General features: G+C 38.3%; 1 protein-coding gene and 2 long non-coding RNA genes across 8 annotated transcripts; 2 read left to right on the top strand and 1 right to left on the bottom strand.

Moving 5' to 3' along the window:
- Positions 1-54,397: 54,397 nt before the first annotated feature.
- On the bottom strand, positions 54,398-56,235 carry LOC121993913. Of its 4 annotated transcripts, none has more exons than XR_006115481.1 (5): positions 56,079-56,235; positions 55,913-55,999; positions 55,538-55,836; positions 55,373-55,454; positions 54,398-54,662 (listed from the first exon to the last, which is right to left on the bottom strand). XR_006115481.1 is itself a non-coding variant. In XM_042548164.1 (3 exons), the coding sequence occupies exons 1-3, from the start codon at positions 56,158-56,160 to the stop codon at positions 55,679-55,681; spliced, it is 327 nt and encodes a 108-aa protein (XP_042404098.1). In that variant the 5' UTR covers positions 56,161-56,233; the 3' UTR covers positions 55,647-55,678. The 4 variants fall into 4 exon arrangements, 1 of the variants encoding a protein (XP_042404098.1); XR_006115483.1 differs by having other exon boundaries at positions 55,373-55,435; XR_006115482.1 differs by lacking the exon at positions 55,373-55,454 and having other exon boundaries at positions 56,079-56,234.
- A 1,865-nt stretch (positions 56,236-58,100) lies between these two features.
- On the top strand, positions 58,101-59,890 carry LOC121993912. Of its 2 annotated transcripts, none has more exons than XR_006115479.1 (4): positions 58,101-58,735; positions 58,812-58,946; positions 59,035-59,106; positions 59,876-59,890. It is a non-coding gene; the product is annotated as an uncharacterized LOC121993912 (long non-coding RNA). The 2 variants fall into 2 exon arrangements; XR_006115478.1 differs by having other exon boundaries at positions 59,030-59,106; positions 59,876-59,887.
- A 5,889-nt stretch (positions 59,891-65,779) lies between these two features.
- On the top strand, positions 65,780-67,160 carry LOC121993911. 2 transcript variants are annotated; one of them, XR_006115477.1, is made up of 3 exons: positions 65,780-66,414; positions 66,491-66,625; positions 66,714-67,160. It is a non-coding gene; the product is annotated as an uncharacterized LOC121993911 (long non-coding RNA). The 2 variants fall into 2 exon arrangements; XR_006115476.1 differs by having other exon boundaries at positions 66,709-67,160.
- The last annotated feature ends 4,929 nt before the right edge of the window (positions 67,161-72,089 follow it).

Genomic DNA, 72,089 nt, shown 5'->3' with positions numbered 1-72,089 from the left:
TGGAAGCTTTAAACCAATATCACACAATACATAGTATAACATGTGAGACTTTTGCAACATAGGTGAGTTTCTAACCCAAATTTCTAGTCTTGGCCGAACATATAAAGCATGATTCTAGGTTTCACTTAAACAACTTTAAGCATGAAACCCTAAACTAATATCATACAATACATGGCATAACAAATAAGACTTTTAGCAAGCATAGATGAGTTTCTAACCCTAACTTCTGTTGGGTTCTTCGGGCCGCGAAAACCGCTTTTTCGCATCGCGGAAACCCCGAGTCACCCAAAGCCGTAGATCCGTGCAAAGATTCGTAAACAAAAACTTTTCGAAAAACCTTTTCTTGTACGAGTTTGTAAAACCTTTAGATCTACACTAGATAAGGGTTATACCTTCGAAGCGTGCCTTTCGCGTTCCCGCTCGTCCAAGGTGCCGGATCACTAGACCGTCAAGTGTACGGTCCTCTAGAAGTATCCAGACGAACAATCCTTGATGGAGAAGACCAAACAAAGGTGTGCTAGCACCTTGTCTTGTTCGGCCAAGAGAGGAGGAGAGGGAGAAGAGAGAGCTCTAGAGGAAGAAGATGACTTAATCACACTTGAATGAAAAATGAATATTTTCATTCCCCACTAGAGTGGCCGGCCACATCTTGGAGGTGTAACTCCCCACATTAATTCCAATTAATGTGGAGACCATTAAGAGTTGTAACTCCCATGAGGTGGCACTCTAGGATGATGTGGATCAACACTATTGGTCCACATCTTGCCACCTCACTCAATGACATGGCAACAAGTGTAACCTCCTCATTTAATGTGGGCCACATTAAATGCTATGGAGGCTTGTAACCTCCATGAGGTGGCACACATTGATGATGTGGAGCAATCCTATTGGTCCACATCTTGCCAACTCACTAGTGATGTGGCAAAAAGTCAAGTCAAACATGACTTTTTCTCTTCCTCTCAAATCAAGTCAAACTTGACCAAATCTTCTCATGGTTGATCTAATCCAACCATATAATTCAAGCCAACTTAATATAATGAATCTAATTCATTAAATTAAGTTGATTTAATGAGTCATAATCTAAATTAGACTCATTAAATATATGAATCAACTTGAGTCCAACTCAATTAACCCAATTTGGATTACTCTTAATCCAATATGATTCATCAAATGAATCTAATGCTCTTGGTTCATCATATGAACCAAATCTCCATCTAATTGTCCTTAGTGTGTGACCCTATAGGTTCTTGTAACGTTGGCAATGCCCTAAACCCATTTAGGAGCATAAGTAATGAGCGGTATCTAGCAACACATCATTACTACCCAAGTTACAAGAATGTCGAGATCCGACATCACCTTGTGACTACCAATTATGACTCCTCACAAAATATATGACATTGTCCTTCTATCCTAAACATCTAGATTGATCAATGTGAGGCATAGACCGTGTCATCCTCTAATCAATCTAAATCTTGAACTCCAAGTAGACTCACTCGATCAAATGAGCTCAACATCTAATGTTGACTCATTTGGGAATGGCCATGCACTTAGTGGTCTCACTCTATCAAGAATACCGATGTCGCTCCCGTCATATGGGAGGGATAGATTCCATCTACGTCACTCACATCCCTCCACATAATTTGTTACATACCCAGTAATCGCCTTTATAGTCCACCCAGTTACGGGTGACGTTTGACGAAACTAAAGTACATAACTCCTTATGTAGGGATCCATGGTGACTTCAGGTCTAAGGACTAATAGTCATACTAATAGCCACATGAGAAAGTATATGACACTCATATAACGATCCATGATACTTTCTCATGGTGGGTCATTCAGTATACATTCTCTAATGCATACCCATGTGTCAGCTTGATATCTCTATATCCATGACTTGTGAGATCAAGTCATCGAGCTGACCTACATGCTAGTCTTATTGTATTAACATTGTCCCTGAATGCTAATACTCGACTAGGAATGATTTAGAGTAGTGTTCCCTATATCATCTCACTATCGATTCAACTAATCGATTGATATAGGTATGAACCTTCTACTCAAGGACGCTATTATACTTAGTCTATTTGGCACTAATATAAATAAGTATAATAACCAAACAAATGCCTTTATTAATATACAAGAATATGATATACATGAGTCCATACAATCATCAAATGATTGGCTCTAGGGCTCTAACTAACAATCTCCCACTAGCACTAGTGCCAATCAGTATAGGCTCTAAGGCCTAAAGACCTATGTGACCATCATGCTTCCTCTGTGCCAAAGCCTTGGTCAAGGGATCTGCGATGTTAGCCTCTGTAGGTACTCTGCAAATCTTCACATCTCCTCTATCGATAATCTCTCGAATGAGATGGAAGCGCCGTAGTATATGCTTGGTCCGCTGATGTGAGCGAGGTTCCTTCGCCTGTGCTATAGCTCTATTGTTGTCACAATAGAGCTCAACTGGGTCAGCGATGCTAGGAACCACCCCAAGTTCAGTAGTGAACTTGTGGATCCAAACCGCCTCCTTTGCTGCCTCTGAAGCAGCAATATACTCGGCTTCTGTTGTAGAATCAGCTACTGTATCCTGTTTCGAACTCTTCCAGCTGACAGCACCACCATTAATGCAAAATATGAACCCTGACTGCGATCGGTAATCATCCTGATCGGTCTGAAAGCTGGCATCACTGTAACCCTTTACAGTTAGCTCATCATTGCCTTTATATATCAAGAAATATTCTTTAGTCCTTCGTAAGTACTTAAGAATATTCTTGACCGCTATCCAGTGACTTTCACCTGGATCTGACTGGTATCTGCTCGTCATGCTCAAAGCATACGAGACATCAGGTCGAGTACACAGCATGGCGTACATGATCGATCCTATGGCTGAGGCATAAGGGATCTGATCCATGCGGTCTCTCTCCTCTCTAGAAGAGGGACCTTGAGTCTTCGAAAGACTCACGCCATGTGACATCGGCAGAAATCCCTTCTTGGAGTTCTGCATGGCAAACCGAAGGAGTACCTTGTCAATATATGTACTCTGACTTAGGCCAAGCAATCTCTTAGATCTATCTCTATAGATCTGTATCCCAAGAATGCGGGATGCCTCACCTAAGTCCTTCATTGAGAAGCAACTCCCTAGCCAGGTCTTGACAGACTGAAGCATAGGGATGTCCTTCCCAATGAGTAGTATGTCATCCACATACAATATGAGGAAGACAACTATATCCCCTACAACCTTCTTGTAGACACAAGGCTCATCTTCGTTCTTGATGAAATGAAACTGTTTGATTGCATCATCAAAACGAAGATTCCAGCTCCGAGAAGCTTGCTTTAATCCATAAATGGACTTATGCAGCTTGCATACTCTGCTAGTATGCTCTGGATCTACAAAACCCTCAGGTTGTGTCATGTACACATCCTCGAGTAGGTTTTCATTCAGAAACGCGGTTTTGACATCCATTTGCCATATCTCATAGTCATGGTAGGCTGCAATAGCAAGCATGATCCGAATGGACTTAAACATCGTTACTGGAGAAAAAGTTTCATCATAGTCAATACCATGAATCTGCTTGAAACCTTTAGCTACCAAGCGACCCTTATAAATAAGTCCATCCATGTCAGTCTTTCTCTTAAAGACCCACTTACACCCAATGGGTTTTACCCCTTCAGGTGGATCAACCAAAGTCCATACTTGGTTGGTGTACATGGATTCCATTTCGGATCTCATGGCTTCTAGCCATTTCTCAGAATCTGGTCTCATCACAGCTTCCTGATAGGTGGTAGGCTCATCCTCTATGAGCACAATATCATCATGGTCAGACAAGAGAAATGAGTATCTCTCAGGCTGACGACGTACCCTATCAGACCTGCGAAGAGGTATGTCTACTTGAACTGGTTGTTGTTCCTCAACTCCTTGTAGAACAACATCATCCACAACACTTTGTGGTTCCAGTTCAATTTCCATCGAGGCATCAGTGCTATTGTTCGCATCTTGAACTTCTTCAAGATCGAACGCGCTCCCACTAGTCTTTCTAGAAACAAAGTCTCTTTCTAGAAAGACCCCAGTCTTTCGTGTGCTGACTGGGAATGTAGAAGTAATATCCCTTAGTTTCCTTGGGATATCCAATGAAATAGCACTTATCGGATTTGGGTCCTAATTTGTCTGAGACTTGACGTCGTACGTAAGCCTCACAACCCCAAATCCTCATGAAAGACACCTGGGCATCTCTCCCAGTCCATATCCTATATGGTGTCTTTATCACGACCTTTGATGGAACTCGGTTGAGTATGAAAGCTGCCGTGTCTAGAGCATATCCCCATAGATATGTCGGAAGATCTGTGTGACTCATCATAGATCGTACCATATCTAATAAGGTACGATTCCTCCTTTCGGATACACCATTCCACTGTGGTGTTCTAGGAGGAGTGAGTTGAGATAAAATCCCACACTCAGCTAAGTAGTCACGAAACTCATGGCTAAGGTATTCTCCACCTCGATCAGATCGAAGTATCTTAATACTCTTGCCAAGCTGGTTCTGTACTTCATTCTTGAATTCTTTGAACTTTTCAAAGGATTCAGACTTATGTGTCATCAAGTACACATAACCATATCTACTGAACTCATCAGTAAATGTGATGAAGTATCTATAACCGCCTTTAGCAGCAACATTGAAAGGGCCACATACATCACTATGTATGAGTCCTAACAAATCAGTTGCTCTCTCGCTATGCCCACTAAAGGGGGTCTTGGTCATCTTGCCTCGTAGGCATGACTTGCATATCTCATATGATTCTAAATCAAATGAGTCCAGCAAACCATCCTTATGGAGCTGGGATAAGCGCTTGTCATTTATATGACCTAAGCGAAAGTGCCAGAGGTATGTTTGGTTCATGTCATTTGACTTGAACCTCTTGGTACTAATGTTATAGATAGGGCTCTCAAGGTCTAGAATATAGAGTCCGTTTATTAGTGGTGCACTACTATAGAACATATCGTTTAAATAGACAGAACAACATTTGTTCTTTATTATAAATGAGAATCCTTTCTTGTCCAAACAAGAAACTGATATAATGTTCTTAGTCAAGGCAGGCACATAACAACAATCATCTAATTCTAGTACAAGCCCAGAGGGAAGAGATAGATGATAAGTTCCTACAGCAATAGCAGCAACTCGTGCTCCATTGCCTACTCGTAGGTCTATCTCACCCTTCGTCAATGCCCTGCTATTCCTCAGCGCTTGTACATTAGTACAAATGTACGACGGTATCTAATACCTACGATGAAGAAATAGAGAGGTTGACTTCTATAACATGTATACCTGAAGTAGAAATCTTATTTCTCTTCTTCTTAAGATCTTCCAGGTATTCTTTGGAGTTCCTCTTCCAGTGCCTTGCTTGTCCTTGATATAGGTGACAAAGATGCTCAACCATATCGTAAGCGCCCATCAACTCATGTTGCTTCTGAAGCTCAGAGTTCATGGTCGCGAGCATAAGACATGACACATCTAATGCGTCATTTTGATGCTTCTTGTAAGCATCTCGGTCTGCTCGCGTGGCAGTGGCAGGAGGAGCCTCCGGAATGGGCTGCTCCAGAACGTACAGTTTATGTTCCTGAGTGAGAACAATTCTCAGGTTCCTGTACCAGTCCAGGAAATTTGCTCCATTGAGCTTGTCCTTCTTAAGGACAGAACGCAGGGAGAAAGAGTTCGTATTTGACGTCATGGTTATCTACAACAGAAAATTTACAGAAATAAATATCATATTCCTTTTAAAAATCATTTAATTAGGCCTTTAATTAAAAGATGCTCCCACTGAATACTATAATTCATGTGGGACAAGATCCACATCATACTACCCCTTGAGTTAGCTTTGGCTAATACGCTCAAGGCTTAGTATGATCGGTAGGTAACGATTACCAATTACATCTCTATGCAACTCTTGTTTATAGAATCAATATCCGCATTTATATTAAAACTCGAGTTAGCTTTGGCTAATACGCCCGAGTGTTAATATAGATGTGATTTTGACCTATCTTTTCCAACCTTTGGAATAATGCCTATAGTTGACTCAATCCAACCGAGTAACTAGGAATACTCTATCTAATTGAGTTTGTATTCACCCATGCGTTGATAGGCGGGACCAAGATTGTCCCTCCGTACCCTACCAAGATAATATGTATTGCTCTGCTTTGGCAGATTCAACAATACATGTGATCGAGGTAGTGATAGGTATCACGACACGGTTAGGCATTTAGAGTTGGTTCGATCTAGATCTAATCTAATCAAGAAGGATGCATCTTGTGCACGACTTAGATCTAATCTAATCGCAAGGGTGCATCATGTGCACGACTTAGATCTAATCTAATCGTTAAGGCACTAATTAATTAATTAATTATTAAACATGCATCAGATACATAACAATTAATTAATTAATCTATTTGTGATTTAGTCATGACCCTACTACGATCTTCTCAAGCCAATGAGAAGATCTAATGGTCAACCTAGGGTCAACAGCTTCTCCAAGCTCCTCCCTTTGACCACCTTGTGTTGCTCGTGCCCGTCTCGGAACTCCGTCTCGTGTGGACCCTCCACCGCTCCAATTTGTACATTACAATTTGAAACTCGAGTTACATTCGAGTCTAAATCTAATTTACAACAAGAATATAAGAGAAGGCACGATGCGCAGGTCGCGAATAAATAAAAACATACAACACGCGCAAACACATAACGGCACGCAGGCCGTATTATAAATTACAACACAACCAATCATATTGGGTTTTTGGGCCATGACTATCACAAATTAATATATAATTCAAAATTATATATTTTTCATAATTTTCTATAATTTTAAAATTAATTTTTACAATTTTTATGAGTAAAATTTCCTGGCGGTCCCGTTTAGCGGTTTCGGGCGCAATCGCGGAACGGATCCCCTTGCGGGGCCCAGGGGCAGCACCCCTACCCGCGATCTAACCATCGCGAGGGTTCCTTTGCGATCCACCAGCGCCTAAACCCGCTGTCCCAAAACGATTTGGGTCGAGACATTGCTGTTTCAGAAAAATCTTCCCGGCGGATTCGTTTTTAGCGATTTCGGGTGCAATCACGGAGCAAATTCCCTTGCGGGGTTAGGGGCAATGCCCCTACCCACGATCTAACCATCGTGAGTTGCTCCTTTGCGATCTAATGACACCCGACCCCACTGTCCCAAACGGATTTGGGGCAAAACGAAGCCGTTTAAAAGAAAACTTTCCGGTAGCCGAAGCCTACAAGTGCCGAGACACTTGTGCTTCGCTTCTACGGAAAAATTAATCATAAAAACTCTAAAAACTCAATTTTTACAGAAAATCACAGAAGGTATATTTTTCATAAAAATACAAACGAACTCATACAAGTCTTTGCACGTGGCTCTGATACCACTGTTGGGTTCTTCGGGCCGCGAAAATCGCTTTTTCGCGTCGCGGAAACCCCGAGTCACCCAAAGCCGTAGATCCGTGCAAAGATTCGTAAACAAAAACTTTTCGAAAAACCTTTTTTTGTACGAGTTTGTAAAACCTTTAGATCTACACTAGATAAGGGTTATACCTTCGAAGCGTGCCTTTCGCGTTCCCGCTCGTCCAAGGTGCCGGATCACTAGACCGTCAAGTGTACGGTCCTCTAGAAGTATCCACACGAACAATCCTTGATGGAGAATACCAAACAAAGGTGTGCTAGCACCTTGTCTTGTTCGGCCAAGAGAGGAGGAGAGGGAGAAGAGAGAGCTCTAGAGGAAGAAGATGACTTAATCACACTTGAATGAAAAATGAATATTTTCATTCCCCACTAGAGTGGCCGGCCACATCTTGGAGGTGTAACTCCCCACATTAATTCCAATTAATGTGGAGACCATTAAGAGTTGTAACTCCCATGAGGTGGCACTCTAGGATGATGTGGATCAACACTATTGGTCCACATCTTGCCACCTCACTCAATGACATGGCAACAAGTGTAACCTCCTCATTTAATGTGGGCCGGCCACATTAAATGCTATGGAGGCTTGTAACCTCCATGAGGTGGCACACATTGATGATGTGGAGCAATCCTATTGGTCCACATCTTGCCAACTCACTAGTGATGTGGCAAAAAGTCAAGTCAAACATGACTTTTTCTCTTCCTCTCAAATCAAGTCAAACTTGATCAAATCTTCTCATGGTTGATCTAATCCAACCATATAATTCAAGCCAACTTAATATAATGAATCTAATTCATTAAATTAAGTTGATTTAATGAGTCATAATCTAAATTAGACTCATTAAATATATGAATCAACTTGAGTACAACTCAATTAGCCCAATTTGGATTACTCTTAATCCAATATGATTCATCAAATGAATCTAATGCTCTTGGTTCATCATATGAACCAAATCTCCATCTAATTGTCCTTAGTGTGTGACCCTATAGGTTCTTGTAACGTTGGCAATGCCCTAAACCCATTTAGGAGCATAAGTAATGAGCGGTATCTAGCAACACATCATTACTACCCAAGTTACAAGAATGTCGAGATCCGACATCATCTTGTGACTACCAATTGTGACTCCTCACAAAATATATGACATTGTCCTTCTATCCTAAACATCTAGATTGATCAATGTGAGGCATAGACCGTGTCATCCTCTAATCAATCTAAATCTTGAACTCCAAGTAGACTCACTCGATCAAATGAGCTCAACATCTAATGTTGACTCATTTGGGCATGGCCATGCACTTAGTGGTCTCACTCTATCAAGAATACCGATGTCGCTCCCGTCATATGGGAGGGATAGATTCCATCTACGTCACTCACATCCCTCCGCATAATTTGTTACATACCCAGTAATCGCCTTTATAGTCCACCCAGTTACGGGTGACATTTGACGAAACTAAAGTACATAACTCCTTATGTAGGGATCCATGGTGACTTCAGGTCTAAGGACTAATAGTCATACTAATAGCCACATGAGAAAGTATATGACACTCATATAACGATCCATGATACTTTCTCATGGCGGGTCATTCAGTATACATTCTCTAATGCATACCCATGTGTCATCTTGATATCTCTATATCCATGACTTGTGAGATCAAGTCATCGAGCTGACCTACATGCTAGTCTTATTGTATTAACATTGTCCCTGAATGCTAATACTCGACTAGGAATGATTTAGAGTAGTGTTCCCTAACCCTAACTTCAAGCCTTGGCCAAAACTTCTAAAGCATGGTTCTAGGTTTTATTTAACAATCTTTAAGCATGAAGCTCTAAACTAATATCATAGAATGCATGGCATAGCAAATAAGACTTCTAGCAAGCATAGATGAGTTTCTAACCCTAACTTCAAGCCTTGGCCGAAACTTCTAAAGCATGGTTCTAGGTTTCATTTAACAATCTTTAAGCATGAAGCTTTAAATTAATATCATAGAATGTATGGCATAGCAAATAAGACTTCTAGCAAGCATAGATGAGTTTCTAACCCTAACTTCATATCTTGGCCGAACCTCTAAAGCATGGTTCTAGGTTTCATTTAACAATATTTAAGCATGAAGATCTAAGCTAATAACATAGAATACATGGCATAGCAAATAAGACTTCTAGCAAGCATAGATGAGTTTCTAACCCTAACTTCAAGCCTTGGCCGAAACTTCTAAAGCATGGTTCTAGGTTTCATTTAACAATATTTAATCATGAAGCTCTATCACATAATAGCTTACACATCATGAGGAAACATAAGCAAGCATGGTTAACATTTTTAACTCTCCTCAACCCTTGTTTCATGTCTTGGCCGAACTTACAAAACCTAATCCTAGGTTTTAAGCATGGAGTTCTATCACACAATGGTTTACACATCATGAGAAAACATAATCAAGCATGGTTAACATTTTTAACTCTCCTCAACCCTTGTTTCATGTCTTGGCCGAACTTACAAAACCTAATCCTAGGTTTTAAGCATGGAGTTCTATCACACAATGGTTTACACATCATGAGAAAACATAATCAAGCATGGTTAACATTTTTAACTCTCCTCAACCCTTGTTTCATGTCTTGGCCGAACTTACAAAACCTAATCCTAGGTTTTAAGCAATATAAAAACATGGAAAACACTCGAAAACTACTTGTACTGCAGGTGAGGGAGATACTTACATTCTCTTGCTTGGTTTATTAAGAAAATACCCTAGGTGAAGAAGAAGAAGAAAGCTTTTGCTTCTAGAACTCCCTTCTTGCTTATCTTGCTTGTAAGGGGTGTTGGGATCGATTATGTAGCTAGAGGGGGGGGGGTGAATAGCTCGTCGCGCTCCTCGTGCTCTTCGTTGCTTGTTTCTTCAATGATGTGCAGCGGAAATACAAGAAACAAAAACATACAACGCTAACACAAAGGATTTACTTGGTATCCACCTTAAGATGAGGTGACTAATCCAAGGATCCACACATACGAGCACTCTCCACTATGAAAACACTCCTTTACGGTAACTACCAAAGGCGGAGAAGCCTTTACAAACTCTCAATACAACAAGAAAGCAAGGGAAGACAAATACAAGAAATATCTTACAAGTTATGCAATGAAAGCCCTAACCCTAGCTTCTTCTTCTTGTTATAGTCACGCCTCTTGACTTGGATGTCTCTCCAAGATCCTTCAAGAACTGGCGGTGAGAGTGGAAGAACGCTGTGGAGAAGCTGCTGTGATGATGGGAGCTGAACAGTGTAAGAGTTAGCGAAGAAAGAACTCGACAACGGCTTTAATCGACACCAACGGTCGGATCCCGATCGATTGGATTGCTCCCAATCAATCGGGGAGGCTTTGGATTGATCGACTGATCGATCCAGAGCACCTCTGTGCTCTCAGGAATTGCCTGGATCGATCGACCGATCGATCCAGATCCCATCGCGCGAAATCGCGCCTCCCAATCGATCCACTGATCGATTGAGGGTTCTAGATCGATCGACCGATCGATCCAGAGCTATTCTGTTCGCGCGACACTTCTCCCTAATCGATCCACTGATCGATTGGGAGGAAGCTTGTCATGGCGACTCACCCAATCGATCGGCCGATCGATTGGGCATGAGCCAATCGATCGACCGATAGATTGGGCATGAGCCAATCGATCGGCTGATCGATCCGGCTCCTTGATTTTGCCCAAAATCAAGTCCAAGGCCCCTTAAACCAACATCCGGTCACCTATGACCTGTTGGTACATCATTCCTAGCATTCGGTCACCCTTGACCTACTAGAACTCGCTCACCAAGTGTCTGGTCATCCTTGACCCACTTGGACTTATCTTCACCAGGTGTCCGATCAACCTTGATCCACTTGGATTTCCCGTGCCAAGTATCCGGTCAATCCCTTTGACCTACTTGGGCTTCCCAACACCAGATGTCCGATTATCCTTGATCCATCTGGATTTTTCTTGTGCCACGTATCCGGTCAATCCCTTTGACCTACTTGGACTTCCCAACACTAGATGTCCGATCATCCTTGATCCATCTGGATTTTCCTTGCCTGGTTTCACTCACCAGGACTTCATGTCTGCCTGACTTCACTCACCAGGACTTCCCTTCTACCTAGCTTCACTCACTAGGTCTTTCACCTGACTTCACTCACCAAGATTTCTCTTCTGCCTAGCTTCACTCACTAGGTCTTTCACCTGGCTTCACTCACCAGGATTTCTCTTCTGCCTAGCTTCACTCACTAGGACTTCCCTTCTGCCTAGCTTCACTCACTAGGTCTTTCACCTGGCTTCACTCACCAGGATTTCTCTTCTGCCTAGCTTCACTCACTAGGTCTTTCACCTGGCTTCACTCACCAGGATTTTTCAGTCAAGTATCCAGTCAATCTTGACCTACTTGACTATCCTTCACACATGAACAATTGCACCTGCAATCTTCATGTATTGACTACATATATTGTCAAACATCGAAACCACAATATCAAGACTCGAGCTTGACTCAATTCAAGCTCAGTCAACACGGTCAACCTTGACCTGGGGAATATTGCACCAACAAGGGGAAGTAGGTTTTAAGAACTTCCCTTTGTGAAGTTTTCCTAGGAAGAAAACCTTTAGCTTGAATTTGAAAATGGGAGAGGGGAAGCTTGGAGTTTCGGTGAAGGAAGAAGAAGGAGGAAGAAGGAAAAGAATAGCTTTTCTTTCCCTTACTTCTATTTATTCAAATTAAAGGGAGAAGGGAAAACACCTTTTCATTCTTCCCTTCATTTATTCTAAATGAAGGGAGAAGGGAAAATGAACTCTTCATGCTAAGTGAAGGGGAGAAAGGAAAGATAAACTTTTCTTCTAAGTGAAGGGAGAAAGGTGCCCCTTCACCATCCCTACCCTTAACTACAATTTCCCTTTCCTTCCTACCAATACTTCCTCTCGAGCTAATGGTTATCCCATACTACTTGAAACTTGCCATTTGTTAAGAGGTTCAAGGTTCAAGCCTTGACCACTTTTTTTTTTCTTTTCTTTTTGGTTTAATTTTCTCTTATTCTTAAAAGAAATTCATTTGAAATTGCATGGCGTTACACACCGACGCCTTGATAGAAACTAAATAGGTACCACAAGATGTTGTGGATCATTATTTGTTTACACTGCAAGAAGTTGTGGAGCAATAACCTGTTCAAGTAGCACAAGCTCTACACAGATCTGATAGGACCCGTTGTCAACTTGAAAGATATTCTTGTTGGAATGTATACTAAAAACCTAGCTTTTTGTATAGACATTTATTTAGAAATAAGAATCACATTGGTCAAATGTCTAGATTTATGCTAAGTGTAGTTGTCCATTTAATTTATATTGTAGATAATATGGTGTGAGGAGACACACAGAAGATCATGTTATCAGATCCTTATAAATTATAAATAGTAGCTCACAACCAAGATGGAATGGGACAAACCATTGGAGTGGTTGTAGTATAATTCGGTAATAGTTTATCTTGACTATAATATTACATTAGTACACTATGAGTGTATTGAGCAGGACCATTTGAGGTAGTTTCTGTTGGATCGAAAGCGCTAGAGGGGGGGGTGAATAATGCTCATGGCTTTCACTCGTTTCGGAATAAAAAACGTTCGAGTAAATGCAGTGGAAATAGTAAAATGCAAAACACAGAGGACACCAAGATTTTACTTGGTTCGGAGCCTAGGGCGACTCCTACTCTAAGGCCAGCGATCATAAATCACTTTCGGTGGGCAACAACTATAATATCGCAAAGTTTACAATTGATTATTACAATAAGTGCACTAATGAAAAATATACTGACAGTACAAGAGATGTAGACGTAGTCGCTGAATGTCGGAGTAGCAGAGCATCGCAACAGCGTTTGGAGCAGCACACGGAAGAGCGCAGGTTGTTCTATTCGAGATGGATCTCAAGCTGCATCTCGAGGCCTCCTTTTATAGCTCTGCAAAGTCTGATCCAGATCCCCAAGCTTTGGGATCAAGTTTGATCTGAGGCGGATCGGTCGACCGATCCCAAGGTTCGGTCGACCGATCAGGCGATCCCTCCTATTTGATCCGCCCAATCTTCTCGCTCCGCTTCGATCCAGTCAAACTCTATCCGAGGTTCGGTCGACGGATAAGTTGTTCTGACTCAGCCCAGTCAGCCTGATCCAGTCGACACCCAACCCAGGTTTGGTCGATCGATCCCAAGGTTCGGTCGACTGATCCGAAGGTTCGGTCGACCGATCCCCTGGTCAAGCCTGGTCCAACCTTTGGAGATCTAATCTGCTGGCTTGTGGGTTCGATCGACTGATCCCAAGGTTCGGTTGACTGATCCCAGTCACTTCTAACTCTGCACAAAAACGTTAGTCTCCTGCAAAATAGAGTTAGAACATAATAGAATATATAAACAAATAAACTGACAGCCTTCGGACTGTCCGGGTCTTACTTCGAGTTTTCGACCAGAAACCCTAGGTCGACCCGACGCCTACTGTTCCCTCTACGGGGAACACGTCCTCACCTACTCCACTCAGGAGATTTACCTGTTGCCAGTGCGATCCTCCAGATCGACTGACTTTTGCTCGGCGCTCGATGCCTCCGGACTTTTTGTTGGACGCCCGCTTCCCGACCCATCCAGTCTTCCACCTGGTTCGCGACACCAGGACTTTCCACCTAGGGTTACCACCCCCTAGGATTTTTGCCTGAAGCACTCGACCCGCCAAGACTTTCCGCATAGGGTTACCACCCCCTATGACCTAGGCTTACCATCACCTAGGGTTTTCAACCTACCTAACCGCAGCTAGGTCTTTCCTGAAACACTCAATCAAACTGTTAGATCACAAATAAGCTTAACTCTGAATTCCTTTGCCATTATTAAAATAACGATTTGATTGTCGGATGCTTTCCGCACCAATAATCTCCCCCTTTTTTATTATGACAACTGAAATTCAAAGTTAAGTAATATAGATGCAAAATACGCTTAAATAAACTTTAAATGCAAGTTTAATTAAGCTAAAATTTAAACTTTGTGAGGTTCCCCCTTAATGAAGGCTCTCTTTTGAATTTTCCCACTCTTTTGAATTTTCCTACTCCCCCCCTTTGCCATTTATCAAAAACATATTTAAGAAAATACCAACTTTTCAAAAATATTTGATAATCAGAGAGATAGAGACTCAGATAAATATTAGGTTTTAGAAAAAAAAATGTTTGGATAACACTTGGCTTTTCATAATTAATTTACATTGTGTAATTTTTGCTAAGTGAAAAATAGAGTTTAATAGAGAACATTACCAAAGTTTCGAACACCACCCTTAGTAGAGATTACTTAGCTGAATTTTGAAAATTTTTTTTATAGAGTTTATTATATTTGAAATAAAATTTTCTCAAAAATTGACTAAGTTTGAAAGTATCTGCTAAAATATTTGTAGACAACTGTAGAGATCATGTTGCTAAGCATTTTGCAAATACTTTAGTTGAAAATATTGAATTTTGAAGGATCCTAAGAGGATATTATAAATTTAACAAGATGTTTTAGTATAAATTTAAAAATATAGCTAAAGTTGAAAAGTACTTAGCTTGATAACAACATTTTCAATTTTGAAAGACATTTAGTTTTAACAAAAACTTAGTTCTTTTAGTTGCAAAGAGGGAGTAGCTAGACTTATAAAGATTTAAGTAAGGTTATTCATTCAAATTCAGTTGGTCTTTACATCTAAGCATGAGTCAAGTTAAATATATTTCAAATTATCCAATTTACTTTAGAGAGGTATCAGAGCCCTACAGTTCAAGCATGCTTAGTCTTAAAACATTGTTTACCAACTGTCTAGCCTTTAGCTACTGGCTGATTGCCTAGAGGGCAGTAGCTTTCACTTTGTTAGTCAAGTTAAGTCATTTAATCCAGTTAGATTTGACTAAAGCTGGAAGACTTGACTTGATTACTGTAAATAATGTATTTAATGCCCAGACTCATATTGATGCACAGATATAAGCATTCTTGAGTCCAGGCTGTACCCTATGCATCTCACACCGTTCTATGTTTTTCAACCACAAGCAAGGTAATCCTAGGTGTTTGTGAGATGCTCTGCTGAATTCTAGGGGAGCATGATTTCTAGGGTAGAGCTTAAGCTAATTCCATATTTTGAAAATCTAGTAAAATTGGAATTTTAAAGACAATATTTTCCTAGAATTTTAAAATATAAGATGATTTTCAAAAAGTAGGAAATTGATTTGAAAATCAAAAACTATTCTACCCAACACATTCCTATTTGCCTTCGAAGTGCACTGAACTCAAGTTCAGGTAAGGGTTTTGTGAAGATGTCAGCTAGGTTTGATTTGGACTCAACATGGTTAAGTACAATTTCACCTTTAGCTACATGATCCCTTAGAAAATGGTGTCTTATCTCTATATGTTTGGTTCTAGAGCAGTGAATTGGATTTTTGGTGAGATTAATTGAGCTTATGTTATCAATTAAAATTTTTATTTTATTATATTCCAGTTGATAATCTTTTAGAGTATGCATCATCCATAAAAGTTGAGAAGCACACTCGCCTAGGGCTATGTATTCAGCTTCAGTAGTGGATAAAGCAACACATTGTTGCTTTTTGCTTGACCAACTTACTAGGCACTGACCTAGAATCTGGTAGCTACCACTTGTGCTTTTTCTGTCTAGTTTGCACCCGGCATAGTCTGAATCAGAGTAGCCAAATAGGTCAAAAGTGCAAGTTCTTGGGTACCAAAGTCCTACATTTATGGTGCCCTTAATGTACCTAAGTATCTCTTTGACATAGGTTAGGTGTGACTCTTTTGCATAGGATTGGTATCTTGCACACATACCTACTACAAATAATATGTCGGGTCGGCTTGCAGTTAGGTAGAGTAAGCTACCTATTGCACTTCTATAATACTTTGGGTCTACTGGTTTTCCTTCTAGGTCAGAATCAATGTTAATATTAGTGGCCATTGGGGTATTTATAATTTTTGAATTTTCCATTCCAAATTTTTTAATTAATTCTTTAGCATATTTGGTTTGATAAATATAAATACCATCTTTGGTTTGTTTAATCTGTAATCCCAAGAAAAAGTTGAGTTCCCCCAACCAAACTCATTTTGAATTCATTTTCCATTAATTTAACAAATTCTTTTAAAAGTTTGGAATTTGTTGAACTGAAAATTATATCGTTAACATATATTTGGGCTATAAAAATATCTTTTTCTAAGGTTTTTACAAATAAGGTCTGATCTATTTGTCCTTGGTTAAAGCCCTTGGATATTAGGTAATTAGATAATCGTTCATATCATGCCCTAGGGGCTTGTTTTAGTCCATATAAGGCCTTTTTTAGTTTAAATACATGGTTTGGGTAGTCTAAGTCTTCAAATCCGGGGGGTTGGCTTACATAGACCTCTTCCTTAATAAACCCATTAAGGAATGCAGATTTTACATCCATTTGGTATAACTTAAATCCTTTATGTGTTGCATAGGCTAACAACATCCTAATGGATTCGAGTCTAGCTACTGGTGTGTAGGTTTCGTCATAGTCTAAGCCCTCAACTTGACTAAACCCTTTGGCTACTAGTCTAGCCTTATTTCTTATTATCTCACCCTGATTATCCAACTTGTTTCTGAATACCCATTTGGTGTCTATTACTGATTTATCTATGGGTTTAGGTACAATTTCCCAGACTTGGTTTCTATCAAATTGGGCTAACTCTTCCTGCATAGCAATGATCCAGTCCCGGGTCAGGTAGGGCTTCTTCTATAGTCTTAGGCTCAATCTTTGAAACAAGGGCAATCTGACTCAGGTTTCTATATGAGGATCTAGTTCTAACTCCTAGGTTTGAGTCACCCAAAATTTGGTTAGGTGGGTGAGAAGTACCTATTCTTGTTGGTCTTAAATTTGTGTTAGGAGTTAGTTCCTTTGGTTTACTAGTGTCAAGTTGAATTTCATCGTCTTCTATAATTCTTGGGTTAATGTCAACACTTTGATCTATATTTGGTAGATTATTTTCTTCATCAAATATTACATTAGTTGTTTCTTCAACTTTTAGGGTATTTTGATTATAGACTCTATAGGCTCTACTGGTTGTAGAGTATCCTAAAAAGATTCCTTGGTTTGATTTGGGTGTAAACTTTCCTAAGTAGTCTTTAGTGTTTAAAATATGAACTTTACATCCAAATACTTTTAAATTGTTTAAGTTGGGAATTTTATTATAATATATTTCATAAGGGGTTTTATTATGAAGTTTGTTAATTAGAATTCGATTTTGAATATAGTTTGCCGTATTAATTGCTTCAGCCCAAAATTGATGATTTAGATTATATTCGTTTAGCATGGTTCTAGCGGCTTCTTGTAGGGTTATATTTTTCCGTTCCACTAGACCGTTCTGTTGAGGGGTTCTAGGGCATGAAAATTCGTGTTTGTATCCGTTGATTTTACAAAATTGGATAAACCTATGATTTTCAAATTCCCCCCCATGATCACTTCTTATCCTTTTAATTTTAGTATCTTTTTCATTTTCTGTTAATTTACAAAAATTACAAAAGACTTCAAAGGTTTCATCTTTTGTTTTTAGAAATTTTACCCAGGTGAACCTGGAGTAGTCATCAATTGTAACTAAGCAATACTGGTTCTTGCTTAGTGACTTGGCTCCATGTGAATCAAATAGGTCTAGGTGTAGGAGCTCAAGTAAAGAGTTAGTTCTATCTAGATTGGTTGACTTGTGGGTTGACTTGGTTTGTTTTCCTTGTTGACAAGGATGACAAATTGTATTTTCTAGGTTTCTTAATTTGGGCAATCCTCTAACTAAGCCATTTTAACTCATTTTCGAGATGAGTCTAATATGAGTGTGGCCCTGTCTTCTGTGCCACAAGTTGGTTTCCTCTTGTTGTGTCAAGAGACACTTTATCGAGGGTGTGGGTAGGTCAATGGTGTAGATATTATTTTTTCTAAGTCCCTTAAGCGTGATTTCAGAGTTTTCAATATTTTTAATCAAGCATCCAGAGTTATCAAAGGTAACTAAGTATCCACTATCACACAATTGGCTTATACTTAATAGATTAAAATTGAAATTTTCAACTAATAAAACTTTTCGAATAATAAAATCAGAACTAAGTTCGATATAACCTTTTCTGATTACTTTCAGTTTACCATCATTGCCGAATGCAACTGATCCTAGGTTCTTTAGTTTTAACTTAGTGAACTTCAACCTATCTCCAGTCATATGTCTGGAGCATCCACTGTCCAACATCCATTGATCCAATTCCTACACATAAAGTAGTTGAATTGGATTTTTTTTTTCGATGGATCAAAAGATAGTTTGATTGAAGTAATCTCCTTAATTTTCCATTTCACCCAATCTAAGTTAACAATTAGTTAATCCTATGAGTGTTTGTGAGATAGTTTGACGTTAATTGAAGAATTTTTTGAAAATTATTTTAACTTAATTTAATTTTGAAAAATATTTTAAGTTATTTTAAAAAATATTTTAAGTTAATTTAATTTTGAAAAATATTTTAAGTTATTTTAAACAATATTTTAAGTTAATTTAATTTTGGAAAATATTTAATTTAATTTTAATTTTGAAAAATATTTTAAGTTATTTTTAAAAATATTTTAAGTTAATTAAATTTTGAAAAATATTTTAAGTTAATTTTGAAAAATATTTTAAGTTAATTTAATTTTGAAAAATATTTTAAGTTATTTTAAAAAATATTTTAAGTTAATTTAATTTTGAAAAATATTTTAAGTTATTTTAAACAATATTTTAAGTTAAAAATATTTTAAGTTATTTTTAAAAATATTTTAAGTTAATTTAATTTTGAAAAATATTTTAAGTTATTTTTAAAAATATTTTAAGTTAATTTAATTTTGAAAAATATTTAGGTTAATTTAAGTTAATTAATTTTGGAGGTTAATTAAATTTTAGATTTGAATTAGTTTTAATTACGAATTCAAAATGAAATTGAATTAATTTTAATTACGAATTTAATTTGAACTTGAATTAATTTTAATTACGAATTTAATTTGAAATTGAGTTAATTACGAATTTAATTTGAATTGTGAATTTGAATTAATTGTGAATTTAAATTAATTTCTATTCCTTAGTCATCTCACTTGATCTAAATTTTCAATCAGAGAATCCTATAATTTTTGTGAGATGAATTATGGTTCAATTTTTGGGTTTGGTTTAACTTTGTGTTAGATTCAGGTTTAACTTTGGGTTCAACAAGTATGTATTCTTTGGATAAACTTCTGGGCTATGGTGAGTCACAAGGACATCATTAAAGTAACCAAGCCTTCGAGGTTTTCCAAATAGTCCTATCCATTGAACTTAGTACAAAATCTTGGTCTAACTGGTTAGGATCCATAGAGGGTAGCATCGGTTAGTTTCACTTAGCTAAACACACCAGGTCGAAGCCATATCTTCCTGGACATGCGATGACTAAGCTTCCCCAACATACTATCATTCAATACTTCACCAGTAGCGTGAGTCAAGTTAAACCTAGCTCACTTTAATCTAACCTTAATTACTCTGCCGGATAGTCTACTCTTGGTTACCCTTGTCGGGTGAATTAAGTTTGGAGGTGCCAACTATTCTGGAGCCTTCCCTTGGAGATTTTAATTTTAATTCCGAATTTGATTCTTATTTTAATTTTAATTTATTTATTTTTTTAATTTTTAATTTATTTTTTTTAACTTAATTTTTATTTTTATTTTTAGTTTGATTTCCAATTTTAATTTTTTTTTTAAATTTTAATTTTTATTTTAATTTCGAATTTTTATTTTAATTTTAATTTTAATTTCAAATTTTATTTTTATTTTTATTTTTAATTTAATTTTTAATTTGAATTTATCTTTTAATTTTAATGGTTTTTGTGTTTACTCCCCCTGGATCATAGCCTCGATATGGTCTATCGAGGTAATGCATTTGATCCTTGGGAACCCAATATTGACTAAGTCCAACTTGATTGATCAGGTTGGACTTGGGGACCCATGCTTGGACCATTTTTCTATTTGGTCTTTGTATAAGTGATAAATATGATTTACATTTCTTTTTCGGTTTGAATCCTAGTCCAGTTCTATTATAAATTACCCTTTGTGTCCCAAGAATCAGGTCAAAGTTCTTGGAACCCAAGGAAAATCGTTCTAATGTTTTCTCCAGATCCTTGACCTGAATTTTCAGGCTGGAGTTCTCTTCCTTAAGTTTTTGGACTTGAGTTGAGTTTCCAGTCTGAACTGGTTCAGTCAAAGATTCGGAGTTAGTCACTTCTTTAAGGACTGCTACTTCCTTTAGAAGTGACTTTATTCTAAAGTTGGACTTAGCTAATTTTCGTAACAAGTAATTGACTAGATTGTTTAGTCGAGGGATACTTACAATGGGATCGGGCCCTTCGGAAACGAATGTGGATCCATGGCTTCTTTCCGATTCTGCTTCCGACTCGCTCTCGGACACATCGAACTGGTCCCGGGCCATCAGTGCAAGAAGGCTCGTCTGTTCGAGCTCGTCGTCGGTATCCTCTTCTGAAGATTCACCCTGTAACGTCCACCCTTCTTACTTCTACTCTCTAAGGGCGACCGTTACCTAACTACTACTCTACTTACTAGTGTCACTTATGCTAATATTAGCAACACTTAGATTTATCACAGCCCCAGAGGAAGTCCTACCAAAAAATTTCGACAGAGTCTCCCCTGTACCGGTGACCAAATCAACCATACAGACACTAAATACACAGCCACAGGCGGCCGGAACATACTTTTTCACAACCACGCAGTATAATAACACAATAAGAAGAAGGAAACTACTCTAGCAATAACAAACAACTATATCGCCCCAACAATAGGACCCAACTACAAGTGCAGAATAAACTTAATTACAATCTCAACTCATAATAACATTTAAAGAAAACTAAAAGAACTCTAAACAGAAAAGTCTTGACAATTGTCAGCAAACTCTGGATCTCTCCATAGTCCAGTCATCACACACCTTCATCACCACCACCTTGTCGCCTTCCTTTCATACTTTAGCTTTTCCTTTATCTGCAGTAGGAGGAAAAATAGATCTATAAGCGAAACGCTTAGTAAGTACTATGCTATCTCACAAAAACTCGAAGTGCATAAAAATGCAAACGATACTAAAACTGAAATGCTAAAAGAAAAGCTGCATGTACTCATCTAATAGCAAGGTACTCAAATAAACTGCATACTCATGATATACCAGAATAAAGATGAATACTGGAAATAAAACTAATCATGCTCACTAAACTGATAAGAAAAGTAATGGAACTCATGCTGTATGCTTAGAATTAAAGGAACTAAACTTCTGCAAATTCTAAACATAGGTGATACTTGTTTCATTTACTTATAGGTATATACTTGAAATTAATCTTTTAATTTATTTTACTTTTACTTTTCTTTCTTCTTCTCTTTCTTTCTTCTTCTTTTTCTTTGGGCCCAGACTTAGTACTATCTTATGTGCGCTCCCTAATAGAGACTGCTGTAGTCCCACAGGGTAAAGACCTCGGTCTTACCAGGGCCGAGGCCTCGGAAACGGTCACCTGGATTTGTTTAACGACAACCTTGGAAGTCGGGTACTAGCCTCTTACTTTAATTTACTTGTTATATCTTTTTAACTAGACCTTGGTCTTTTTCTTACTTATAGCTGCTCATTATAGCAAGGAAAGTCCAAACTAAATGCTATGTGCATACATGTATATGCTAAAATCTGTTCATGCATATCTTAAAGCAAAGGAAACCAAAAATCAGCATACTACTATATGTTATATCTGTTCATGCACATCTTAAAGCAAAGGAAAACAAAAATCAGCATGCTACTATATGCTAAAATCTGTTCATATGAATACTAAAAATCTGCACATGTGAATAACAAAAATCTGCACACGTGAATCATTAAACAACTGCGAATAAAACAGAATTAAAAACTAATATGGCTCATGATATTCTAATACTGCATACTTTAAATAAATGCTGCCCTTCTAACTAAATAAGGATTGTTCTTGCCCTTTGAGTTGCAAGGAAAATGCTAAACCATTCTAACTAATTAAAGGGTTGTTCTTGCCTTTTTGAGTAGCAAGGAAAATGCTAACTGCATGCTTAAATAACAAAGGTTATTCATGATCAGAAACATGGAAATCCAAGGCAAAGATACTAAACTTAAAACTAATCATGTGCACGGAATTAGCAAGGAAGAACTAAGCTATAATGCAAAATTCTGCATACAAAGAGATCTAACTACACTAAAATTCTGCACTAAAATTCTGCTCATGATATTCTAATAGCAAAGGAGACTAGAAAATATTCCCATGTATATCTAGTGGCAAAGGGAACTGATCATGTCCAACTAATAGCAAACAAAACTGGAAAATAAATCTACACATCATAACTTATTTCCAACTAAGTAAAGCAATAAGAAAGGTTACTGCTGCTATCAAACATCTATTTGATAAAGAAATCTACCCATCTACTTGCAATAGAAATCTGCACATCTATTAGAAATAGAAGACTGCTCATGATCAACTAATAGAAACCGAAACCACATGTTAACCCTAAATAATTTATTCGTTTATCTCAGATTTCAACCAAAACTAAACCCCTAGCAAGCATAGATTCGGCTCAAACACAATCCTACATGCTCAATCAAGCTAAACCATTTCTTGATCCTTCTTTGAAACCCTCGGCACAGGACTACCCAAACTTGAAATGCTAATGATCAAGGGCTGTTTGTGCCCATCTGCACAGCTCCAATGAAAGACAAGCTTGCTGGAATTTATGGGCAGCAGGTAGGTATACAAGGATACAACATTGAAGTGCTAAAGGCATGCTTAAAACACAATTAGAGGGTTGTTCAGATTATCACCATTGAGCAAGGAAAGAAAACTCTAGCATATGATTCTACTCGGCACTGTGAAATCCGGAAGCAAGGACAGAAAACCCTAGCATACAATCCTACTCGGCACATTCAAATCTGAAGTAAGCAAATGAAAATCTGAAACTCGGAGCTACTCCTACCACATGTGAGTAGTACTTACAACCGAGAGGGAGGGGCGGCTAGGGTTCCGGGTGGAGCTCGAAATCTTGGTCTCCTCTTGTGCTCACGGTCCCTCCTTGACGAGAGAACCTTGTACTGGTGAATAACCTCCGGAGAATCCCCTCACCGATCGTCGGAATCGTGCCCTAACTACTGCTGTGTTTCCGCCCGAGAGAAGAGCCGCCGCATATGCGAGGGAGGAAGAGAGGTTTCGGGAGGATTTAATTCCTCTCTTAACTTAACCTCTTTTTATAACCTAGGGTTATTTTATTAAATACTATACCTTAATTATTTGTCGCTGCATATCTAATCAGCACTGACCGCTAGCCCAGTTGGTCAGCCAGCTTTTAACCGAAGCCACAGATCGCAGCTTCGATCCCTCAGCCGCACCCTTTACTTTTCAATTTCTTTTAAATGTTCCAACTACTACATATATACATTTCGTTCCATATATATTCACAAAAGACCTGCGGCTCACTTGGTTGCCTCGCTTCGCTTAAGGCTTATGACTTGTCCGAGGTCTACGGGTCGAATCTCGGCTTACACAATTTTTTATCAAAATTTCTTTCGTTTAGTAAAACTACCAAATGACCTCTAAAAATTGCATAAAAATACTCCAAAAATTTCTAAAAATCTCTAGAGTATTTTAAAAGCATTTCCAGATATTTTTGAGGACATTTAGAACTCGAAATAGGGAAAATTGGGTTGTTACAATCCCCCAAACCTTATAAAAAGTTCGTCCTCGAACTTAGAATAGTTTTGGATACTTCTGTCTCATACTGTCCTCACGCTCCCAAGTGACTTCCTCGTGCTTCTGGCTCTGCCAGATGACCTTCACTAGTGGTACTTCTTTATTTCTTAGTCTCTTGACTGCTCTATCCACTATCTGTGTAGGTCTGCTCTCATAACTAAGATCCTCTTGGATCTGCACTGACTGAGGCTGAATCACTTGGCTTGGGTCGTGGAGACACTTCTTTAGCATGGAGACATGAAATACATTGTGTATTGCTGACATGTCTTGTGGTAAGTCCAGCTTGTAAGCTACTTTCCCAATCCTCTCTATGATCAGGTAAGGTCCTACATAGCGAGGACTTAATTTGTCCTTCTTGCCAAATCTCATCACTCCCCTCATAGGAGCAACCTTGAGAAGGGCTGAATCTCCTACTTGGAATTCCAATGGCCTACGGCGTGTGTCAGCATAACTCTTCTGTCTGCTCTGGGCAGTCTCAATTGTCTGTCTGATTTTCTGGATCGCTTGAGTAGTCTCATCTATCAGCTCTGTCTGAATGCCCAGCTCTACTTCCATTTCTTTTCTCTCACCTGCTTCTTGCCAGCATATGGGTGATCTGCACTTCCTGCCATACAATGCCTCATAAGGTGCCATCTTGATGGTGGCCTGAGAGCTATTGTTGTAGGCAAACTTCGCTAAACATAGATATTTGCACCAACTTCCCTTGAAATCTAGCGCACAAGCTTTGTGCATATCTTCTAAAACCTGATTTACTCGCTCTGTCTGTCCATCAGTCTGAGGATGAAAAGCTGTGCTGAACTTGAGTCTGGTGCCTAATGCATTCTGAACGCACTCCCAAAAGTGTGAGGTGAAGCGCCCACCCCTATCAGAAACGATAGATTTAGGAACTCCGTGAAGTCTGACTACCTCTTTAACATATAGCTGGGTCAACTGCTCTATAGAGTGGGACACCTTGATGGCTAGGAAATGAGCAGACTTGGTCAATCGGTCTACTATTACCCATATCGCATCATTTCCATTGGTGGTTCTTGGGAGGCCTGTTATGAAGTCCATGGATATGTCTTCCCATTTCCATTCTGGTATTGGAAGAGGCTGAAGAACTCCTCCTGGTCTCTAGTGTTCTGCTTTGACTCTCTGGCATGTCAGGATCTTCACTTTGCTTTCTCTGTATCTCCTCAAGCAATGTAGACTCTAAGGTCAATGCAGAGAGTTGCCCTTCAATAATTTCAAGTCTAAAATCTGACAACTCCTTCTGCAGTGGCAGGGCTAATGATGACAAAGACATCAGGGATACACTGGATTTTCTGCTTAGTGCATCTGCCACTTTGTTAGCTTTGCCTGGGTGGTAGAGGATTTCACAGTTGTAATCTTTGACCAACCCAGCCACCTGCGCTGTCTCATGTTTAAGTCCTTCTGAGTGAAGAAGTACTTAAGACTCTGATGATCTGTGAAGATTCTACACTGAACCCCATACAAATAATGTCGCCGGAGTTTCAGTGCAAAAACCACAGCTGCCAGCTCAAGATCGTGAGTGAGATAGTTCTTCTCATAGTCTTTGAGTTGTCTGGAAGCATAAGCTATCACTTTTCCTTCTTGCATGAGTACAGCTCCTAAGCCCATCTTGGAAGTATCACTGTAGATGTCAAAACTCTTGTCACTCTCTGGAATAGTCAGAATAGGAGCACTGGTCAGTCTCTTCTTCAGCTCTTGGAAACTCTCCTCGCATTTATCTGACCATTCAAATCTCTTGTTCTTCCTAGTGAGGGGTGTTAGTGGAGAGGCTATCCTGGAAAAGTCCTCTACGAATTTCCTGTAGTACCCAGCTAAACCAAGGAAGCTTCTGATCTCCCTGGCATTCTTGGGTCTACTCCAGTTGTTGACCGCTTCTATTTTGGCTAGGTCCACTTGAATACCTTCTTTAGAAATAATGTGACCTAGAAACGCCACCTGCTTTAACCAGAACTCGCACTTTGAGAATTTAGCATAAAGCTGTTTCTGCTGTAGGGTCTGCAGAACTATTCTCAAGTGCGTGTCATGCTCCTCTGGGGTTCTGGAATAGACTAGAATGTCGTCGATGAACACAATGACAAATTTCTCAAGGTATTCTCTGAACACCCTGTTCATCAAGTCCATGAAGACCGCTGGCGCATTAGTCACACCAAAAGGCATGACTACAAACTTGTAGTGTCCGTATCTGGTCCTGAAAGTCGTTCTAGGTATATCCCTTTCTTTCACTTTCAACTGATGGTACCCAGAGCGCAGGTCTATCTTTGATAACACTGTTGCCCCTCTTAACTGATCAAATAAGTCATCGATCCTGGGAAGGGGGTACTTGTTCTTGATCGTCACTTGATTCAGAGTTCTGTAATCTATGCACATCCACATAGATCCATCTTTCTTCTTGACAAACAACACAGGAGCTCCCCAAGGTGAGTGACTAGGGCGAATGGAGCCTTTGTCAAGTAACTCCTGTAGTTGTGCTTGTAACTCTTTCAACTCTGCTGGAGACATGCGATACGGAGCTTTTGAAATTGAACCGGTACCAGGAACCAATTCAATCTCAAACTCCACTTCTCTATTGGGAGATAGTCCAGGTGGCCCTTCTGGAAATATCTTTGGATACTCACAGACTACCCGAACATCTTCCTGCTTGGGTCTTTCTTGTTATCTTTGTCCTTCCAGTTCTGATTACTTGACTGGGTTCTCTGTTTCCCCACTATCTTGTCTTCTATCTTGACTGGCTTGTGTTGCGTTTGTTGTGCCTTGTTGCTGTTTAAATAGTGCTCACTAATGCCCTGCTGACCAGCTCTTCACCAATCTATGGTTGGTGAGTTTCACTACTCACATTAGGTGCTATTTCTGGTCTCAGCATTTAGAGCGTCAGTTTGACTCGTTCTTTCACTGTACTTACTAACTCTAGGCAAAGGTGAGCTAGCCTGTTAAATATTTTGACCGCTTCTTCTACTGGTAGGTCACCTTGTCTGAATTCCATAAGCTCCTTATACTATTTATTGGTGATATGTTGACGGAAGGCTTTTTCGTAAAACTCTATCTCGAAGTCAACCTAGCTCATCTGGTTGACTGCTCTCTTACTCTTCACTCGCTCCCACCACATACAAGCACCTCCAGATAGGCAGAAAGAGGCACACTTACCCTTCTCGACTTCTGGTCAATCAAGAAGCTCCATTGTGCTCTCAAGTGTCTTGAACCAAGCCTAGGCATCCTAGGGCTCAGTCGTGCCTGAGAATCTTTCTGGTTTCAGCTTCAGCCACTGTATCAGGTATGCTTCTTGTCTTCTAGGTGTTGTGGTGATTTCCAGGGCAACTGATGAGACTTCAGTCACCACTGGGGTCTCCACATTAATGGTTGGGGGAGTGGGAGGAGCTGGCTTCTGATTGGCCATTATATTGGCAATCACTTGCTGTTGCTCGCTACTTGTCTCTGAAGTTGAGCAACAACTTCAGAGAGAATATGCCCAGGGGTTCTGGGCTCTTCGTTCTCCTGAACTCGGTCCTCAGTATGAACGGTACGGGGATGTCCTCTTCTTGACATCTAATTATGTAGAGGAAAAGGCTTGATAGCTTCTCTAACCCTTCTAATCATACTTATTTGCTTATGAATAAAGAAAGGAGTAACAATAACTTCTATCTTACTTAAGTACTCATAAACAATACTCTATACTGCAGTTAATAATAAGGAAAGCAGAATAAAGAAAGAATTTAAATACTTTCTTACTTGAAGACGGCAAGGATGATGCTGATGTGTGTGTGATGCTGGAGAATGGAACACTGCTCTGATACCAACTGTAACATCCACCCTTCTTACTTCTACTCTCTAAGGGCGACCGTTACCTAACTACTACTCTACTTACTAGTGTCACTTATGCTAATATTAGCAACACTTAGATTTATCACAACCCTAGAGGAAGTCCTATCGAAAAATTTCGACAGAATCTTCCCTGTACCGGTGACCAAATCAACCATACAGATACTATATACACAGCCACAGGCGGCCGGAACATACTTTTTCACAACCACGCAGTATAATAACACAATAAGAAGAAGGAAACTACTCTAGCAATAGCAAACAACTATATCACTCCAACAATAGGACCCAACTACAAGTGTGGAATAAACTTAATTACAATCTCAACTCATAATAACATTTAAAGAAAACTAAAAGAACTCTAAACAGAAAAGTCTTGACAATTGTCAGCAAACTCTGGATCTCTCCATAGTCCAGTCATCACACACCTTCATCACCACCACCTTGTCGCCTTCCTTGCATACTTTAGCTTTTCCTTTATCTGTAGTAGGAGGAAAAATAGATCTATAAGCGAAACGCTTAGTAAGTACAATACTATCTCACAAAAACTCGAAGTGCATAAAAATACAAACGATACTGAAATTGAAATGCTAAAAGAAAAGCTACATGTACTCATCTAATAGCAAGGTACTCAAATAAACTGCATACTCATGATATACCAGAATAAAGCTGAATACTGGAAATAAAATTAATCATGCTCACTAAACTGATAAGAAAAGTAATGGAACTCATGTTGTATGCTTAGAATTAAAGGAACTAAACTTCTGTAAATTCTAAACATAGGTGATACTTGTTTCATTTACTTATAGCTTTATACTTGAAATTAATCTTTTAATTTCTTTTACTTTTACTTTTCTTTCTTCTTCTCTTTCTTTCTTCTTCTTTTTCTTTAGGCCTAGGCTTAGTACCATCTTATGTGTGCTCCCTAATAGAGACTGTCGTAGTCCCATAGGGTAAAGACCTCGGTCTTACCAGGGCAGAGACCTCGGAAACGATCACCTGGATTTGTTTAACGACAACCTCGGAAGTCGGGTACTAGCCTCTTACTTTAATTTACTTGTTATCTCTTTTTAAATAGACCTTGGTCTTTTTCTTACTTATAGCTGCTCATTATAGCAAGGAAAGTCCAAACTAAATGCTATGTGCATACATGTATATGCTAAAATCTGTTCATGCATATCTTAAAGCAAAGGAAAACAAAAATCAGCATACTACTATATGTTATATCTGTTCATGCACATCTTAAAGCAAAGGAAAACAAAAATCAGCATGCTACTATATGCTAAAATCTGTTCATATGAATACTAAAAATCTGCACATGTGAATAACAAAAATCTGCACACGTGAATCATTAAACATTTGCGAATGAAACAGAATTAAAAACTAATACGGCTCATGCTATTCTAATACTGCATACTTTAAATAAAGGCTGCCCTTCTAACTAAATAAGGGTTGTTCTTGCCCTTTGAGTTGCAAGGAAAATGCTAAACCATTCTAACTAATTAAAGGGCTGTTCATGCATTTTTGAGTAGCAAGGAAAATGCTACCTGCATGCTTAAATAACAAAGGTTATTCATGATCAGAAACATGGAAATCCAAGGCTAAGATACTAAACTTAAAACTAATCATGTGCACGGAATTAGCAAGGAAGAACTAAGCTACAATGCAAAATTCTGCATACAAAGAGATCTAACTACACTAAAATTCTGCACTAAAATTATGCTCATGATATTCTAATAGCAAAGGAGACTAGAAAATATTCCCGTGTATATCTAGTGGCAAAGGGAACTGATCATGTCCAACTAATAGCAAACAAAACTGGAAAATAAATCTACACATCATAACTTATTTCCAACTAAGCAAAGCAATAAGAAAGGTTACTGCTGCTATCAAACGTCTATTTGATAAAGAAATCTGCCCATCTATTTGCAATAGAAATCTGCACCTCTATTAGAAATAGAAGACTGCTCATGATCAACTAATAGAAACCGAAACCACATGTTAACCCTAAACAATTTATTCATTTATCTCAGATTTCAACCAAAACTAAACCCCTAGGAAGCATAGATTCGGCTCAAACACAATCCTACATGCTCAATCAAGCTAAACCATTTCTTGATCCTTCTTTGAAACCCTCGGCACAGGACTACCCAAACTTGAAATGCTAATGATCAAGGGTTGTTTGTGCCCATCTGCACAGCCCCAATGAAAGACAAGCTTGCTGGAATTTATGGGCAGCAGGTAGGTATACAAGGATACAACATTGAAGTGCTAAAGGCATGCTTAAAACACAATTGCGTACTAAAATTAGAGGGCTGTTCAGATTATCACCATTGAGTAAGGAAAGAAAACTCTAGCATATGATTCTACTCGGCACTGTGAAATCCGGAAGCAAGGACAGAAAACCCTAGCATACAATCCTACTCGTCACATTCAAATCCGAAGTAAGGAAACGAAAATCTGAAACTCGGAGCTACTCCTACCACAGGTGAGTAGTACTTACAATTGAGAGGGAGGGGCGGCTAGGGTTCCGGGTGGAGCTCGAAATCTCGGTCTCCTCTTGTGCTCACGGTCCCTCCTTGACCAGAGAACCTTGTACTGGTGAAGAACCTCCGGAGAATCCCCTCGCTGGCTGTCGGAATCGTGCCCTAACTGCTGCTGCATTTTCGCCCGAGAGAAGAGCCGCCGCGTACGCGAGGGAGGAAGAGAGGTTTCAGGGATTTAATTCCTCTCTTAACTTAACCTCTTTTTATAACCTAGGGTTATTTTATTAAATACTATACCTTAATTATTTGTCGCTGCATATCTGATCAGCACCGACCGCTAGCCCAGTTGGTCAGCCGGCTTTTAACCGAAGCCACAGATCGCAGCTTCGATCCCTCAGCCACGCCCTTTATTTTTCAATTTCTTTTAAATGTTCCAACTACTGCATATATACATTTCGTTCCATATATATTCACAAAAGACCCGCGGCTCACTTGGTTGCCTCACTTCGCTTAAGGCTTATGACTTGTCTGAGGTCTATGGGTCAAATCTCGGCTTACACAATTTTTTGTCAAAATTTCTTTCGTTTAGTAAAACTACCAAACGATCTCCAAAAATTGCATAAAAATACTCCAAAAATTTCTAAAAATCTCTAGAATATTTTAAAAGCATTTCCAGATATTTTTGAGGATATTTAGAACTCGAAATAGGGAAAATTGGGTTGTTACACGCCCCATGTCGCCTTTAGGGCCTTTTTCTTCCTTTGTTTCTTCAGATCTTTCTGATTTTGGCAGCTCACCTTGATATGCCCCTTTTGGTTGCACCCGTAGCAGATCACCTCAAACTTGACCTTTGAGCTCAGTTGACCCTCCTTGGTTTGGACTGCCTTCTTTAGGTCTTTCTTGTTGAAGCCCTTCTTCTTCTTGTAGAGCTTCTTCACCAAGTTCACGAGTTCGGTTGTTAGTTCGTCGTCTTCATCATCTGAGTCTGGTTCTGGTTCCGAGTCTGGCTCGGTTCTTCCTCGTGATTTTGATTCACGTGTTCTACTGGTACCTGCAAGCAAAGCTACACATTTCTTGGGTGGCTGTGTATTAGTCTGCTCATGAAGTTCAAATTCAGAAAATAATCCATCTAATCTATTGGAAGATAAATCCTTGGAGACTTTGTAGGCATCTACCATTGATGCCCACAATGTGCTCCTCGGAAAGGCATTAAGTGTGTACCTTATGATGTCCCTGTTCTCGACCTTTTGCCTGATCGCGTGGAGGGAGTTTAGGATGTCTTGTATACGAGCGTGAAGTTGACTGGCCGTCTCGTCTTCTTGCATTTTTAGATTATACAGTTTATTAAACAATAGATCACGCTTACTTACTTTGGTTTCGGAGGAGCCCTCGTGCAGTTTAATTAATTTCTCCCACAACTCCTTTACAGTTGAGAACGAACCAACTCTATTGAGCTCCTCCTTGGTCAGTCCACACTGGAGGGTGCAGGTAGCTCTTGCATTAGCTTCCACCTTCTTGATTAGGGCCAGTTCCCATTTTTCGCAGGGTGTTGGCTTGCCATCTTCATCAGTTGGTAGTTGAAGTCCGGTCTTGACGATCATCCAAGTTTCGAATTGGATTTTCAAAAAATTCTCCATCCATCCCTTCCAGTATCCAAAATCCTCTCCGGTGAAAAGTGGGGGACGAACGGTGCTGTAACCCTCTTGTTGGGCCATTGAAACCTTGCGTGGAAAAAACAAAGAAAATTTATTCCAAGACTAAGTCTTGGATTAGTAGTGCGGGAGATAAGAAAAAAATATTATGAACTCGATTGGTGTTGCACCAATTCGAGCAAAACCGATTCGTAAAAAGAATTAGAATGTAGCTACAAAGCTAATTCTAATTGACTCCGAAAAGATTAAAAAGACCACGTAAAATTGCTTTGAATGGTGGTTGCACCAATTCAAAACGACCTCGCTTTGATACCAATTGTTGGATCGAAAGTGCTAGAGGGGGGGGGGGTAGTGAATAACGCTCATGGCTTTCACTCATTCGGAATAAAAAACGTTCGAGTAAATGCAGCGGAAATAGTAAAATGCAAAACACTGAGGACACCAAGATTTTACTTGGTTCGGAGCCTAGGGCGACTCCTACTCCAAGGCCCGCGATCGTAGATCGCTTTCGGTGGGCAACAACTATAATATCACAAAGTTTACAATTGATTATTACAATAAGTGCACTAATGAAAAATATACCGACAATACAAGAGATGTAGACGTAGTCGCTGAATGTTAGAGTAGCAGAGCGTCGCAACAGCGTTTGGAGCAGCACACGGAAGAGCGCAGGTTGTTCTGTTCGAGATGGATCTCAAGCTGCACCTCGAGGCCTCCTTTTATAGCTCTACAAAGTCTGATCCAGATCCCCAAGCTTCGGGATCAAGTTTCACCAGAGGCGAATCGGTCGACCGATCCCAAGGTTCGGTCGACCGATAAGGGGATCCCTCCTATCTGATCCGCCCAATCTTCTCGCTCCGCTTTGATCCGGTCAAACTCTATTCGAGGTTCGATCGACCGATAAGTTGTTTTGACTCAGCCCAGTCAGCCTGATCTAGTCGACACCCAACCCAGGTTCGGTCGATCGATCCCAAGGTTCGGTCGACCGATCCCCTGGTCGAGCCCGGTCCAACCTCTGGAGATCTGATCTGCTAGCTTGTGGGTTCGGTCGACTGATCCCAGGGTTCGGTCGACCGATCCCGGTCACTTCTAACTCTGCACAAAAACATTAGTCTCCTGCAAAATAGAGTTAGAACATAATAGAATATATAAACAAATAAACTGACAGCCTTCGGACTGTCTGGGTCTGACTTCGGGTTTCCGACCGGAAACCCAAGGTCGACCAGACGCCTTCTGTTCCCTCTACGGTGAACGCGTTCTCACCTACTCCACTCAGGAGATTTACCTATTGCCAATGCGATCCTCCAGATCGACTAGACTTTTGCTCGACGCTCGATGCCTCCGGACTTTCTGCTGGACGCCCGGTTCCCGACCCATCCAGTCTTCCACTTGGTTCGTGACACCAAGACTTTCCACCTAAGGTTACCACCTCCTAGGATTTTTGCCTGAAGCACTCGACCCGCCAAGACTTTTCGCATAGGGTTACCGCCCCCTATGACCTAGGGTTACCATCCCCTAGGGTTTTCAACCTACCTAACCGCAGCTAGATCATTCCTGAAACACTCAATCAAACTGTTAGATCACAAATAAGCTTAACTCTGAATTCCTTTGCCATTATCAAAATAACGGTTTGATTGTCGGATGCTTTCCGCACCAACAGTTTCTTTTTATACTGACTATATAAAAGAACAAAACCTCTGTTATTATGGAAGTGCATACTCTTAATCAAGATATAATAACAAACATGTATATTTAATATTTATTTCTTTAATTTATCAAAGGGTTTGATTTAGTTCGATAAATCAATAGGCCTGATAAGTTGAGAAATGATATTATTTATATGGTGTCTTGTTGATTATAGAATGAAACTATGTCCTAGTAATCTAGGTTGATGATGCCCCCTTGAGGAGCTCATAAGGATTGTCATATAAACCCTGCAGGTGGACCTAGTCCGACATGACAATGAAGTTGAGTGGTACTACTTTTGGAGCTAGATATTAATTAAGTGAGTTGTTAGTAACTCATTTAATTAGTGGACATTTGATATCTTAAACACAGGGAGATTAATGCACTCATAATAACAAGGAGCCCATAATATAATTTGGGATTGCTGCGGCAGTTCAATAATAACTCTTTAGTGGTATGAATTATTATTGATGAACTTGAGTTGGGTGTTCGGGGCGAACACAGGGAGCTCAAGCTCATCGGGAGACCAAAACCAATTTCTTCTCTCGGTCCGTGTTGTAGCCTCTATAAATCCTTGTATCCACAATGTCCACTTCTTACCCAAGTAATGGGCCAACCATATCCTTGCTTGGTGCAAGGGGGCCTGCCAAGCATGAGCTTGGAAGCCAAGAGGTGGTCGGCCAAAGCTTTGTGCCCAAGATAAGGGCCGACCACATGAAGAATAAAAGGAAAAGGAAGTTTTGTTTTAAAATAAAATTTTGTTAAAATCTTTCCTTATTTGTAGTTATCTACAATGGTTAAAAGAGAGATTTTATTTTATTAAAATCTTTCCTTTTTTGTAGTTATCTACAATGGATAAAAGAAAGATTACAATTTCCTTTTATAGCCATCCTCATGGTTTTAAAAGAGAGTTTTAAAATTTTAAAATCTTTCCTTTTATAGCTATCTACAAAAGATTAAAAAGAGATTTTAATTTTGTTAAAATCTTTCCTTATTTGTAGTTATCTATAATATTTAAAAGACAGATTTTATATTTTTTAATAAAACTTTCCTTTCTTGTAACCATGATTTAAAAGGAGAAGTTTTAATTAATCTTTCATTTTTTGTAGTTGTCTACATGTTTTAAAAAGAGATTAATTCTAAAAATTTCCTTTATTGCTATGTACTGTGACGACCACCGTTCTTACTACTACTACTACCTAAGAGTGACCGTTACTTAACTACTAACTCTACTTAACTGGTATGATTAAAAATCACATGGTAATCATACCGGTTAAGTAGAGTTAGTAGTTAAGTAACGGTCATCCTTAGAGTGTAGTAATAGTAAGAAGGGTGGTCGTTACATGTACAATAGGAAATTTAAAAGAGAGATATTTTAATTGTTATTAAAATTTCCTTTTTTAAAGGGAGGCTACAAATAAGGAAGTTTTAATTATGTTTAAAACTTTCCTTTTTTGCCTTGACCAAGGATTATAAAAGAGAAGGAGAGGGTGCCTTATGAGTAGACAAACCCTATTCTATTCCTCTCTCCATCCTTGGTGTGGTCGGCCCCTCCCCTTCTCCCTTTCTCTTAGGCTGGCGACACCTCTTCATCTAGTCTTCTCTTTTGCTTCCTTAGGGCTAGCGGCATCAAGGATTTGAAAATCCTTGTGGCCGGTTACTTGGAGAGGAAGAAGAAGAAGAGGAGAAGCACTTGGTGGCGGGTTGCTTGGAGGAGAAGAAGAAGAAGGAAATTTCCTATTTTAGCATCCCTTGGTGGCTCGAGAGTCTTGGAGGAGAAGAAGCGGTTCAAATGGATTCCATCTTGGTAGATCGTTGCCCACACAACGTCCAAGAGAAGGAGAGAAATACAATAGAAGATCAAGAGGTCTTTAGTTACAAAGAAAGGTATAACTAATTATTTATTTACGCATCATAACTAGTTCATATTCTTTGTATAGATCTTGACAAAAACAAACACAAGAGGCTATCGATTTTATGTTATCATTTTTGTTATCGATTTTGTTTTTTCGATTTCATGTTTCGATAATGTGCTTCTATTGAGGTCTTTATAGTTAAACCTAGTTTACTGTAAGAAGTTAAATATCCAATTTCTTTGTGAGGCTTTGTCTAGGAAGTGGTGGATAATCCCATACCCAAGAAGGCCTTGTGCCTCGTCATGTTTAACCTGGAAGCTGATCTTTGAAATAGATATTTGATAATATCTGTAATATGGTTTAACTTAGGAAGATCACATCAGTTAAACTTGGAGTAAAAATGTTAAGTATCATTTTAAATCCAAGTTTAACATCTGAAGGATAATTTGGATTTATAATGTTAAGCATCATTTACAATCCAAATTTAACTTCAGTAGAACACATGGGTAGCTAGGATAGTTTTATGCTTGTACAAATTTTTATACAGGGGAACTAGGACGGTATTCTGAGTAGCAACCAACAACTAGTATATATCAGAGCTAGGTTTTAGCCTCTGTGTGTTTGGTTTTTAGTTTAATTTTGCACATGTCATACATAATTTAGGCATGATAATAGTAGGATGTGCAAATAGATTAACTCTGTGGTTGCATGCATCCTAGATCCAACTATTATGTCCATGCTTATGTTTGTGTGTGATTGGACCCTCGGACATGTCGAGGGTATTTTATGTGTGTGCATGATTGTAATAGTAAATACAGCAGGAACTATATTAGTTATTAGGATTTTACATTTTGTTCGATCTAGATTATATGTACATTCCTTCGTGGAATATAGGATCGATAAATGTAAAATTTTATTTTTATCGCGGATCGTATCCTTGCAAGGCGTGGGACTATTTGAGGACCAGAGGCACAGTGGAAAAAGAGTAGGATAGATGCGATGACTAGACCCGATGGCAGTGGTTAAAGATGGCAGCAACTAGGGTTTGATGGCACACGGAGGACAACTATGGATAAAGGCCATAATAGTTGAAAAATTATTTTTCTTATTTATTGCCTTTTATGCTGTGTGTGCTTGTGTGCATGTTAAAATTCCTCGTTCTAAATAACTAAGTGGGAGAGGAATTTGATTAAATTCCACGGTCTCTATTACTAGTTTGTAAATGATGCATTCAAACTTGCGCGTTGACTCTGAGTGCCTTCCTCTACATCGGGTGAGTTTGTTTGCAGATCACTAGATCAAACTTCCTTAATGGATGATTATAGGAAATTATTTAGGATGTGTGTGATCTTCTCCAACTGAAGGGTCACAATTTTATTTAGTGGACTTAGTATCAAGTAATGGTATACACTTAGGCACATTTAATAGTATCCTTCCCATCAGAGTCACTGCTATTATTTGTGTGACCGAAGAAAAACCAACTATTAATTTGTCATAAAGCTAGGTAAAACCCCCTCTTACAAATGTTTGAATTTGTATACGTCCACACTATCATGAAATACAAAATTCATGGTGTTTGAGGTAATTTTATTTGTCATAAAGTTAGGTTGACAAAATAAAATTAATGGTTAAACCTCCTCTTATAAATGATTAAATTTGTATACGTCCACACTATCATAGCATACAAAATTCATGGTGTTTGAGGTAATTTTATTTGTCATAAAGTTAGGTTGACAAAATAAAATTAATGGGTAAAACCTCCTCTTACAAATGATTGAATTTGTATACGTCTACACTATCGCGGCATACAAAATTCATGGTATTTGAGGTAATTTTATTTGTCATAAAGTTAGGTTGACAAAATAAAATTAATGGGTAAAACCTTCCCTTACAAATGATTGAATTTGTATACGTCCACACTATTGTGGCATACAAAATTCATGGTGTTTGAGGTAATTTTAGGTTGACAAGATAATTAATGGGTAAGACCCTCCTCTTATAAATGTTTGAATTTGTATATGTCCACACTGTTAGAATGTATACTAAAAGCCTAGCTTTTGGTATAAAATATTTATCTAGAAATAAGAATCACATTAGTCAAATGTCTACATTTGTGATAAATGTAGTTGTTCAATTAATTTATATTGTAGATAACATGGTGTGTGGTGTCACACACAGAAGATCATGTTATCAGTACCTTATAAATTATAAACAGTAGCTCACGACCATGATGGAAAGGAACAAACCATTGGAAGGTCGTAGTGTAATTAGGTGTTAGTTTATCTTAACTATATAATTACACTAGTACACTAAGAGTGTATTGAGTAGGACCATTAGAGGTCGTTTCTTTTATACTGACTTTATAAAGGAACAAAGACCTCAGTTATTATGGAAGTGTGTGCTCTTAATCCTAATATAATAACAAGCACATATATTTGATATTTATTTCTTTAATTTATCAATGGGTGAGATTTAGTTCGACGAATCAATAAGTCCGATAAGTTGGGAAATGATATCACTTATAGTGTGTATTGTTGATTATAGAAGAAAACTGTGTCCTAGTAATCTAGGTTGAGAATGCCCCCAAGAGGAGCTCATAAGGATTGTCATGTTAAACCCTACAGGTGGACTTAGTCCGACATGACGATGAAGTTGAGTGGTACTACTCTTGGAGCTAGATATTAATTAAGTGAGTTGTCAGTAACTTACTTAATTAGTGGACATTTATTATCTTAAACACAGGGCGAGCACGGGATGCTTAATTTTATCGGGAGACCAAAACCAAATCCTCCTCTCGGTCCCTATCGTAGCCTCTAGTATATAGAGATTTATACCCACCGCATACCCACCTTCTTACCCATCCAATGGGGCCGGCCAAGCTAGCTTGGAACCCAAGCTAGGGCCGGCCAAGACCAAGTGGATGAGCCATGTAGGTGGCCGACCAAAGCTTGGGTCCCAAGCTTAGGTGGCCGGCCACTAGAATATTAAAAAGGATTTTTATTAAAATTATTTCTTATGTGGATATCATGATTTAAAAGAGAGTTTAAAAATTAAAATTTCCTTTTATAGCTTTCTACAAAAGATTAAGAGAAGAGATTAATCTCTTTCCTTATTTGTAGATTAAAAGGATGGTTTTAATTTTTAGTAAAAACTTTCCTTATTTGTAAATCATCCACATGTTTAAAAGAGAGTTTAAGAATTTGAAATCTTTCCTTATTTGTTGATTAAAAGGTGGATTTTAAATTTTAAGAAAACTTTCCTTTTTAAACATGTTCATGATTTAAAAGAGAGTTTAAAAATTAAATATTCTCTTTTATAAGTTTCTACAAAAGATTAAGAGAAGATTTGATATCTTTCCTTATTTGTAGATTGAAAGAGATTTTAATTTTTAGAGATAACTTTCTTTTTATCCACATGTTTAAAAGAAAGATTTTAATTTATAAAATTTCCTTTTTATTAACCACCATGAAGGGAAAAATTATTTGAGAAATTTTTATAAATTTTCGGAAGCAAATTAGGAAGTTTTAATTCTTGTGTGAATTAAAATTTCCTTGATTAAGGGATTAAAGGTGGCCGACCATTATCATGATGAAAAGAAAATTATTTTTAATTAATTAAATTTTCCTTTTCAATGGCAAAAGAATTAAGGAAGTTTTTATTAAATTTTCCTTATTTGCCAAGACCAAGGATTATAAAAGAGGGGGTAGAGGAGGCTTCATGGTGAACAACTCTATTATTTTTCTCCCTCTTTTCTTCCTTGGTGTGGTCGGCCCTTCCCTTTCTCTTCTCTCCATCTTTGTGGCCGAAACCTTCTTTTCTCTTGGAGATCAAGTGGTGGCCGGATCTTAGCTTGGAGAAGAAGGAGAGAAAGCTTGTATCCCTTGGAGCTTGGTTGGTGGAAAAGGACCTTCTTCCTTTGAAAGTCTTGCTTGGCCGAAACTTGAAGGAAAGAAGAAGAAGGTGGTTTGGTGGTTCTCGTCTTGAAAGATCGTTGCCCACACAACGTCCGGGATTAGAAGAGGAAAATGGTAGAAGATCAAGAGGTCTTTCTAAAAGGTATAACTAGTATTTTTCCTTTCCGCATCATACTAGTTATTTTTGGAAATAATACCAAATACAAGAGGCATGCGATTCTAGTATTTTGAATTTATTTTCAATTTTTTGTTCTTTGTTTTTCCTTTTCCTTGTGATTTGATTGTTCCTTTCGGTTAACCTAAAGTTATTTTAGGAAATTAAATATTAGCTTTCCTTAAAAGGTTTTGTCTAGTCGGTGGTGGTTGCTCCCATATCCAAGAAGGCCATGTGCCTAGCCACATTAGTACTGGGAACCAATTATGGAAATTAATATTTAATGGAATTAATAACTTAGGTGATTTGGATCGAACGTGTTAAGTTCCGCAGGAGATCCAAGTCAAAACCTAAAAGAACAAATAGATTAAATTTTGGATCAAACATGTTAAGTTCCGCAGGCGATCCAAGTTTAATTTAAAAGAACACATGGTAGCTAGGAAAAGGTTCAGACCTTTGTACAAAATTTTTGTACAGTGGAACCATTAGGTTTTCCGAGTAGCAACCAACACACACTATCGTGGCATACAAAATTCACGGTGTTTGAGGTGTTGGTGAATTTAAATGATATTGTTTTGAGGAATCAATATTATTTTAAATTCTAAAGTTTTTGACCGAATATTTGATCGAAGACAAACCAACTATGAATTTTATTTGTCATAAAGTTAGGTTGACAAGATAATAAAATTGATAGATAAAATCTCCTCTTACAAATGTTTGAATTTGTATACGTCCACACTAACGTGGCATACAAAATTCACGAGGATTTTAAGGTGTTGGTCTTGACCAAATATTTTGTGATTCTTAGGATTTCAAATAAGTTTTCAATTCCCTAGCTGTTATACTAGAGAATAGACTTACGAGTCCCAATTATAATGATTGGAAACAAAACTTGGACACTAAAGTGGACTATCCTCTCAGAAATGAGAACAATAAAGGTGTATCTTATTCATTAGTGTTGGTTGCTACTCGGAAAGCTAATGGTTCCACTGTACAAAAATTTTGTACAAAGGTCTGAACCTTTTCCTAGCTACCATGTGTTCTTTTAAATTAAACTCGGATCGCCTGCGAAACTTAACATGTTTGATCCTAAGTTTAATTTATTTGTTCTTTTAGGTTTAGACTTGGATCTCCTGCGGAACTTAACACGTTCGATCCAAATCACCTAGGTTATTAATTCCATTAAATATTAATTTCCAAAATTGGCTTCCAGGACTGCATGGCGAGGCACATGGCCTTCTTGGATATGGGAACAACCACCACCGCCTAGATAAAGCCTTTTAAGGAAAGCTAATATTTAACTTCCTTAAATAACTTTAGGTGAACCAAAAGGAACAATCAAATCACAAGGAAAAGAAAAATAAAAGAACACAACATCGAAAACTAATTCGAAATACTAGAATCGCATGCCTCTAATATTTGGTATTTTTACATGGAGATAAAACTAACATGATGCAGAAAACTATATTAGTTATACCTTACTTAGTAGATAATGACCTCTTGATCTTCTACAGTATTCCTCTTCTAATCCCGGACGTTGTGTGGGCAACGATCTTCCGAGACGAGAACCACCAAGGCACCTTCTTCTTCCTTCCTTCAAGTTTCGGGCAAGCATATTTCTAAAGGATGAAGAACTTTTTTCACCAACCAAGCTCCAAGGGATGCAAGCTTTCTCTCCTTCTTCCTCAAGCTAGATCCGGCCACCTCCTCCAAGCTCCAAGAGATAAAGGATTTCGGCCACACAAGAGGAAGAGAGAAAAGGAGAAGGGCCGGCCACACCAAGGAAGAAAAGAGGGAGAAAATAAAATAGCGTCGTTCACCATGAAGGCACCTCTACCCCCTCTTTTATAATCCTTGGTCTTGGCAAATAAAGAAATTTAAATAAAAACTTCCTTAATTCTTTTGCCATTAAAAGGAAAATTTATTTAATTAAAAATAATTTTCTCTTCTCCAATTTATTTGGCCGGCCACTCTTCTCCCCAAAACAAGGAAAGTTTTAATTAATTAAAACTTCCTAATTTGGCTCCAGAAATTTTTAAAAAATTTATCCAATAATTTTTATCCCTTCATGATTGGTAAAAAGGAAATTTTATAAATTAAAATCTTTCTTTTAAACATGTGGATAAAAAGAAAGTTATCTCTAAAAATTAAACTCTCTTTTAATCTACAAATAAGGAAAGATATCAAATCTTTTCTTAATCTCTTGTAGAAACTTATAAAAGAGAATATTTAATTTTTAAACTCTCTTTTAAATCATGAACATGGTTAAAATTGAAAGTTTTCTTAAAATTTAAAATCCACCTTTTAATCAACAAATAAGGAAAGATTTCAAATTTTAAACTCTCTTTTAAACATGTAGATGATTTACAAATAAGGAAAGTTTTAACCAAAAATTAAAACCATCTTTTTAAACTACAAATAAGGAAAGAGATTAATCTCTTCTCTTAATCTTTTGTAAAAAGTTATAAAAGGATATTTTTAATTTTTAAACTCTCTTTTAAAACCATGATATCCACATAAGAAATAATTTTAATAAAAATCCTTTTTAATATTTTAGTGGTCGGCCACCTAAGCTTGGGACCCAAGCTTTGGCCGGACACCAACTTGGCTCATCCACTTGGTCTTGGCCGGCCCTAGCTTGGGTTCCAAGCTAGCTTGGCCGGCCCCATTGGATGGGTTAGAAGGTGGGTATGTGGTGGGTATAAATCTCTAAATACAAGAGGCTACGATAGGGACCGAGAGGAGGAATTGATTTTGGTCTCCCGATGAAATTAAACATCCCGTGTTCGCCCCGAACACACAACTTAATTTCATCAATAATAATTCATTCCACTAGAGAACTATTATTAAACTACCGCACCAATCCCAAATTACATTTTGGGCTCCTTCTTATTATGAGTGTGTTAGTCTCCCTGTGTTTAAGATAACAAATGTCCACTAATTAAGTAAGTTACTGACAACTCACTTAATTAATATCTAGCTGCAAGAGTAGTACCACTCAACTTCATCGTCATGTCGGACTAAGTCCACCTGCAGGGTTTAACATGACAATCCTTATGAGCTCCTCTTGGGGACATTCTCAACCTAAATTACTAGGACACAGTTTCCTTCTATAATCAACAACACACACTATAAGTGATATCATTTCTCAACTTATCGGGCTTATTGATTTATCGAACTAAATCTCACCCATTGATAAATTAAAGAAATAAATATCAAATATATGTGCTTGTTTTTATATTAGGATTAAGAGTGATTCTTTTTAAATATCACCCATTGATTCATTCCATTGTTATTATATAATCAACAACACACACTTCCATAATAACTGAGGTCTTTGTTCCTTTATAAAGTCAGTATAAAAAGAAACGACCTCTAATGGTCCTACTCAATACACTCTAAGTGTACTAGTGTAATTATATACTTAAGATAAACTAATACCTAGTTACACTACGACCTTCCAATGGTTTGTTCCTTTCCATCTTGGTCGTGAGCTACTATTTATAATTTATAAGGTACTGATAACATGATCCTCTGTGTGTGACACCACACACCATGTTATCTACAATATAAATTAATTGAACAACTATATTTATCATAAATGTACACATTTGACCAATGTGATTCTTATTTCTAGATAAATGTTTATACCAAAAGCTAGACTTTTAGTATACATCCTAACAATCTCCCACTTATACTAAAAAACTAAGCTGTTATATCTGCTGCCATACATCTGATTCCCAACCCTTCAACATGCCCATCAAAAGCTCTTACCTTAATGGCCTTAGTGAAAAGATCTATAGGTCATCATCTGATGCAATCTTGGCAGCAACAACTTCTCCTCGTTTATACGATTTCTCGTATTGGGTGGTACTTGCGTTCTATTATGTTTACTTGCCTTATACACTCATGGTTTCTTCGAGTTTGCTACTGCACCACTATTATTACAATAAATTGTAATAATCTTTGGACAAACCAGAAATCATATCTAAGTCTATCTTGAGGTTATTAAGTCATTCAGCTTTTATGACTACCTCAGAGGTTTGCTATATACTCAGCTTCTATGGTGGAGTCCAGAAAAACACCTATGCTTATCACTCTTCCATAGTTATGACTTTACCTCCTAAAGTAAACACAAAACCCCGAGGTTGACTTACTATTGTCCCTATCCGACTAGAAGTCAAAATCCGTGCAACCCACAGGGACCAAATTAATTACCTTGTAAGCTAGCATATAATCTCTAGTGCCTCTAAGGTACTTCAATATATGCTTTACTGCAGTCCAATGTCCTTGTCTAGGATTACTTTGATATCTGCTAACTATGCCCTTGGCAAAACAGATTTTTGATCTCGTGCATAGCATACATTAGGCTTCCGACAGCCCTTCATTTCCTCTCTCTCCTTTGATGTCTACGGAGACATTTCTTTAGATAAAGTTACTCCATGCTAAAAAGGTAAGAAACCTTTCTTGGATTTTTGCATGCTTAAAACGAGCAAGGATTTTTTCGATATATGAAGCTTGGGATAAGTAAAATATTCTTTTCTTGCGATCCCTTATTACTTTGATCCCAAGAATATATACATTCTCCTAAGTCCTTCATATCGAATTGTTTGGACAACCATACCCTTCTGAAAATATTTTGATATTGTTTCCAACTACCAAAAATGTTATCTACGTATAGTACAAGAAATACCACAACGTTTCCATCACACTTTTTGTATACACAAGACTTATCCGGTTACTAAATAAATCCATAGGTCTGAATTATTTTGATAAACCTGATGTTCCAAGACCTTGAAGCTTTGCCTCAGTCCATAGACTGATTGAGCTTGCATACAAGATGCTCTTTGCCCTTTGCAATGAACCCTTCTGGTTACTTTATATAAATGCTTTCTTTAAGACTTCTATTAAGGACTGTTGTCTTGACATCCACTTGCCAAATAGATAAAAGAATCCAGATAGACTTAAGCATGGCTACCAGTGAAAAAGTTTCCTTTTTCATCAAGCCTTGCTTTGAAAGTTTCCACCTTCCTGTCTATCCATCTTTTCCTATTGTAGACCTATTTTTACCCAATGACTTTTACACCATCTGGTGGTTCTACAAGCTTCCAAATTTTATTAGAATACATATATTCTAATTCTGTATTCATTGCTCTTTGTCAAGATGTTGCATCTTTATCTTGGAGTGCTTCATCATATGTCCGGGATCAGACTCATGTTCATTTGGGATCATGTCCAAAAACTCTCCCAAAACATGAATCTTTTAGGTTTGCTTGACAACCCTCCCACTACGATGAGCCACTGTCTGTGTATCATTTATGATATGTGTTGCAGTTTCTTGTGATATTTCATCTTGTACAGTTGGTACTAGATTAGACATGTCCTTTATAATTTCTTTAAGAACAAATTTACTTATGGGCTTGTGGTTTATTACATAGTCCTTTTTAAAAATCGGTCATTGATTCTAACAATGACCTTCTGATTTTTAAGACTATAAACCTACTTTCGTTTCTTTAGGATAACTCACAAACAAGTGAACTCCTGCCCAACTTATCAGTGTCTCTCATGTGCTAAACCACCCAAATCCGAATATGCTTCAGACTAGGCTTACGCCCATTCTGCAATTCTATGGGAGTAGAGAGTTCTGACTTTAGAAGGTATTATGTTCACTTCTGTTTATAGTGTATATCCTTAAAACGAATTTGGTAATTAATTCATCATCAATCTACTTATTTCCATAAGAGTCCTATACCTTCTTTCTACTACACCATTCTGTTGGGGTGTACTAGGTGAAGTTAGTTGGGATTGAGTCCCGACTTCTGATAAGTGACTCCTAAATTGTCCCAAGAGGTACTTGCCACTACGATCTTACCATAGTGACTTGATACTTTTACTTTAACATTTCTCCGCATCAGCCTTGTACTCTTTGAACTAATCAAAGCACTTAATCTTGCGGCACATCAAGTAAATGTATTTGTATCTTGAATAGTTGTCTATAAAATAGATGAAATATTCGATACTAACTCTTGTCATAGGATCACACAAACCAGAATGAACCTATTCCAATGTATCTTTGGCTCCATACCCCTTATACTTAAAAGCTTCTCGGTTATTTTTCCTTCCAAGTAAGACTCGCAGGTTGGAAAGATTTCCACTACCAATGAACCCAAAAGTTCATCAGCTACCAATGAATCCTACTCAAGTTAATATAACCTAACCTTAAATGCCAAAGATATAATTGGTTCATTTCCAAAGGTTGCTTTCTCTTAAAGTTAGAAGATGTGTTACTAATTTCCATTTGTTGCATCGTGGGAGTTATTGGATTTATAAATTGCCAACCAACGTACCAGAACTGATAACTTCCCTTTTTTTCTTAATAACTACTTTGTTATTAAAAGAGGCAGAATATCAAGTTCTTTGAATAGTTTAGAAATTGAAAACTAGTTCTTTCTAAACTTGGTACGTAAAGACAATTACTTAAAATCCATATTTTATTCTTATCAAAGGATAAACATCTCCCACTGCAATAGCTGCCATTTTTATAGCAGTGCCCATGTGGACGGTGTTTTTATTTTCATTTAGTTGTCGGGTTTCCTGGAACCCTGCAATGAATTACGGACATGATTAATGACATCTGTATCTACTCTCCAGGTTCTGGTAGATAACACCACTAAACATGTTTCAACTAATGAATTAAATACACCTATATTGTTCTTAGTTCTAAGAAGACAGACTACTTTAATGTCCAAGTCCTATTTCCAATCATTACAATTGGGACTACTATGTCTTTTCTATAGTATAACAACTAGGGAATTGACAAACATTTTAAATCCTAAGAATCACAAAAATATTTGGTCAAGATCAATTCCTTAAATCCCCATGAATTTTGTATGCCACGATAGTGTGGACGTATACAAAATCAAAGAAGAGATTTTATCCATTAATTTTATTATCTCGTCAACTTTACTTTATGACGAATAAAATTAATAGTTGATCTTTCTTTGATCAAATATTTGGTCAAAACTTTTGAATTAAAAATAACATTGATTCCTCAAACAATATTATTTAAATTCACCAACACCTCAAACATCATGAATTTTGCATGTCACGATAGTGTGGACGTATACAAAATTAAACATTTGTAAGAGGAGGGGTTTACCCATTAATTATCTTGTCAATAAATCTTTATGACAAATAAAATTACCTCAAACACCATGAATTTTGTATGCCACGATAGTGTGGACGTATACAAAATCAAACATTTGTAAGATGAGTTTTTAATTTTATTATCTTGTCTACCTATTTATTTGACAAATTAATAGTTGGTTTTCTTCGGTCACACAAATAATAGCAGTGACTCCGATGGGGAGGATACTATTAGACGTGTCTAAGTGTATACCATTACTTGACACTAAGTCCATTAATAAGATTGTGCCCCTTCCGATGGGGAAGATCACACGCACTTAATTAACTTCCTATAGTCATCCAAAATGGAAGTTTAATCTAGTGATCCGCAAACAAGCTCATCCGATATGGAGGAAGGCACTCAGAGCCAACGCGCAAGCTTGTTGCATCACTTATAAACCAGTAATGGAGACCGTGGAATTTATTTAAAAATAAATCCCTCTCCCACTTAGTTATTTAAAGTGAGGAATTTTGACTATGCTAGCCTACTTAACATGCATACTAACAAGCACACACAGCACAACATAAAAAGCAATAAATAGAAAAACTAATTTTCAACTATTATGGCTTTTATCTATTGCTGTCCTCCGTGTGTCGCCAACCCTAGCTGCTGCCATCTTTGGCTACCGCCACCGGGTCTAGTTGTCGCATCCATCTTGCTCCTTGTTCCGCTGCACCTCTGATCCTTAAAAGGTTCCACGCCTTGCAAGATTCGATTCGCGACATAAATAGAATTTTACATTTTTTGATCCTATATTCCTTGAAAGAATGTACATGTATCTAGATCAAAAAATAAAATCCTATAAAACTAAATACAGCTCCTACTGTATTTTATAATACAATCATGCACACACAATATAATACCCTTGACATGTCCAAGGGTCCAATCACACACACAATATCTATAAGCCATAATAGTTGGATCCTGCATCCACAAAGTTACCACATCCTACTATTAACCTGCCTAAATTATGTATGACATGTGCATAATTAAACTAATACCAAATATATAGAGGCAAAACCCTAGCTCTGATACCAATTGTTTGTTGCTACTCGGAAAACCTAATGGTTCCACTGTACAAAAATTTTGTACAAAGGTCTGAACCTTTTCCTAGCTACCATGTGTTCTTTTAAATTAAACTCGGATCGCCTGCGGAACTTAACACGTTTGATCCTAAGTTTAATTTATTTGTTCTTTTAGGTTTAGACTTGGATCTCCTGCGGAACTTAACACGTTCGATCCAAATTACCTAGGTTATTAATTCCATTAAATATTAATTTCCAAAATTGGCTTCCAAGACTGCATGGCGAGACACATGGCCTTCTTGGATATAGGAACAACCACCACCGCCTAGACAAAGCCTTTTAAGGAAAGCTAATATTTAACTTCCTTAAATAACTTTAGGTGAACCAAAAGGAACAATCAAATCACAAGGAAAAGAAAAATAAAAGAACACAACATCGAAAACTAATTCGAAATACTAGAATCGCATGCCTCTTATATTTGGTATTTTTACATGGAGATAAAACTAACATGATGCGGAAAACTATATTAGTTATACCTTACTTAGTAGATAATGACCTCTTGATCTTCTACAATATTCCTCTTCTAATCCCGGACGTTGTGTGGGCAACGATCTTCCGAGACAAGAACCACCAAGGCACCTTCTTCTTCCTTCCTTCAAGTTTCGGGCAAGCATATCTTCTAAAGGATGAAGAACTTTTTTCACCAACCAAGCTCCAAGGGATGCAATCTTTCTCTCCTTCTTCCTCAAGCTAGATCCGGCCACCTCCTCCAAGCTCCAAGAGATAAAGGATTTCTGCCACACAAGAGGAAGAGAGAAAAGGAGAAGGGTCGGCCACACCAAGGAAGAAAAGAGGGAGAAAATATAATAAAGTCGTTCACCATGAAGGCACCTCTACCCCATCTTTTATAATCCTTGGTCTTGGCAAATAAGGAAATTTCAATAAAAACTTAATTCTTTTGCCATGAAAAGGAAAATTTATTTAATTAAAAATAATTTTCTCTTCTCCAATTTATTTGGCCGGCCACTCTTCTCCCCAAAACAAGGAAAGTTTTAATTAATTAAAACTTCCTAATTTGTCTCCAGAAATTTTTAAAAAATTTCTCCAATAATTTTTATCCCTTCATGATTGGTAAAAAGGAAATTTTTTAAATTAAAATCTTTCTTTTAAACATGTGGATAAAAAGAAAGTTATCTCTAAAAATTAAAATATCTTTTAATCCTCAAATAAGGAAAGATATCAAATCTTTTCTTAATCTCTTGTAGAAACTTATAAAAGAGAATATTTAATTTTTAAACTCTCTTTTAAATCATGAACATGGTTAAAATTGAAAGTTTTCTTCAAATTTAAAATCCACCTTTTAATCAACAAATAAGGAAAGATTTCAAATTTTAAACTCTCTTTTAAACATGTAGATGATTTACAAATAAGGAAAGTTTTAACCAAAAATTAAAACCATCCTTTTAATCTACAAATAAGGAAAGAGATTAATCTCTTCTCTTAATCTTCTGTAGAAAGTTATAAAAGGATATTTTTAATTTTTAAACTCTCTTTTAAAACCATGATATCCACATAAGAAATAATTTTAATAAAAATCCTTTTTAATATTTTAGTGGCCGACCACCTAAGCTTGGGACCCAAGCTTTGGTCGGCCACTAACTTGGCTCATCCACTTGGTCTTGGCCGGCCCTAGCTTGGGTTCCAAGCTAGCTTGGTCGGCCCCATTGGATGGGTAAGAAGGTGGGTATGTGGTGAGTATAAATCTCCATATACAAGAGGCTACGATAGGGACCGAGAGGAGGAATTGGTTTTGGTCTCCCGATGAAATTAAGCATCCCGTGTTCGCCCCGAACACACAACTTAATTTCATCAATAATAATTCATTCCACTAAAGAACTATTATTAAACTACCACACCAATCCCAAATTACATTTTGGGCTCCTTCTTATTATGAGTGTATTAGTCTCCCTGTGTTTAAGATAACAAATGTCCACTAATTAAGTAAGTTACTGACAACTCACTTAATTAATATCTAGTGGACTAAGTAAATACTCCAAGAGTAGTACCACTCAACTTCATCGTCATGTCGGACTAAGTCCACCTGCAGGGTTTAACATGACAATCCTTATGAGCTCCTCTTGGGGACATTCTTAACCTAGATTACTAGGACACAGTTTCCTTCTATAATCAACAACACACACTATAAGTGATATAATTTCCCAACTTATCGGACTTATTGATTTATCGAACTAAATCTCACCCATTGATAAATTAAAGAAATAAATATCAAATATATGTGTTTGTTATTATATTAGGATTAAGAGCACACACTTCCATAATAACTGAGGTCTTTGTTCCTTTATAAAGTCAGTATAAAAGAAACGACCTCTAATGATCCTACTCAATACACTCTAAGTGTACTAGTGTAATTATATAGTTAAGATAAACTAATACCTAATTACACTGCAACCTTCCAATGGTTTGTTCCTTTCCATCTTGGTCATGAGCTACTGTTTATAATTTATAAGGTACTGATAACATGATCCTCTATGTGTGACACCACACACCATATTATCTACAATATAAATTAATTGAACAACTACATTTATCATAAATGTAGACATTTGACCAATGTGATTCTTATTTCTAGATAAATGTTTATACCAAAAGCTAGGCTTTTAGTATACATCCTAACAATTAGTTGTTGAAATATGTTTAGTGGTGTTATCTACCAGTACCTGGTGTGTTGATACGGGAACCACTGATTATGTCTGCAATTCATTGCAGGGGTTCCAGGAAACCCGACAACTACATGAAGGAGAAATCACTGTTTACATGGACAATGCTACAAAAGTAGTAGCTGTTGCAGTGGAAGATGTTTATAGGGATAAAAATTGATTTTGAGAAATTGTCTTTACGTACTAAGTTTTAGAAAGAACTTGATTTCAGTTTCTAAACTATACAAGGATGGATATTCTTTCTATTTTGATAACAAAGGTGTTATCAAGAAAAATAGGGAAGTTATCTATTCTGGTACGTTGGCTGGCAATTTGTATACTCTAAATCCAATAACTCCCATGATGCAATAAATGGAAATTAATAACACATCTTCAAATTCTAATAAGAGAAAGCAACCTTTGGAAATGAACCAAACATATCTTTGGCATCTAAGGCTAGGTCATATTAACTTGAGTAGGATTCAAAGGTTAAAAACTGATGGACTTTTGGGTTTATTGGTAGTGGAAAACTTTCCAACTTGTGAGTCTTGCTTGAAAGGAAAAATGACCAAGAGACCTTTTAAGGCTAAGGGGTATAGAGCCAAAGATGTGTTGGAATTGGTTCATTCTGATTTGTGTGGACCTATGACTATCCAGGCAAGAGGTAGTTTCGAATATTTCGTGTCTTTTATAGACGACTATTCGAGATACGGGTATATTTACTTGATGCGCCTCAAGTCTAAGTGCTTTGATAAGTTCAAAGAGTACAAGGCTGATGTAGAGAAACATTATGGTAAAAGTATCAAGACACTATGGTGTGATCATAGTGGCATGTACCTCTTAGGAGAGTTTAGGAGTTACTTATCAGAAGTCAGGATTCAATCCCAATTGTCTGCACCTGGTACACCCAACAGAATGGTATGGCAGAACGAAGGTATAGGACTCTTATGGAAATGGTTAGATCGATGATGAGTTATTCAGAATTACCAAATTCATTTTGGGGATATACTCTAGAAACAACAATGAACATAGTACCTTCTAAAGTCAGAACCCTCTACTCCTATAGAATTGTAGAATGGGCGTAAGTCTAGTCTGAAGCATATTCGGATTTGGGGTAGTCCAGCACATATGCTGAAAAGAGACATTGATAAGTTGGACAGTAGTTCACTTGTTTGTGGGTTATCTTAGAGAAACGAAAGGAGGTTTATAGTCCTAAAAAACAGAAGGTCATTGTTAGCGCCAATGTCTGATTTTTAGAAGAGGACTATGTAATGAACCATAAGCCCATGAGAAAAATTGTTCTTAAGAAAATTAGAGAAGACATGTCTAAACTAGTACCAACTGTACAAGATGAGATACCACAAGAAACTGCAACACATGTCACAAATGATGCACAATTACAAGCAGTGCCACGTCATAGTGGGAGGGTTGTTCGACAACTTGGTAGATTCATGTTTTTGGGAGAGTCTTGGACTTGATCCCTGGTGAACATGAACCTGATTCCTGCACATATGATAAAGCACTCCAAGATAAAGATGCAGCATCTTGGCAAAGTGCAATGAACTCTGAAATAGAATCTATGTATTCTAATAAGGTCTGGGAGCTTTTAGAACCACCAAATGGTGTAAAAGCCATTGGGTGTAAATAAGTCTACAAAAGAAAAAGAGAGGTAGACGGGAAGGTGGAAACTTTCAAAGCAAGACTTGTTGCAAAAGGATATACTCAGAAAGAGGGAATCGATTATGAGGAAACTTTTTCGCCGGTAGCTATGCTTAAGTCTATCCGGATATTTTTATCTATTACTGCTCATATGGATTATGAAGTTTGGCAAATGGATGTCAAGATAGGTTTCCTTAATGGAAGTCTTGAAGAAAACATCCATATGAAGCAACCAGAGGGGTTTATTGCAAAAGGCAAAGAGCATCTTGTATGTAAGCTCAATCGGTCTATTTATGGACTGAAGCAAGCTTCAAGATCTTGAAATATTCGGTTTAATGAAGTAATCTAGTCTTATAGATTTATTCAGTGTCTGGATGAGTCTTGTGTATACAAGAAATGTGACAGAAATGAGGTGGTATTTCTTGTACTATACGTAGATGACATTTTGTTAGCTGACAACAATATAAAAGTATTGTCAGAAGTAAGGGTATGGTTGTCCAAGAAATTTGATATGAAGGACTTGGGAGAATGCAGACATATTATTGGGATCAAAGTAATAAGGGATCGCAAGAAAAGAATATTATGCTTATCCCAAGCTTCATATATCGATACTATCCTAGCTCGTTTTAGTATGCAAACCTCCAAGAAAGGTTTTCTACCTTTTCGGCATGGAGTACCCTTATCTAAAGAGATGCCTCCTAAGACATCAAAAGATATAGAGGAAATGAAGGCAGTTCCTTATGCTGTAGGAAGCCTAATATATGTGATGCTATGTACAAGACTGGATATCTATTTTACCGTGGGCATGATTAGCAGATATCAAAGTAACCCAAGACAAGGACATTGGACTACCATAAAGCATATATTAAAGTACCTGAGAAGGACTAGAGATTATATATTGGTTTACCAAGCAGATAACTTGCCCCCTATGGGTTAAACGGATTCAGATTTCCAATCAGATAGGAAAAATAGTAAGTCAACCTCAGGGTTTTGTGTTTACTTTAGGAAGTGGAGCCAAAACAATGGAGGAGTGTTAAGTAGAAATGCATTTTAGACTCCACCATGGAAGATGAGTATGTGGCAACCTCTGAGGCAGCCATAGAAGTTGTATGGCTCAGAAACTTCATGATGGACTTAGATGTGATTCCTGATTTTTCCGAAATTATTACAGTGTATTGTGATAATAAGTGGTGCAGTAGCAAACTTGAAAGAACCACGAGCCCATAAGGCAAGTAAACACATTGAGCGTAAGTATCACCTAATACGAGACATCGTATAAACGAGGAGAAGTTATTGTTGCCTAGATTGCATCAGATGATAACCTGGAAGATCCTTTCACTAAGGCCCTTAATGCAAGAGCTTTTGATGGGCATGTTGAGGGGTTGGGAAATAGATGTATGGTAGGGTATATGGCAGCATAGTCTTTTAGTATAAGTGGGAGATTGTTGGAATGTATACTAAAAGTCTAGCTTTTTGTATAGACATTTATTTAGAAATAAGAATCACATTGGTCAAATGTCTACATTTATGCTAAGTGTAGTTGTCCATTTAATTTATATTGTAGATAGCATATTGTGAGGAGATACACAGAAGATCATGTTATTAGATCCTTATAAATTATAAATAGTCACTACAAGAAAAAAGCTAATAGACAACGCTTTTAAAGCATTGTCTTTGTACCTGAAAAAGTATTGTTAAAGGCATTGTTGTTAAAAGTCTGCTCAACGACAACGCTTTTAAAGCATTGTCGTTTGTAGCAAAGACAATGCTTTTGCAACGCTTTAAAAGCATTGTGTATTTTTTATAAAAACATCATTATTGCAACGCTTTAAAAGCGTTGTTGTTTTTGGCAAAGACAACACATTTGTAACGCTTTAAAAGCGCTGTCTTTTTTAAAAAAAAAAATTAAAAAACCTATTTACAAAATCATTTTTTTTATATTTATAAAACTATTAATTTTCTTTTACCATATCCAGATTCGAATTTGACATATAAAATAGCATTAATTAGCTCAACTAATGATTTCAAACTCGTACCAAACAATAGAATTCAATTACAAAGTATTAGAATTTACAGGAGAATTCAACTATACACAAAGAATAAATATTTCTATTTCAAAGTAGTTAGTGACATTCAAATTTAAAATAAAAAAAATCACAAAATAGCTAGCCGGCCTCGAAGACAACGATCTGCATGCTTACTTCTACTAGATATATTGATCAAAATGGATTGACGGCTTGAGACTAGGACAAAACACCTACCACTGTGTATCTGTCACAGAAAAAATACGATCAGTATTATGCAATAGAAATTTTCGGTGGTAATAGTTGAAAATAAATGTCACAATTCACACCATACAATAACTTTTAAGAGAAAAAGAATTAAGCATAAAATAATGGAGAATAGAGCAAACGAAAAATACATATGCTACTTTGTTTCCGCCATGGAAATATAACAAAAAGAATAGCATAATTGGAGATGCTAGGGAAACCACTGTGAGACCTAAATACATAATTAGAGATGCAGTGCAAAAAGAACAGCATATATTTCATTTGAGTTCTTACACATGAACTAAAGTCAAAATCAGCATATGTTCTGATTTCTTTGGTTTGCAGAACTTGTAGCTTTATCAAGCACAATTTGACTTGAAATTTTCCAATAGCAAATGTAGTTTTTCGATGTACTAAACTATACATATAAAATATGACTTTGATTCTAGAGTGAAAAGAAAGGATGACCCTTCACTTATCGTCTAAAACTCAAACAGGTTGCTATATTTTTTGTTTCAATTGAGTCCTTAAACTTGCAATATATACTAAACAAGTCCATCCCATTGGTACACTTAAAACACAAGAAACAGGTTACTGACTGAGCATCTAATCACATCACGTCAACACCAGATTATCAACAGAATATAACAACTATGTAAATTCAACCATGAAGCATGGAAAGGAAAAGATGTGTATTTAGAGTTGCAATACATCTCACTATCATTGAAATAGTTCTCCATCCATTCATCTGAGGATGGATCCAAGACTTCATTACTGAAAAGAAATCTATCATCTATTACAAATTCTTTGATTAGAATAGCTGGAAATCCACATCTACTGCTAGAAAAATTCTTTCCAAGGTAAGAAAATTAAAACCTGAACACGTGAGATTCGACTGTAAATTTTGTGTGCATATTTTTGCTGATGTCGAGTCCTCCTGAACCTAAAGTAAAAAAATCAAACGCACCAAGTGGATGCTTTAGCCTAATTTGAATAAAGTATTAAGATGAATCTAATTTATCTATCTGAAGAAACAGTCTTGGAACAAACTACTTCAGAGGACAAATGCTCATTGACGGCTGTGGCACCATCATCATCAGAAAAAAAATTTAGAACACGACGCCTTTTCACTCTTGATGCCTCGTTTGCTTCCTCCACGCCCTTCTCGACCTCATCTGCTACCATTTATCTCACTTGAGATTTAGAAGGACTTGAAACAGTCATAAGAGAAGGCAAAGTTGACAAACACACCTCCAAAATCCAATTCGTCTAAGTCGAAATCACCAAATCCTCGAAGTGGAGTTTGATTTCCCATCGTATCATCCCATAGAGGTAAAGCTGTGAATTTGAGAAATAGGTACTAAAACATAAATTCCCTTGGAAAAAAAAGAAGAAGAATTAGTTGTAGAAAAAAAACCAAATTGGGAATATGTTGGCAGGCAACATTCTTCTTCTTGTTGCCATTGCCACATATCGCTCCTACAAATTCCACAGGACATTATTACGGAGTTTCAAAAATTATTTTAACTGAGCACTCAAAATCTCAAGTTCCGGCAGATCGTCAAACAACAAGCTGCTTCAGTCAAAAATGGTAATGCAAGATCTGACTAGGATAATTAGTATCTGTTCTATGTAGTTATTTATAGATTCATAATGTTGAGATACAGACTCAGTCACAGTTTTGTCACCCAAAACTAACTCTTGCAATGATGCAATGATAATCATCCAATGACAAATTATATATGCATGTCAACAATTTGCAAGGGAAAGTAGGAAACTCACTTGTTCGTAGTGTGGATTTTTGATCCAATCTAACCTAGAGCATGGAAAGTAAAAACACATCAAGTAAACATCTAGTGAAACAAAAACTAGAGCATGTAACAAAACCTAAACTAATTGCATTCAAATAAAGAACAAACATCATAGAAACATAAATCACTAAACTAACAAGCATTACATGGAATTAAACTAAAGAGATATTTCACCAAACACCTACTATGCATGAAACAAATAAAGCAAGATGAGTGCAATTCAAACATAGGGAATTAAGTTCAATACAAGCATTCAAACAAAACTCTGTCGGTGGCTGCACACTTCGACACGACGATGATGAACGACTCTTCACATGAAGAAACTCTCTCTAAATGAAGTTGGCAATATTTGGAAATGCACTGCAAAGGAAATTTATGATCACTACTGATTTTGAAGATTACCAAATATCTAATATCTTTTGTTAACAAAAGAAATAAGGTTGAAATTCAGAAATTCAGATTACCAAATAAAGATCAAATATTTACCCAAGGACATGTGAAAGCTACAACAAAGCATTCTTAACGGCAGGAGTTGGAGTTCAAAGAAATACTTGTGAGACATTCACAAACTCAAAGTTAATTCTATCAATTTGAAAGGATAAGTGAGAGAGAGAGAGAAAAAGGGTACACATATCACAACCGATAAGATACATATGAATAACATAGAGAAGAGAATGACATGAAGTTCAGAGTCCAGAGCCTCCACATAGTATGCTACTGGCAATATATAGTACCAAAAGCAAACAAAAATATCAGCAATGACAGGCGAGTAGCTCGGGAATAACAACAAAAACAAAACTTTGCCGCGCTGATCTATCTGAAAAACAATTCCGAGAGAAATTCAAATAGTCTAAAGATAAGGCAAAAAAAAAGAAGAGAGAAAATAAAATCTTTTTTAAAGGGAAACAAAATTTTGGGGCACTGGTAGTGAGCGAGAACATCGAAGGAAGTTTGGGGAAAGGTACAGGAGTCGAATACGGTATCAATTAAGACCTCAGCGACATGATCCGAAGTGAGAGCATACGAAATATGAAATCCACGAGGGATCTTCACTTACACTTCCGACTTCTGCGACGACAGCCATGAGATCCAGTTAATACCGGCATCAGCGACGTCTCTCTCCAAGGCGGCTGCCTCATTGGTCGGGGTGGAAGAAAGAGGCCGGGAGAAGGAGGGGCTTCGTCGCCGATGGAGCAGGAACGGGAAGCGCACAGTGGAAGTAAAAGATACGGCGGTGGACACACCTCGTTGTCGTCCTCTTCCTCCCAATTCTCTTCAGAGAGGGGTTTGCTGGAGAGGAGTTGGAAGGAGAGGCGTGAGAGGAGGAGTTGGATGTAGAAGACGTGAGATGATGAGTTGGGAGAAGGGTTCGAGAGGTATTCTTGTAAGATACCGTAAAATCAAATAATAAATATTATTGGACGAAAATTCTTATTGGATTTTTCTGAAATTTTTAGAAATTTTTCTGGGATTAAACGGGGTTCGTATGACCTATTTTGAGGGGATAGATTCGGGATACAATGGAGGCTTGTTTTGGAATATCCATTTAAGTGGGAGTTAATTGAGGAATTAACTTAGAGGTTAACCTAAGTATTTAAATCCTTAATTTCCGATTTCCTCTTCTCACTTTCTCCTAATTTTTCTTTCCCCGATCTCCTCTCCCAAGCCTCTCGCGCAACCTCTTCTTCCCCGACGCCAACGTCGCAAGGGAGATGATCGTGCCGGCGCCGGTTGACCCTCCATTAGCAGGTAGATGGAGCTCGATCGCCGGAAGGAAAGGGCCAACGCTTGCCCTCACGCGTGGTGCCCTAGATCCTGTTTCTGCCACCTGATTTCCTTGTCGTCGTCGCCCTTCTTGTGCCGCCGATCACCACGAGTTCACTGCTGGCGACGGTCTTCTCCAGTGTGTCTCGGCCGAGCCTCCCTCTTCCTTCTCTCAAGGTGTGGAGCCTCTCCTTCTTCTTGCCGATCTTGTCACCGTGCCCTAGATTGCTGACACCGAGTCTTTCTCGCCGAGCCTCCCGACCACACCACTCCACACGATGTAGCCGGATCACGCGCGCGAGCTCTCTTCGTCCCGAGACTCACCAGCGACTCAACTCCTTCCCTTCCAACCAATCGCCGCCGTCCCTTTCCTGTACCTGATCGCCGACCTCTCTGCTTCTAATCACCAACCTAGCTTCAAGATTGATGTTGGGTTTGATCCTTGGTCTGTTGTGAAGTGTCCGGCCAAGCTGCATTGATCCGGCAATGTGACCGAAAGGTGAGGGTTGAGGAGTTTGATCTCGTGATCAGTTATGGAAACGTTGATTTTGATTTAGGGTGTGTTGAGGTTGCAGATGGTTTGCTGTGGCGGTTCTTGTGGGGTGGAGGGTTGCTGCTAGGGTCCGGTGAGGCCATCAACTCCGGCAGTAATCTTCTCCAGCAGTAAAACACCAGTTGGGGCATCTGGATTGAGCTAAGGTTTTGTTGAGGTGAGTTTAATGTTGTGAATTAGGGGTTCAACAAATCCTTTGCTATATGATTGGATTTATGGATTGATTCTTGGATGAATTAGTGTAGTGCTTCTTTGATAGTTGACGGCATAGAACTTCTTGGGTTGTAAGATTCAGAATTTTGCTGTCATACCTCAAGGTGAGTGTTTTCTGGTGATGTATCTCTAGATCCTTCTATTATTATTCTGTTCTATCAGTGTTGTTAATGGATATTAGATCATGTTTAGTTTAGAGCACATGGGAGCATGTAGAGGGATTCGTTGTAGTTGGATGCTCTTGTGTTGGATTAATTGATGACTGGTAGGTTATGTATTGGATTAGATTAAGCATTCTACATGGATTGTTGATGATAGATTGTTGATGATGGTATTGGGTTAACATAGATTGTTGATGATAGATTGTTGTAATCTGTGTAGATTAGTTGAAATGGATGAATTGTGTGAAGTTGATTCATGGTTAAGGAATTAGAATTCAACTTTGATATATTGATTTGGATTGAATCTTGGATTGATTTGTGGATTTTAAAAAGGATTTGTAATGAGTGTGGATTAGTGTTGGAGCTTGTGATTGATTGTAGTTTGATGATTTGGTTGATAGGTTGATGTGGACTTATGATGGAGATTTGATTTATATGATAAGTGGTTATGAATTGAGATTATTATGTGGTGGATTGGTAATTTAGATGTGGATATGTGAGTTGGATTCAAGATGTGATGATTGATGCGTTTTGGATTGGTTGATAAATTGTGGATTATGTTTGGATCTAGAAGGAGTTGGATTAGCGATTGTTTGGAGGATCACTCATAGATCAGATTTAGTTGGAGTGATCCTAATTGGGTTAGGACTTTTATTTAGCTATTTGATCATATGAATTTGGCAAAATGAGATATATGTATTGATTTATGCAGGACTTTGATATGAGACGTTCATCACGATGTGGTGGGTCTGTTGATACGAGATATCTTAAGGCGGGTATTTCTTCCTTTACCTCTATGTAGATTTTCTTGTACTTAGTGCATGGTTGTTATCCGATGGATTAGACTGCTTTACCTTATATCATATCTGTTTGTTGACTTCCTGCTAGAGACTTATGCTTGATCTTTGAGGTGTTCCATTTAATTCATATACCGTCTCAACTCTTGATATCTACTCAATGGTGATTACACGTGTAGAGTATGTCTTGTAGGGATTGTCGGGTGGCTAGTATTATCATGCTGATTGGGTATATGATGTGGACTGTACATAGGTGGGTATGTGTAGAGGAGTCATCTGGTTGACCGTGCATTTACATGTGGTGTGTATATCCGTATTTGTTATGTGCTTTTGGAGGAGTGTGTTGATTGCACGTCTGCGGTTTATACACGTGTCCGATGTGTTTTTATTGGAGGATACATGTTGATTGTATATGTGGGGTTGTCCATGTATGTCTGATATGTTCATTGGGGATTATTGGTTGGTTATACATGTGTAGTTGTATACATATGTTTGGTGGGATATGTGGAGGTATCATGACGATTATACTCATGTTGGAGGTATTTATGAGGTTTGGGGTTGTTGCATGGATGATGATTATATATATATATCATGTTCATCATTCATTGCATCTGATGACCATTGTCTCCCTTGTGGTGAGAGAGTCATCAGTTGGTTTGGTTTAGCACCGCCCACTCGGCCACTCATGGGTAGTGGTAGTTGGAGCAGTTGCTGCTAGTCCTGTCGTGCCACCCGGTCACGAGGTTTAGTGAGATCCGGTGTTGTGAGCAGTCAGGGACCCTGATGCTATGTAGTTAGATAGCTACTAGCGGACTGTCCGCCTCGACCACTATATAGTGGGCTGGAGGGTAGTACAGTCGTCACAGACCCAAGCCTCTCGGCCATACAGGGGTCGTGGTGTCTGGAGAGGTGGCGGGGGTGACCATGGAGCATGCATACGCAGTTATTATTCCTGCATTTGATGCGCGGTGCATCTGCATTTGCATACATGCCTAGTAGATACTAGTTGCATGTGATTGTCGTTGTTGCACTTGATTGAGATATGGTTGTTGCATTTGGTTGCCATGCTGCATACATGTCATTTATTTTACATGTATATGCAGTCGTACTTATATTGCACAGGTGTCACGGGTATATCTGTTGCAGATCCAGTGAGTTTACCGATCTTTGTACCTTGCGTCGATTTCAGATTGGGTATGTATTTACCATTATGTCAGCAGCGGTTTGTGCAGTTTGTAGGTTAGTTATGATTATGTCTGGTTATTACGTCAGGTAGGTTCAGATGCATTGATTATGATAGTATGATCATGTTCTTTATTCCCTACGGAGACTGTATACTTGTGATATCCATGTTTTATGTATAGACCATGCACTATCTTTTCTATTACCCGCTGAGTTACCTATACTCACCACCGCATGTATATATTTATGTTTTCAGGTAGATGGTTGGAGTGTCGCTCGGAGTATCCTGTCTGCCGGGTCCTACGTCACATCCGAAGATCGTGATTGTTTTCTTTTGTATATTCTTTTCTTATTTTTGGCATTGTATTTGTGTATAGCCGTGTGGCTATCTTATGGTTTTGGTGTTGTATTTGTTGTATAAGCCTAGCCGGCTAGCAGTGTGTTGATTGTGTTGTATTGGGCTTTCCTTTGTTTTCCGCTGTGTTTTAGTACAGCCGTGTGGGCTGTTTTATATATAACTGCGTGGTTGTGATTGTTTCATTCCAGCCGAGTGGGTTGTTATTATAACTGCGTGGCTGTGTATATAAATATTCCAGCCGCATGTGGCTGATGTATTTTGCTTGTAGTGATGCTTTAGATTGTCACCGGTACAGGGGAGGTTCTGCCGGATTTTTGTCTGACAGGAACTCCTTTGGGGGCGTGACAATTTAGTGGTATCAGAGCGGGTACGATACCTGTCTTGCTATGTATTCTGGTTTTTCGAGATTTATCTGATACCAATTTAGTGGTATCAGAGCGGGTACGATGCCTGCTTTGTTTTGTTTTGGATTTTCGAGATTTATCTGATACCAATTTTTGGTATCAGAGTAGGTACGATGCCTATTATTCGTGTTTTGGATTTCGTGATTCGATTTTCTTGATGTGACTTTTCGGGTTTTTGGACCAGGCAGCAGCAGGACATCTCCAGGCCATAGGAGGTATGTTTGTATATTGTTATCATGCATTTCTGTTGGTGTATGTATTGTTGCTCATATAGTTATGACATGTGTTAGTGCTTTTGTTAGTACTTGCCTATTTGTTTGTACCATACATTTCATGTGTAGGGTCAATCACTGATCACGGTTGACCTACTGGAGATCAAGGATTTACAGTCTCAGGGGATTTCCTCATATCATACTACCAGTTGGTTGAGAGTTAGAGTCTCATACTAGTCTTGGTTACTATTAGCTAGATGGTGGATGATATCTGTATACCCATGTTGACTCAGTTAGTAGAGTACCGGTTTACTCCTGTTGATGATTGATTTACTTGGTTGACTTGAGTAGTTATGGTTTGACTGATTTACCCTTGTTGACTTGGGTAGTGGTGTATCGATTTACCTTAGTTAGTTTCATCAGTGGATGATTAATTTACTCTTATTGGATCGGTTAGGAGATGATCGATTTATTTTGTTGGTCCGATCAGTAGGGGACTGACTTACTCTATTTTTAGAGATTCCTATCTGTGGGATGTTTCATACTCGGTTAGATATTTTGACTTGTACCGGGGTAGAAAGGACTGAATTGGCCGTATACCAATATCGGCTTAGTCAGTCTGTAGAGGATTGTCATATCCGATTCCATGGGGACTTTGACTATGGACTGTCTGTACCTGGTAGGATGACTTAGAAGGTACATTCAGATAGGATACCGCACGGTGTGGAAAAGTGTAAAGCTACCTGCTTAACACTTATGAGATACATCCATTACTAGGGTGTATGAGTTGAGGAGTACCTTTGGATATATGATTTGTACTGGCGTAGGAGAGTTGAAGTTAGCTACTTAACCTTTACGTGACCCGGTACCACGTGAAGGAAGAAGCAGGGAATGCTTTTTGGAAATCAGGTCACCACTTAGTGATTTCCTTGAGGTGTTTGGAGAGAGAGTAGTTCTCTACTTCTTTCGTCAGCACGATGGATTTTAAGGTGATGACTAGTAAACTCATCTAACGTTGCTCCATGGGAGATCCTGACTCATAGAGCTGTCGGATGTAGTTAGATATCCTTGATGTACCTAGTGATTTACGACCTGTGATGATACAGAGGTAGGGGTATTAGTTGAGTAATACCTAGGAGTTCTGATCATAACTAGGTATAATTTCATATGATGATCTTTGAGGGGTAGAACGTCGATTGACAGATATTTTGATCAGTTATTTAGTTGTAGTGTTCCTCTATCTTTGTGTTCATTGCTCGATAGCGGAGGTTGCTGAGCCTCAGGGTGGAGCAATCATAGTATGATGGGGTACAAGACAATGGTTAGACGACTCAGCTAACATTGGCTATATCAGGTGGCTCAAGACCTTAACCATGTGACCATTTTACTAGATCTTGTAGTCTATATCTCATATTAGAGGGTTTGACCTTTTATCGATATTTGTCGAGGGATAGGATGATTATGAGAGTGTGGAGATATCTTCTGGATGGGTAGACTTTTAGTCAGGAGATTGTGTGACCCTTTAACTTTGGATTGATATTCTTTTACTATAGATATTTGATTATCAGAAAGGATGAGATGATGAGATTTGGCAGACTTTATGGATACATTTAGTTTGTTGGCAGTAGGTGTTGAGGGTTGGATGCTTTCATTTTTCTCTATCATTGTTTAGGAGACTATCTGGTATGATTGATTGATGTTGAGGATGATTTTGATTGATGGTTATTGGGATCAGGTGTGGTGATATGTTATCTTTCGATGATCTATTAGTGGATATTTGATTCGATGATCTATTGTCTAGTATTTGATGCTGATAGAGACATGAGGAGTAGCACTTGTGTGATATTTATGGATTTGATGATTTATAGTTAGTGATTAGATCACAGAATTATTGGGGATCTTATGGTTGAGAAAGTCTGTGGTATTGATAGTATGAGTCCTTGGTGTTATCATTTAGGCATACCGTGCCCTAGATGTTTTCATGGACTCAATGTACTTGGTATTCCTAGGGTGATTAGATCATTTTTCATTGTCTCCATTGACGATGTTGTGATCTATTTTCGATCCGAGGTGGATCACGTACACTAGCTTCGCATAATTCTAGAGATGTTTCGACGGGAACATCTATATGTGAAGTTCAGTGGTGCGTATTTTGATTATCTTGTGTGGGATTTTTGGGACACATTGTCTCTGGTAGAGGGATATCAGTGGATCATAGATAGAAGTTGTTACCAGTTGGGAGTAGTCGTAGTCTATACAGGAGACTCGTAGTTTCTTTGGTTTAGTTGGATATTACCGGAGATTGATTGAGAATTTCTCTAGCATTGGTATGTTGTTGACTGGATTGTTTAAGATGAGTATGGAATTTTCCTAGATAGATGCTTACGAGATCAGTTTCAGGAGTTGAATCGAGAAGCTGATAGCTACACTTGTCTTAGTAGTACTTTCTAGTGTAGACGGATTTGTACTCTACACAGAGGTATCATACCTAGGTTTGGTGCAGTTCTGACATAGCATGAGCAGAGTAGTCTCGTGCTAGTAGTTAGAATCTCGTATAATGAGAATTAGATTCTTTATCTCTATAGGGGATTATGTGTTTCCAGTATCACTTCTTATCCGGGAGAAGTTTCTGCAGGAAACAACTCATTCTAGATTTGTGGTATATGTTGTATAGAGATCTGGAGTGTTCTTATTGGTGGATTTCATGAAGAAAGACATCGCGGATTTTGTAGCCTGATGTCTAGTGTGTCAGCCTGTGGAGGCTGAATATCAGAGACTAGCAGGATGGTCTTTGTTGATTCAGGTACTAGAGTGGAATTGAGAGCATGTTTGACGGACTTTGTTGTGGGATTATCCAGGACTTGGAGAGGATATTTTGGTTTGGGTAATCATTGTTGGGTGGCGACTTTGCTCCCTAGCCATCGATTTGTAGGACGGGTTCTTTTGGATTGAGTAGCAGGATTATACTCTAGAGAGATTACATGATCTCATGGTATATCTCTGAGTGTTATATTAGATGGAGATCCATAATTTTTCATCTTGATTTTGACTGTGGTTATAGCAGACTTTGGATTACGAGCTTCGCTTGAGTATAGATTTTTCACCCTCAGACTGATGGATAGTTTGAGCACTTTATACAGATGTTGGAGGATCTGATGATAGTGGATTTTTAGATTTCAGAGTTAGTTGATTTATCCACAGTTGGTTAAGGTACAGTGTGGAAGTAGCAGATACAGGGTGTGCTCATAGCCACAGAGTCATTGCTATTCATTTGGAGGTGGATTATTATGGTTGGAGATTTATTCATGTTATCTGGATGGAGTGGTATATGAGTATGTTGTTTGGTGGTTACCCTTGGATGAGGATCCCTGAGTAGACCAGTAAATTTGGGGACCAAATTTTTATTAGTGGGGGAGAATGTAAGATACCGTAAAATCAAATAATAAATATTATTGGACGAAAATTCTTATTGGATTTTTCTGAAATTTTTAGAAATTTTTCTGGGATTAAACGGGGTCCGTATGACCTATTTTGAGGGGATAGATTCGGGATACAATGGAGGCTTGTTTTGGAATATCCATTTAAGTGGGAGTTAATTGAGGAATTAACTTAGAGGTTAACCTAAGTATTTAAATCCTTAATTTCCGATTTCCTCTTCTCACTTTCTCCTAATTTTTCTTTCCCCGATCTCCTCTCCCAAGCCTCTCGCGCAACCTCTTCTTCCCCGACGCCAACGTCGCAAGGGAGATGATCGTGCCGGCGCCGGTTGACCCTCCATTAGCAGGTAGATGGAGCTCGATCGCCGGAAGGAAAGGGCCAACGCTTGCCCTCACGCGTGGTGCCCTAGATCCTGTTTCTGCCACCTGATTTCCTTGTCGTCGTCGCCCTTCTTGCGCCGCCGATCACCACGAGTTCACTGCTGGCGACGGTCTTCTCCAGTGTGTCTCGGCCGAGCCTCCCTCTTCCTTCTCTCAAGGTGTGGAGCCTCTCCTTCTTCTTGCCGATCTTGTCACCGTGCCCTAGATTGCTGACACCGAGTCTTTCTCGCCGAGCCTCCCGACCACACCACTCCACACGATGTAGCCGGATCACGCGCGCGAGCTCTCTTCGTCCCGAGACTCACCAGCGACTCAACTCCTTCCCTTCCAACCAACCGCCGCCGTCCCTTTCCTGTACCTGATCGCCGACCTCTCTGCTTCTAATCACCAACCTAGCTTCAAGATTGATGTTGGGTTTGATCCTTGGTCTGTTGTGAAGTGTCCGGCCAAGCTGCATTGATCCGGCAATGTGACCGAAAGGTGAGGGTTGAGGAGTTTGATCTCGTGATCAGTTATGGAAACGTTGATTTTGATTTAGGGTGTGTTGAGGTTGCAGATGGTTTGCTGTGGCGGTTCTTGTGGGGTGGAGGGTTGCTGCTAGGGTCCGGTGAGGCCATCAACTCCGGCAGTAATCTTCTCCAGCAGTAAAACACCAGTTGGGGCATCTGGATTGAGCTAAGGTTTTGTTGAGGTGAGTTTAATGTTGTGAATTAGGGGTTCAACAAATCCTTTGCTATATGATTGGATTTATGGATTGATTCTTGGATGAATTAGTGTAGTGCTTCTTTGATAGTTGACGGCATAGAACTTCTTGGGTTGTAAGATTCAGAATTTTGCTGTCATACCTCAAGGTGAGTGTTTTCTGGTGATGTATCTCTAGATCCTTCTATTATTATTCTGTTCTATCAGTGTTGTTAATGGATATTAGATCATGTTTAGTTTAGAGCACATGGGAGCATGTAGAGGGATTCGTTGTAGTTGGATGCTCTTGTGTTGGATTAATTGATGACTGGTAGGTTATGTATTGGATTAGATTAAGCATTCTACATGGATTGTTGATGATAGATTGTTGATGATGGTATTGGGTTAACATAGATTGTTGATGATAGATTGTTGTAATCTGTGTAGATTAGTTGAAATGGATGAATTGTGTGAAGTTGATTCATGGTTAAGGAATTAGAATTCAACTTTGATATATTGATTTGGATTGAATCTTGGATTGATTTGTGGATTTTAAAAAGGATTTGTAATGAGTGTGGATTAGTGTTGGAGCTTGTGATTGATTGTAGTTTGATGATTTGGTTGATAGGTTGATGTGGACTTATGATGGAGATTTGATTTATATGATAAGTGGTTATGAATTGAGATTATTATGTGGTGGATTGGTAATTTAGAGGTGGATATGTGAGTTGGATTCAAGATGTGATGATTGATGCGTTTTGGATTGGTTGATAAATTGTGGATTATGTTTGGATCTAGAAGGAGTTGGATTAGCAATTGTTTGGAGGATCACTCATAGATCAGATTTAGTTGGAGTGATCCTAATTGGGTTAGGACTTTTATTTAGCTATTTGATCATATGAATTTGGCAAAATGAGATATATGTATTGATTTATGCAGGACTTTGATATGAGACGTTCATCACGATGTGGTGGGTCTGTTGATACGAGATATCTTAAGGCGGGTATTTCTTCCTTTACCTCTATGTAGATTTTCTTGTACTTAGTGCATGGTTGTTATCCGATGGATTAGACTGCTTTACCTTATATCATATCTGTTTGTTGACTTCCTGCTAGAGACTTATGCTTGATCTTTGAGGTGTTCCATTTAATTCATATACCGTCTCAACTCTTGATATCTACTCAATGGTGATTACACGTGTAGAGTATGTCTTGTAGGGATTGTCGGGTGGCTAGTATTATCATGCTGATTGGGTATATGATGTGGACTGTACATAGGTGGGTATGTGCAGAGGAGTCATCTGGTTGACAGTGCATTTACATGTGGTGTGTATATCCGTATTTGTTATGTACTTTTGGAGGAGTGTGTTGATTGCACGTCTGCGGTTTATACACGTGTCCGATGTGTTTTTATTGGAGGATACATGTTGATTGTATATGTGGGGTTGTCCATGTATGTCTGATATGTTCATTGGGGATTATTGGTTGGTTATACATGTGTAGTTGTATACATATGTTTGGTGGGATATGTGGAGGTATCATGACGATTATACTCATGTTGGAGGTATTTATGAGGTTTGGGGTTGTTGCATGGATGATGATTATATATATATATATCATGTTCATCATTCATTGCATCTGATGACCATTGTCTCCCTTGTGGTGAGAGAGTCATCAGTTGGTTTGGTAATAGCACCGCACACTCGGCCACTCATGGGTAGTGGTAGCTGGAGCAGTTGCTGCTAGTCCTGTCGTGCCTCCCGGTCACGAGGTTTTGTGAGATCCGGCGTTGTGAGCAGTCAGGGACCCTGATGCTATGTAGTTAGATAGCTACTAGCGGACTGTCCGCCTCGACCACTATATAGTGGGCTGGAGGGTAGTACAGTCGTCACAGACCCAAGCCTCTCGGCCATACAGGGGTCGTGGTGTCTGGAGAGGTGGCGGGGGTGACCATGGAGCATGCATACGCAGTTATTATTCTTGCATTTGATGCGCGGTGCATCTGCATTTGCATACATGCCTAGTAGATACTAGTTGCATGTGATTGTCGTTGTTGCACTTGATTGAGATATGGTTGTTGCATTTGGTTGCCATGCTGCATACATGTCATTTATTTTACATGTATATGCAGTCGTACTTATATTGCACAGGTGTCACGGGTATATCTGTTGCAGATCCAGTGAGTTTACCGATCTTTGTACCTTGCGTCGATTTCAGATTGGGTATGTATTTACCATTATGTCAGCAGCGGTTTGTGCAGTTTGTAGGTTAGTTATGATTATGTCTGGTTATTACGTCAGGTAGGTTCAGATGCATTGATTATGATAGTATGATCATGTTCTTTATTCCCTACTGAGACTGTATACTTGTGATCTCCATGTTTTATGTATAGACCATGCACTATCTTTTCTATTACCCGCTGAGTTACCTATACTCACCACCGCATGTATATATTTATGTTTTCAGGTAGATGGTTGGAGTGTCGCTCGGAGTATCCTGTCTGCCGGGTCCTACGTCACATCCGAAGATCGTGATTGTTTTCTTTTGTATATTCTTTTCTTATTTTTGGCATTGTATTTGTGTATAGCCATGTGGCTATCTTATGGTTTTGGTGTTGTATTTGTTGTATAAGCCTAGCCGGCTAGCAGTGTGTTGATTGTGTTGTATTGGGCTTTCCGTTTTCGTTTTTCCGCTGTGTTGGTTTTTAGTACAGCCGTGTGGGCTGTTTTATATATAACTGCGTGGTTGTGATTATTTCATTCCAGCCTTGTGGGCTGTTATTATAACTGTGTGGTTGTGTATATAAATATTCCAGCCGCATGTGGCTGATGTATTTTGCTTGTAGTGATGCTTCAGATTGTCACCGGTACAGGGGAGGTTCTGCCGGATTTTTGTCTGACAGGAACTCCTTTGGGGGCGTGACAATTCTAGCGGAGGATAGGTGGGCGAGTGAAACCTAGGGGTTTTTCTACTCCTTGCTTGATCTATCCTTGCTTGATCTAACGGTTCATATTATTCTAGATTTAGATGAGAACTTGACAATAGATAATACTTTTTATAAATCGTTGTACACTAAAAAAAAGACTAATAGACAACGCTTTTAACGAAGCGTTGTCTTTAACCCATAAAAATCACTAATAGACAACGGTTTTTAGAAAAGCGTTGTCTATTAATAAGAAAATAATGAAATAGACAATGCTTTTGACTAAAAGCGTTGTTAAAAAAAATATATATAACGTTTTTAAAAAAAACGTTGTCGTTTAAGTGTTGTAGAATCCCAATTTTCTTGTAGTGAGTAGCTCACAACCAAGATGGAATGGGGCAAACCATTGGAGTGGTTGTAGTGTAATTTGGTAATAGTTTAGCTTGACTATAATGTTACACTAGTAGACTATGAGTGTATTGAGCAGAACAATTTGAGGTAGTTTCTTTTTATACTGACTATATAAAAGAACAAAACTTCTGTTATTATGGAAGTGCATACTCTTAATCATGATATAATAACAAGCACGTATATTTAATATTTATTTCTTTAATTTATCAAAGGGTGTGATTTAGTTCGATAAATCAATAGGCCTAATAAGTTGGGAAATGATATTATTTATATGTTGTGTTGTTGATTATAGAATAAAACTGTGTCCTAGTAATCTAGGTTGATGATGTCCCCTTGAGGAGCTCATAATGTAACGACCCGCCTTCTACTACTAAGCTGTAAGGCCGATCGCTACATTATGCTGTGCTAAATTACTATTGCAGAAATCTGGATTGATTAAAATTTTACTAAACTGATTACTGTAAAATCTGAACTTAATATTCTAGGTGTACCTAGGAGTTGTACACATGCTAGGGAAGATAATCTATGCCTCTCGGATGTCCTGCTAGCTGTAATCAGGCATTTCAATCGATCCATGAATCGATTAGGCTGTCGGATTGATCCAGTGATCGATCCAGCTTAGTACTGGCACGGAGAAAGCTCTGGATCGGTCGGCTGACCGATCCACAACCCATCTCGCTTCTGTATGCGGTTGGATAGGTCTACCGACCGATCCAGGAGTACACTAATCGGTCAGTAGACCGATCCAGTGGCCACTGATCGGTCGGCTGACCGATCAATGAGCTTCTGCACTCACTGTTCGCATCTGGATCGGTCGGCTGACCGATCCATAAACTTTCTGTTCGCGACTGGATCGGTCAGCTGACCGATCCAGCAGCACAACCCAACTCTGATCGATCTGTAGATCGATCTGGGTTTCTGATTTCGAATCAGAACCCTGATTTCAGCACTAGTTCGTGCTAAAATCTCATATAAGAGTTCTAAAAGTAATTGAAATAAGTTCTAACATCTATTAACTAGCATTCCAACATAATTACTAACAACTTAAACAAATCTTCCATGATTTAAACATTCTAAGGTCTGAAAGTGCATAAAGGTACTTGAGAAAAGAAACTAAGTTCTCAATTTGCTAAACTCCCTAAGGATCTTCATTCCAGGTTCCTGCCACACACACCATCACTGCATTGACCTCCAACTTCCTCTGCTAGTCCATCTTTCCTTTACCCTTATCTGCAGTATAAGGAAAAATAGTATCTGTAAGCTTTAAGCTTAGTAAGAAACCATCTACCTCACTAAAACATGCAACGATGCAAACATGTTTTTAAAGAATGCTATTTGAAAACATGCACTGAATTTGTTAAAGCATGGCATACTGGAGTTACATGGCATAAACACTGAAACATGGCATGCATAATAAAATCTAAGCATGGAGCTATCTCATGATATCAACTAGGAGAAAATAAGCTGAAACTGTAACTGAAACTGAGCTAAAACTGAGCTAGTGCTGATCTTAAACTATAATCACATAACTAGATTATGAGTTTGAAAGCTATTATCGTAATAAGTGAAAATACATAATCATGTTGCTAGTGGGCCCGGCAACTGTACTTTGCTGTGCGCGCATCCCTAACTAGACCCGGGTTTGCAAGTTCCGAATTTAGTAGGGTTACTAGGTTGTCTGAACCTAGGGACGACTGTGGGAGCCCAACCCAATGGATATCTAATCCAGTACAGTGCCACTGAAAATAAAATACTCAATATAGCTACTAGTTGCTTATTTTGCTGTTTCTAGGTTATCTGAACCTAGAGCTAGGTTATCTGAACCTAGAGGCGACTGTGGGAGCCCACCCATTAGACCGTAATCCCATGTAAGCTGAAACTAGACTAATATACTGATTTAAATGCTACTAATGCATTTAACTGAGCTGTTAAAAATATCTGAGGTGGTATTTAGCTACACTAATCATTTTGTCGAACACTTGGTGTGCCCCAACTCTCCCCTCTAATAGGGAGACCACCTCTAGGCACCCGACAATGTCTAGAGCCTCCAACTGAAGGAGAATAACGTGTCTGGCCCATCTAGAGGTGCTCATCTAGATCCCTAATATGTGAGGAGGGTTTAAACACACCCTGGGCGCCGA

The sequence above is a fragment of the Zingiber officinale genome, chromosome 6A (assembly GCF_018446385.1).
Source record: "Zingiber officinale cultivar Zhangliang chromosome 6A, Zo_v1.1, whole genome shotgun sequence".
NCBI classification, from domain to species: domain Eukaryota; kingdom Viridiplantae; phylum Streptophyta; class Magnoliopsida; order Zingiberales; family Zingiberaceae; genus Zingiber; species Zingiber officinale.
The sequence above is the reverse complement of the archived record's forward strand: the minus strand, read 5'-3'. Positions and strand labels throughout refer to the sequence as shown.

Coding starts and splice junctions, on each gene's coding strand:
- LOC121993913 (XM_042548164.1), bottom strand. CDS start 56,160: ATGTCCTGTGGAATTTGTAGGAGCGATATGTGGCAATGGCAACAAGAA. Junction 56,000..56,078: donor GCCAACATATTCCCAATTTG/GTTTTTTTTCTA, acceptor TCAAATTCACAG/CTTTACCTCTATGGGATGAT. Junction 55,837..55,912: donor AGACGAATTGGATTTTGGAG/GTGTGTTTGTCA, acceptor AAATGGTAGCAG/ATGAGGTCGAGAAGGGCGTG.